This window comes from Drosophila obscura, unplaced genomic scaffold (assembly GCF_018151105.1).
Source record: "Drosophila obscura isolate BZ-5 IFL unplaced genomic scaffold, ASM1815110v1 contig_185, whole genome shotgun sequence".
Lineage (NCBI taxonomy): Eukaryota > Metazoa > Arthropoda > Insecta > Diptera > Drosophilidae > Drosophila > Drosophila obscura.
This window is the reverse complement of record NW_024542773.1, coordinates 829,440-901,528: the sequence shown is the minus strand read 5'-3', so window position 1 is coordinate 901,528 and position 72,089 is coordinate 829,440. Positions and strand designations below refer to the sequence as shown.

Below are 72,089 nucleotides of genomic sequence, written 5' to 3'. Positions count from 1 at the left end.
AGGAGACATCCAACTGGGATTCCAATGAAAATCAATAGTGGTCCAAGGAAACGGTCAAGAATGCTCCCCCTGCTCCCCCTGCTCCACCTACTTCAAATTTCACAATCCACAAACGTGGATTGAAAATGTAAAAGTTAATTGAATTTATTGGGAGATCGTTTAATTCGATTGCCTTCAATGAAGTCGATAGCATCGGTGCTTCAGAAGGCTACAAGCACTGTAACTAGAGACAATACCAGAGGGCTCTGGGAAACGCTCGTTGGCTCTGATCGGTAGGATCGACTCAACTTTTATTTTATTGCTGCAACACGTATCCGCCCCGTTCCGCAGCAGACAATTATCTCCTCTCGACAGGATTTGATTTGGGCCCATTTGCATATTCCATTCGATTATTCACAAATTCCACATGCCCTGGCCCCGAAAAGAAACTTTTCTTTAATTTACATAAATTTTCAAAGCGATAATTGCTGTTGTTGTTGTTGTTGTTGCTGTTGTTGTTTTCTTTTTTTTCCTTCGCAAAGGAAAGCCAAAGGTAAAGCAAGACAAATAATGTTTATTAAAATGGCAGCAGCGAAATTTGAAATGAAATAAAAATAAAATACAATACAAAAATACTAATTCCAGGGCATGGGGTCCAACAAAAGGTGCGCGAGCGCACGGGGAAAACCCTTCACTCCGCCTACTTTTAAGTTCCACTTCTACTCCCCCTTCGACTCACCCTTTTCGGCCAAAATTGCGCAAACCGCGAAGAAGACGAGAACTCGCCTCAGCGAATGTGGCGGCAAAGTTTTTCCCTTTCGCTTAAGAAAATGTTCTTATTTATGGCTGAGCCATGGCCACGCCCCTTCACAGCCCTGCCCGCCTCCGGCGCCGTAGCCTCTCATTTCGAAGGGCGCACAATTTTAATATTCAAAAATGCTGGCCATTAAAGCAACTTGGAATGCCACCAAAATGCGGGAACACTCGAAAGAAGGGTTCCGTTACGTTCCGTTCTGTTACGTTCCCCCTGAAGGGGTTTGGCTCGTACTCGCCAGAGTTTTCCGGAGTGGGTCACGTGGTTGGGGGTCAGTGCTGGGTTGTGGTGGGGAGGGGCAACAGTGGGGCGTTGGTCATTCGCATGAATGGCGGTCGGTGAATGCTTTTGAGCGATTTCTGTACCTTGATTCACTTTGGCCTCTCTCTCTCTCTCTCTGCCACGTTTCCTTCTCTTAGTTGCGCACGGATAGCATTCCGCCGGAGTCCTCCGCTCTGGCGCACCTTCTGCGGCGTAAATTGCTTTTCATTTGTTCATCGTGGGGCAGGGGCAGGGGCAGGGGCAGTGTCCGGCAACAGCTGTCATGCCGCAACAGTTTCGACTGCCCTTAAAAAATATGAAATTTAACCACAACCGACGGAATCCAACTCCAACGACTCCTCCGACGGTGACGGTGACGGAGATGGAGACGGAGACGACTCCTCCGCCTTTACAAAGAAGAACGTTTTACAAATTGAAACGAATCTTCCTCTCTCGCTCTCTGCCTCGCTGGCACTGCAGAATGGAAGCAGAAGAAAATGGTGGAAAGGACAAGCAGGAGAAAAAAACAGAAATGAAGGCAAAGCACTGCTGAATGCTGGCAGGACAACTGAGTGAGTGGGGATAAGTGAATGGGTGAGTGAATGGCCGGAGGAATCGCTGCTTGAATGGTTAGGTGAATCAATGGATAGGTGGGCGGCGGGATATGCGCCGTAATCATAATTCACAAAAGAGTAGTTCCAAAACGGTGGCAGAAGATCCCCAAAAACATGACATTGATTTCGCTGTGCAAACTTCCCATGAAAGAGAGGCACCATTTGCTGTGAGCGATCAGTGAATGAAGGGGTTCGCTTTCACTCACTCCCCATTCTCATTCGCATTCGCACTCACGTACTCACTCACCCATTCAGTCATCACTCGCTTCACTTTGCCTTTAGCTCCATTCAGGGCCTGGCATTCACCTGATCCACGGCGGTGGCACAGCGGCGGAGTCGCCCACGAATTCATTCAAAATGAATGCATGTCCATGCCGCCTGCGATGTGGCAATGTGGCAACCGAATGAATCTGCTGCGGGGCTCTCGGGATGGCCATCAATGGGGATGCCATGAATGGTCGGGTGTGGTGAGGATGGCATATGGGTGGATAGGGGGATAGGGGGATGCTTTTACCGTTGCCAGGGCGAACATTAAGCAAAGTGGCCCGCGTTCCATTTGCGCCTGCCATTCGGTGGTGCTGCTGCCGCCGCTGCTTTTGATTTTAATGGTTATGCTACTTATCATGTCCTACAACGAGCTACTGCACCCCACCGCGCAGCCCCGAAGGGGCATGGGCATGCCACACACAAAAAAAAAACCCATCCGCAGAGGCACTGCACGGTGGCACGGTGCAAGGCACGTGCTGTCCATCAGTTCCTGGAGTGGGATATTAAAAAAACGACTGAAAGTCAATCGACACGACAGCGGAATACCTCGTACATTGATTATTTCATATGCAAGCGGGAAGAGGAGATGATTGTGCCACAGCATAGCCTTCGCTGCTCGCTAGTCCGCTAACAGGGTGTGCAAAAAGTAAACAGAAGGAGAACAGAAGAGTTCTCTCGCTGGCCAGTCGGGTCCTGTGTCCGCAGCGCGGGCAGCGAAGCATTCGCGGTTACATTTTTTCACGGTTTTTCCGTGGTCCAAGCTCTGGAAGGTGGGGCAGGCGGGGCAGGCGGCAGCATGCCAGAGAGTGGCAGCAGTGCCAGTGCTTGGGGGGCAGTGCCAGTGCTTTGGGGGTGGTGTGGCATCAGCAGTGACCCAAATATGTTTGCACAAATGAGTTTGCGGGGCATTAAATGATTTGTTTGCACAGCTCGAAATCGAATTAAAGAAGCTGGCAAAAGCAGCAGACTTCAGACATGGAAAAGGGGATGGGGGATGGCGATGTTGATCACCAGGTGGGCGTGGCACGTATGCAATTTGTCGTCTGCGGCGGAAATTTCCACGGAACCCCCGAACCCAAAGAGTAAAGGTAAAAAGCGGACAAGCAGTGAGAGCTGTCTCTCACTCTCTCTCAGTCGCCTCTCTCTCTCTTATTCCTTCGCTTCCTGCAACGCTCCCCCCCCACCCCCTCTGACTGCTGTCTATAAATAAATTAGCATCGCAAACAAGTTGGCAGCTCTGTTCGTTCTGTATGTGTCTGTCTGTGTGTGCGGCTTGTTATGGCTAAAAAGCTGTTTCCGCAATGAGCTTGTTTCCTGTCCGCAAGGACATGGTTCCTGGCTCCTGTTCGTTGGATAGGGCGGTGGTTGGGGGTGTGGGGGATGCTGCCTGCCATTGACAAGTTGGCTATAAAAACTAAATGCGCTGCCCAACACTGGACACGCTGGACTGAGAGCAGCAGGAGGAGGCGTGCCAGCAGCGCCTGCAGAAAAAAAAATCTAATTTCCTGTGAACAACATAAAGTAAATGTTTCAAAAACTGACGCCCGGCCCCATGTCCCATGCCCCAGGCCCCAGGATGCAGAGTTGGTGGCTGCAGGGAGTGATGGAGAGGCGGTGGGTAGGCATGCAGCCCCCTGGCCATATGTGTTTGTGTGTGTGTGTGTGTGGGACAACATGGCCGTGGTAACAAATGCCTCTGCCCCTGCCTCACCCTCTGCCACACCATTTGCCATCAATTTTTGGGGGTAACGAAGAGCAAGAGGCGCTATTAAGGGGGAAAGGGGGTGCCAGGCCAGGCCAGGCCAGCCTTTGGCATAAGTTATGAGCCCCGCAGTCGCCGTCCCCAGCCTTACCAATCTCTGCTGCCCTGTAACTGGCATGAAACATGTGACCGAAGCAAAGACCCCGCACGGCACAGCGTCTGACCAGAGAGCCCCCAACGAGGCCCACACACGCCCCCCTGTCGACTGCAGATGAAACCGCAGACCGAGCGGCCCGACAAAAAAAAGATCGAGCGCCACAGCAAAGCGATGGAGCGAAGACTCGAGGCAGTAGGGACTCTGGCATGGGAGCCCAGTGTGGAACACGCGAGCGTTTAGGACAACAGCAAAAAAGAGTGTGCCAGTGGCAATGGCAGTGGAAAATATTTCAAACACGAGACAATTTCAGCTTTTGGTAACGCTTGCGACCGCAAGAGATATCAATAGCAAAAGGAAAGCAAAATATGAAGGGATAATTGGAAAAGAGAGCTCAGGATAGGGAGGATAGGATAAGAGCATGCTCAAAGTACTTTCAAAGGAGAGTATGAAAATAGGTCTCAGGAGAAGCGGATTGAGCAGTATTTTCCCATTCGAAATTGATTCTTGCAAGCAGACAATGTCCAGTATCGAGTAAGGACACATTTGTCTGCTGGGATAGCTCCAAAGAGGGTAATAACACTACTCGACAAAATTTAACTTTTGATTTAGGCTGTGAACCAAAATGACCTTTTTTGATAGATTTCGGGATTTTAAATTTTTTGTAGTACTTTATTATTTTTTTTATGGTATAATTTTTTTTTAAAGAATTTTTAAAATCTGGTATTTTTTTTTTCAGAGGCTTCTATTCTAGTGCTTCTATTTTTCACATAACTTAAGTAGCTTATCACTGGTTGCATAGAACTGTGTAGTTCTTAAAGGCTGACAAATGCAGCTATAAATCGTACCCAGACACTTTGTATCTGCAGCTTAACGCCTGGAAGATATTAAGCTTTCAAATTCAAATTTCATAATTTTTATCGTTATTTTTTACCTGAAATTAATGCTTCTATTTTTACATAACTTAAGTATCTTACATCTGGTCGCATAGAACTGTGTAGTTCTAAAAAGGTGCCCAATGCAACTGTAAATCATACCCAGAAACTTTGTATCTGAAGCTTAACGTCTGGAAGATATTTAGCTTTCAAATTCAAATTTCATAATTTTTTTTATACCCGTACTCAAAAAAGAGTTAAGGGGTATATTAGATTTGTGGTAAAAGTGGATGTGTGTAACGCAGAGAAGGAAACGTTTCCGACCCCATAAAGTATATATATTCTTGATCAGCATCAATAGCCGAGTCGATATAGCCATGTCTGTCTGTCCGTCTGTCCGTCTGTCTGTCTGTCTGTCTGTCCGTCTTGTTGAGCGCCTAGATCTCAGAGACTATAAGAGCTAGGGCAACCAAATTTGGTTTCAAGACTCATGTGATATCACACTGCTACAAGTGTATTTCAAAATTTCGCCCCGCCCCCTTCCGCCCACACAAAGGACGAAAATCTGTGGCAGGCACATTTTTAAAGATACGATAAAACTAAAAACGCAGTATCGTAGAGAATAACCATATCTACCAGACTGCCGAATCTGAATCAGATCGGATCATAATTATAGCCAGAATGAAGAAATTAATTTTCAGTTGCTTCCCCTGTCCCCCCTCCAACAAACGACAACGCAACTCATTTTCCTTCTCGCTCGCACACTCTGCCGCGTTCAGTGCGCGAGCAACCCCTAGCGGAGGAGATGTAGAATATGAATGGTACATCTAGAATCTACATGTTAGATGTAAAATATACATTGTAGATGTAGATGTAGATAGCAGATGTAGCAAAAAAATGTAAAAAGTAAAATTATTTTTTTTCTAAAATTCTAAAAAATCCTAAGCTCAAAAATGTATATACTGACTGAGTACGGGTATAGGAGAGTCGCATCCCCCAGAAGCGACTCGACGTTCCTTCTCGTTTTTTTTTCGAAATGTTGGCTTCAAAAACTCGGAAAAGTCGAAAAAAAAAAATTCTTGGCCAACATTTTTGGTTTTAGATGAACGCATTAATTGGGAATCGTTTAAGGTATTGCTAATTAGAATCTATGGATAAACGGTCAATTTGGAGCCTTTTGACCAATAAACTCAAAAATAATTTTACCTGAAATTAATGTTTCTATTTTTACATAGCTTAAGTATCTTACATCTGGTTGCATAGAACTGTGTAGTTCAGCAGAAACTTTGTATCTGAAGCTTAACGCCTGGAAGATATTTAGCTTTCAAATTCAAATTTCATAATTTTTTTCGGTATTTTTTTTCGAAATTTTTGCTTTAAAAACTCGGGAAAAGTCGAAAAAAAATAATATTCTTGGCCAAACCTCAAAAGTGAAAAAATAGACAAAAAATACTTTTTGGAAGGTTGCGGGCAGAACTGCCAATTGGAAACAAAACAAACGAAAAGGGCTTGAATTTTTGGTAAAAAGATTTTTTGTCAATTTTTTCACTTTTGAGGTTTGGTTAACGAATCATAGCTCCACCGTTTCTCCATATATTTTAATGAACAATACCTTAAACGACGACTAATTAATGCGTCTATTTAAAACCAAAAACATTGGCCAAGAACTATTTTTTTTTTCGACTTTTCAGGAGTTTTTAAAGCAAAAATTTCGAAAAAAAATACCGAAAAAAATTATGAAATTTGAATTTGAAAGCTTAATATCTTCCAGGCATTAAGCTGCAAATGCAAAGTGTTCTGGGTACGATTTATAGCTGCATTTGTCAGCTTTTAAGAACTACTCAGTTTTATGCAACCAGTGATAAGCTACTTAAGTTATGTGAAAAAAAAAAGCACTAACTCTGAAAAAAAACAAAAAAAAATAAAAAATTATTTATAAAAAAACTACACCATAAAAAAAAACCTAATTCGTTAAAAAAATTTAAACCCCGAAATCTATAAGAATTAAAATTTTGAGCCACAGCCTAATTCTAGTGTTGACTAGTGTAATTGACCCACGAAATGAAGGAAGCGGCCACTTCGTTTGATTCCACTTTGCTTATTCAATTACGAGTGAATTCATCCCTCCCAGATCGTTTATACTAGTAGGGACTAGTGTAAGGTACGAATGATTTCAAATTGATGGCTTTTAGTAATTAAAATTTGGACGACTGAAAATATTGCTAAGTATATGAAGCAATAATTATCAGCAGCACTTTCGAGTAAAGCTTATGGCATAGGGTATTATTAATTAAATGTGCTACAGGACTCTCAAAGGAATGATATACTAAAATTATCCCAAAAGAAGATTTTTGGCTAAATGAAAACATTTTATTACTCCAATTTTAAAATCTCTCTGCTCTGCGTCTCCTTTTGTTGCGACCTGCGACCGATGGGCGCTGCTGCACATAAAATATACGATCTACTTTCTGTTGCGTCCCATTTTTTGGGTGTCCCGCAGTTGCATTAACATTTATTAACGAAATTCAAACTTGTGTTCTAGGCATCGTCATTGCCTGCGGCCCCGTTGAGTTGAGGACGCCGGTTGCGCACTTCTGTGGTGTAGTGCAGCACCGTGGAGATCGCCCCCAACGTGTAGAACTGCAGAGCACACAGTAGGGCCATTTGTAGCACTGGCCAGTAGTTTTCGGGGGATTCCACCATCCACAGCGAGTTCAGGACCAGGTAGGCGTATGTCAATATCTTGTACATCAGCTTCGGGTAGAGGAGGAGTGCGTTCAGGCTGCAGGGCACTTCTGGCTGATCCGGTAGGGGATACTCTGGAATGACGAACACCATCGGCATACGGAAGTTAACCAGCGCCACCGCCGCGTAGAAGGCGGCCTCCACCATCGTTTCCAGTGGTGAAACCATCACGACTGTCACATTGATGGGGGACTCCAGCTCTGTCTTTGTGTCTTTCTCCTCCAGCATCACGAAATGCGGGCAGACCAGGATGCTCCAGATGCCAAAGGTCAGGCCGGTGAATGTAAAAAAATAAAAAACTTTATTTGTTAACATTTTTGGTTCGTTTTGTAGAATGTTTTCCTGATTCTGAGACTAAATTTGATTTGTGTTCCAGATGGAGGATTGACTTGGATTGGAAAGGGCCTACTTTCAGCCTTCTTTTTATCGTTTCTCGATATTTCGGTACAGATTTCCTTGTTTTAAAAATGTTTAAATATCAACAGATATGCAAAGAAGAGTTCCACGAAGATGTTGGCATCGTATTCGCTCGCTAAAAGACTGCTTCGACTTCTGCATGATGCTAAATGAAAACATTTTATTACTCCAATTTTAAAATCTTCCATTTTCAGAGATATTCAAAGTAAAAGAATGCCGTGAACATAAAGGCAAATATTGTACATACATACTTGCATATGTGGCGCCACGCGAAAGGGGCACAATACCATGGAAATTATCTTGAATTTATCACTGATCGTTTGTCTTGCGAAATGCGGCATGCGGCATGTGGTGAGCACAAAAGAGAAAGGAGAAAGTCGGAAGGCAGCTCACACACACACACACAAGCCGCAAGCCCACAAATAAAAAAAGGTGCAAAGGCGGCATCATTCCCCAAAGGACATTAGCAGGATGTGTGTGTGTGTGTGTGTGTGCGGGCGTGGAAATTGGCTAAAACGAATTTACACAAATTTATCAACGTGGTCCAAAGTCAAACGGAACGAAGCGAAAGCCAAAGCCAAGCCAAAGCCAAAGCCTGGCGAACACGTACACGGAAAAAGCAAAGCGGAAAGAAAGTGTCACACTCGCACAGATACAGATACAATACACACTCCACACACATACACAGAGAGAGAGAACAGGAAAGCGGAAATGAATCATTTCATTAGAAGTTGGCAACGCCTACGACATGAGACACAAGAGCATTAGGCGGCAGGCGGCTGCCGCGGCACTCCCTCGGGGTGGGAGAGAGGGCTGAGGCCACAGCGAAACGACCCAAGAAATTGCCAAGTAAAATGTGTTTGACACTTAACGTAGGTCGCTTGACCAGGGCTCACAGGGGGGAAGTGGCTTAAAGGGGGGCAGGGTTGGCACTGCGGCCAGGTGAACACTTAACACGTGTAGAGCCACGGCAGCTGGGATCCGGCACTCGGCGATGCGTAAACGAGGCCCAAAAAAAAAAGAGACGAAAATACCAACGGATGAAAGAGCTTTTGAGGTCGAAGATGATGCTACCCTTTGCTTATGGGATAGGCAAAAATATTGCTATGGATTGTGGATGGATTCAGTGTGTTTCTCCTATTTCGTACCACATTCACATAACAAACTCAGAATAGCTTCTGCAAGGGTATATTTATATTCCATTCTCAGCCAAAAATTAAGTGGGGGAATGTACATATGTTTTCCAGAGACAATAACCAGAGAACGAGAAGGAATTAGAGAGCAGAAGCAGAAGGAGTCGCAGTCGGAGTCAGAGAAAATGAAGGACTCAAAACCCGTTGCCTAATTCATTGGATAAAATATGATTATCGAATGCATTGTCGGCGAACAGCACAGAAGAGTTGTCTCGGTCGGTGTCCATTTCTGTCCACACAATATTCATTGCAGAAATAACAGAAATATCCTCAACAAATAAAAACAAACGAACAAACAACAAACTGGAAAATGCAGCAAAATGTGCAACCAGAAAAATCATCATGAAATTCACAAAAATATGGCACTGCAGGAGGCGGAGGCTTTCTCTTTATTAATTGAGATTTGGTTTCTGAGGTTTCTCGGGTCGGGTCGGGCCGAGTGGAGTCGGGCGGGCAGCAGCAATACCATATTTGGATTTTGATTTATATTCAAATGCAATTTCATTCCGGGCCCCCTGGCCCGACATCTCCCACCGTCCCGAAAGTGTAGGCGCTTAAAAGGTGATGAAAATACACAGAAAAACTGGGATTTCTGATGGGTAAGACTTTAAGCTGCCATTGCAGGAAAAGTGTTCGCATTTAACACTTGAAAGTGATTGGCATTCCTCAGATACAGATATTTCCGATTGAGGCACAGGGTACATTAAGGCTACAGGGTAATGGGTTGCTCGTTCCTTACAGGCTCCTCCCAGGGTTCCGCTTCCTTATTTTCTTTTCTTTTGTTAATCAAATTGGATTTTGCTTTTGCTTTGGCTCTTGCTTCATGCTTCATGCTCATGGGGCGTATGCGTAATATTCCACTTTTATGAAAAGGCACATCCCCTGGCATCCTTTGTGCTCGACTAAATCGATTGTGCGTTAAATACAATTGAATTTTTCGATGCGTTTAAGCGATAAGAAACGAGAGAAAGACGAGAGAGTGAAAGATAGAGAGAGAGAGAGACCAAAATAAATGCTTTTATATACCTGAAAGTAAGCAACCTGCCACACCTCCTGCCACACCTCCTGCCATATTACCCTTTTCCGCTGTGGTCTGCCACACACATTGTGGCACGCTTTCTTATCTGCATTTTGTTGGCTAATTCAATGCCAAAGTGGAAGGGGATACTTGGGATACTCGCTCTCTATGTCTCCTTTTGTTGCGACCTGCGACCAATGGGCGCTGCTGCACATAAGAGATACGATCTACTTTCTGTTGCGTCCCATTCTTTGGGTGTCCCGCAAATGCATAAACATTTATTAACGAAATTCAAACTTTTGTTCTAGGCACCGCCATTGCCTGCGGCCCCGTTGAGTTGAGGACGCCGGTTGCGCACTTCTGTGGTGTAGTGCAGCACCATGGAGATCTCCCCCAACGTGTAGAACTGCAGAGCACACAGTAGGGCCATTTGTAGCACTGGCCAGTAGTTTTCGCGGGATTCCAGCATCCACAGCGAGTTCAGGACCAGGTGGGCGCATTTCAAAACCTTGTACAACAGCTTCGGGTAGATGAGGAGTGCGTTCAGGGTGCAGGGCTCTCCTGGCTGACCCGGGATGGGATGCTCGGGCATGACGTGCACCATCGGAATACGGACGTTCACCAGCGCCACCGCCGCGTAGAAGGCGGCCTCCCACATATTGTCCAGTGGTGAAAACATCACGACCTTTGGCACATTGATCGGGGACTCAAGCTCCGACTTTGGGTCTTTCTCCTCCAGCATCACCAAATGCGGGCAGAGCAGGATGCTCCAGATGCCAAAGGTCAGGCCGATGAATGTAAAAAAATAAAAAGCTTTATTTGTTAACATTTTTGGTTAGTTTTGTAGAATGTTTTACTGATTCTGAGACTAAATTTGATTTGTGTTCCAGATGGAGGATTGACTTGGATTGGAAAGGGCCTACTTTCAGCCTTCTTTTTATCGTTTCTCGGTATTTCTGTAGAGATTTCCTTGTTTTAAAAATGTTTAGAAATCAACAGATATGCAAAGAAGAGTTCCTCGGAGATGTTGGCATCGTATTTGCTCGCTAAAAGACTGTTGCGACTTCTGCATGAGTTTCATAATTGAGTGAGTGAATCAAAGTGCAAATGCAAATAAATTCGAGTAAATTCTCCATTGCCAAATAACTCAGTCCACACTGCACTCACTCAGTCATTCGGAGGCATGGCGTTCTATTCATTGAAGAACTCCATTTTTGAGTGCATTGAGCCATGAACCTGCCTGCTGTTTAAAACCGGGTTAAGGCCATGATTTTCATTCCCCCCAGATGAATAATGCAACCCAAAAAGATATGTGGCAGTGGCAGGAACAGCAGGAAGAGTGCAGCAGCAGCAGACTTACTTAATCCTTGCCGAAAGGGAAAGAAAAAGAAGGAAGGGGTTGGGAGGGGAGCTTTGGGGCGCTGCCCCCAACGAAACATCTTTCAATATAAATTTCAACGGCTTGTCAAGCTGTTTCCTGCAAAATGCCGTTGGCAACTGTAATGGCTTCGTTTCGTTCAGTTTCGTTTCGTTTCGTTTCGTTTTGCTGGCTTTTCCCGGATCCCGGATCCCGGGTCCCAGTTCCCAGATCCAGGCAGGTCCAGGCGTTGTCCCCCGTCTCTATTACATTACTGATTGTTTTCGTATGTGTTTGTGAGTGCGTGTGTGTGTGTGTGTGTGTGTGTAAGTCCTGGCACTCTTTTCTCTTCCCCTTTCCGCTGCTGCTGCTGTTATTTTTGTTGGATTTCGAGTTGTATTTGTGCAATATTTTGCTGTTGCTTTTGCTTTAGTTCCATCATCAATCCCACAGACAGTGTGTGTCATCTCTCTCTCTCTCTCTCTTTTCCTTCTTTCTGTTAGCTGTCTTTTATCCCTATCTAAGAGCATGTGTTTGTGTGTATGTGAGTGTGTGTGTTATTCCAACTGTCGTTTACCATTCATTGCGGGATAAATACAAAATGAAGATGATCCTTCGGGAGCTTTAGTTATTCAATTTCAAATTGTAGTAAATTTAATCTAGCAAACAACTATGTGTCGTCTTCTCTTTGTCTGTGTGTGTGTAGCATGTGTGGCATGCCCCCACTCTCACTCTCTCTGAGGAGTACCTATAAAATACGTAACATCTTCTCAAGCGGTGTTTCTGCGAGTAATTGTGTGCCCCATCCCATTTCCCACATTTGTAGTCCGATTCCGAATCTATTTCTCTCATGTCCATGCTGACAGGCTCAGCTCACACGAGCGGACAGGACAGTTGGCATTTTTATGTCCCGATGTCTATTTCTCTTTCCTTTTCTCATTGCGTTTTCCAAATGCGTTTTGCCGCCTTTGGCGCTGGGAAGCCATTCTATCCCTCATCCTCCTCCTCTTCCTGGCATCCTTCAGATGGTGTCCTGCCTGTCCTGCATCTGAGGTTCTTGTTTGCTCATCTTGTTTGCCTACTGCCGTTGCTGCTGCCTCTACTGCCTCTGCTGCCTATTTATCTTTTCTTCGTCCTGCATTTGGCTTACACTCCTGCCACTCCGTTCCTGCTGTCGCCACTTTGTTATTGCTGCATTATCTTTCAAATGGCATATTTATAGGATTTTGCTTCCTTGCTCGAGATCAATGCACACACACACCAATACAGTAGAGATACAGGAGCCCATAGTTTATTGGCAGTGGCTCAGTGCCTCAGCCTGATGCGCATTTCCTCAATCAGCCTCGTCAGCCTTCCCGGCAGCAGCCTTCAACGAAAGTCCAGCAACACAGCAAACAGTTAAACAAGCGTCACGCTCGTCTCTCCGCTCCACTCCACTCCCCTCGCACTCCCCAACCAAAGGGACACAAAAACCCAAGGACCAAGAACCAAGGAGCAGAGCAGCAGTAGAAGCCCAGCTCCAGAAATTGGCAGTGACTCCTGTTCCACACAGTGGAACAAGGCTTTAAATTAAACGGATTGCAGAGTTTCATTCATTACATGTTCGATTTGTATATTCTATCTCTTTTTCTCTCTTCCAGTGCAGCTTAGCATACGGAAAAAGTCAGCCGAAGGCAGCCAAATGGTACGGGGTACGTAAAGGAAGGTACAAATATACTTGGTATAAGCATTTCCCTATCATTTCAATGGAAATGCGTTTCTTTTTCTCTCCCAGTGCGACTAAGCAAATCGAACAAAAAAGCCTAATGGTAAGGGGTCGCAACAAAAATTTGTTTATTTACTCGTTTCGGTGAAAATTGATCATGCTCTGTCTCTCTCTCTCTCTTTTTTCTTCCAGTGTGGCTGAGCCCAAATAAAATAATTTTTTGATACTTTTTCTCTGGAGAAATATACACAAAGAATTGCTTAATCTTTGCCCCACTGTATCAGTGTACGGCTTTGGCCACTTTGTCTGCTGATGCTGCTGCTGCTTCTGGCTTCGATACACAGACTTTTACTTAACCATTTCGTACACAGTAAATTCATTTTCTCAATTGCCTCTCGCCAATGTCGATGTCCCTGTCGCTCTGCCTGTCGCCGTCTCTCTTTCTCTCTGTCTCTTCCGTTGGCCCCATATTTTATTTGTATTTATTCGTTTGTATGCATGTGTAAATATTTTATTTTCCCTTGATTTTTATTATATTTGTCTGAGGAAAACACACACAGAGAGAAAGAGAGTGAGGCCTCCTGTGCCTCGTCCTGTTCGGTCACACGGAAACGCAATTCCCCGATACGATGACCCCAGCAGCCACTGTGGCCACTCGGAGGTGGTCGAGAGCGTGTCCTGGAGATCGAAAGGGACTGACTACTATTTCGTGTTTTATGAGAGACTGAGAGAGAGAAATCAAAGTGTTGCACGCGGCGTATGAGTAATGTGTGGCCTGTGCCTGTGACTGTGACTGTGCCGGCCGAATGCATTTAATCAGCTAAGAGGCGACAACACAAAGTAAAAACTTGTATCCAAAAATCTCGCATGAATTTTCATTGGCATACCGATAATGGGAAATTCAATTTCCAATGGAAACAGCAAAACAGGGAGGGGCATGGGACAAGCCACACACCACTTCTGGCATCCACCACAATTCCGCACACACACAAAACGAGGTAATGGGCGCATGCCAATGCCGAATGCCGAATGGAAATGCTAATTGGTAATCCATACCTCCCCCCCACAACCCTATGTGAATGCGAATGGGGGGAATGCGAATGCGAATGTCACTCAGGGAGTGTGGTTGGAGGGGAGTTGTGTGCTCTGGTTACCCGTTTATCGTTTTTCGCTTTCGATTACTTAGGCGATATCATATGGAAGCACTCAAAGGCACTCAACCGTTCTCTAATGCATAAACAGCACAGTGGAACGGAAACGAGAGAAAAGTGCACACAAAGTAAGCCAAAGGGCAACGTGAAAGTTCTCTCCCAGTGTGGCTGAGCACATGGAAAAGAACAAATTTCAATGATCCATTAGATCGCAAAGTGTTTCATTTAATTTTTATTTTTTATATTTCAATAATATCTTAAGTTTTTCATTTCCATTTGAATCATTGAATTCATTATGGATGGATCCCACTGTATGAAAGTCCTTTGGAGTGTCCCACTATTGCCCCACAGAGCTTTTAATTATAATCCACTGAATCATTCGCATTTCCATCGCATTTTTCCCGCGCGCTCTCTCTCTCTCTCTCTTCCAGATGATTGGTTATAGAAGAGCGTTCCACTTGAGCCACCTCTTAATCCTGATTCCTGATTGTTAATAAATCCTTTTTCCTTTTCTTTATGATTTCCGTTCTCACATAGAGCCATCGATTGAACGGAATGCCACTTGGAAAGCATTCTTAAAGTATATGTATTCTAAAGATATTTCACACAAATTAAAACTGCTAATCAAAGGAGCTTTGCATGAGCATTATTTGTGTTCGAAGGGCAAGTGTTCAAACAACCAAAAGACAACTTATTTTCTTTATTGCGGCCATAATAATGAACCGATTGCAAAGTGTTTCTGCCATCATTCTCTGTGATTCGGTCTATAAAAATCACTAAATAAATCACTGAGAGCCTTCCCGAATAAAAAAGATATCTAAAGTGAATGCATTTGGGTCAAAAAAGGTTGAATGTATCATAAAGCAATCGATCTTTAAGTGACTTTCTTCGATGAATTATTTTCCTTCTGGGCTTCTGAGTGAATGATTCATTAGTTGGGCATTCGTTTACCCCCCTCTCCGTGCAAGGATTCACATGCTTGAATGATTTTTCCAGGATACGAATACCTTTTAATTTAACGTTAAGTTTTTATGTGTATGGTTCGTGCACTTTTATGTCCTTGAAACCAAACAGAGATTATCCATCAGGGCGCTAGGAAATCTCAGCCGTAAGACGATTCGATCTCCCCCTTGGATTTGTGTGGGGTGGGGCATCCTTCGGCGGGCATGGCGGTGTAGGGGTGGCAGGGTGGTGGTGGGTTCCACGTCCAACCATGAATTATTTATTTGTGTGGGGACATGAATTATTGTTATGAAGTTTATTGCAAACAAATTGCGTCCTGGGACACTGGGAAATCAATAGCAAATAAATAAAAGCGCCAACAGTTTTTGTGGCTTTTGCGCTGAAACAACAGATCCCCGACATTCCACAGAATGGGGCACACAGAGACAGAGGGCAGTGTGTGGCAGGCAGATGCTGAGGGATACGATGGTCAAGATACAGATACGGGCGTGGCCAGGGACACACAGCACAATGCCTCATGATGATGCCCCTGCCCAGCCCTGCCCAGCCCTGCCCTGTCCCACTCTCTGGCACCCTCTCCTCTCTGTTTTTCCACCGCAACCCCCTGGCCGGCCCTGCTGCTATGGAGCAGAGCCATCAACAACATGCACAGGATATACAGGATATGGCTGAAGCGCTGCGGGCGATTCATGAATTTAATGAAGCGGGGCGGCAGCGACGGCGGCACTGAGTATGAGGAGGGATTCGCATGGGCTGCTCCATCACTCGCGGCACTGCACTGAGAGAAATCTCACAGCGAGAGCGGGCCAAAGGCCCGGGAAATCTGTGAAAGATGCTGAAAACTTTCGCCCAGTGTCCTCTGCCGGAGCTGATGATGAAGTGGGGAGGGATGTGGGATATGTTTTTGAAGTTGGCTTTTTAATTAAAATAAATATTTAATTGAAATTGTAATTAGGAATTAGTTACGGGCAATAAGTCAGAAGGAGCGACAGTCGATGACAAGGACACTCGCGCGCATCGCTGTCATGTCCTGTCCTTCGTCCTTTGTCCATCGTCCGATGACGGCGAAAAAGCAGCGCATCAATTTCTGATTAAAAAGGATAAACATTTCAGCATCCTTCAGGAGCAGCAGGAGCAGCATCAGCAGCATCAGCAGCAGCATCCTCCAGGAGCAGCAGGATACACAATCTCCTGCTCATCCTTTCTGCTGCTGCTCCTCCTGTGTCCTGTCTCTGAGGCAAGCACAAACACTGGGACATTAAGGATATTAAAAGCAACCGCAGCACCACAGCCACAGCCAATGGCAAGTGACAAGTGGGCGTGGCCCCTGCCGCTGCCACAGAGAGAGAGAAGAGAGTGAAAACGTATTCGATTTCAATAACATTTAGTGGCAATTTCTTTTCGAACCGTTTTTGCGCTTTTAACGACAAGCAGCCATCGCATTAAGCCAGAACCACAAGGAGTGGATCCCCCACAGGATCCCGGCAGCAGCAGACCAGCATCAGCCTCTGGCAAAAGAAGTGAAGTGAATCCCAGGAGCAGAGAATGAGTGACGGAACATCAGCAAAAGGCTGTTCCACAGCCCCACATACAAAACTAATGTCGTTCCATTTAGCTGCAAGTTTTTCCCGGGCAGGGGGCAGCCATTGCCAGGTTTTCAATTACATCACACTGCTACACAACACACACAAAAAACTGATGAAAAACTTCACCCATTTCCGTAATAGAGATTCAAACTTCTGGTGGAGCTCAGGTTTAATGATTATTAATACAATTTATGGTTTAATTAAGGGTTTAATTGTCTTGTCAATCACTATTCTGATCATTCCTGATGTGAATATTCATCCAATTTTACACAAATAGTAGATATATCGCATATTTCCCACTGGAACTGATGTTATCTCCATCAGAAATATCACGATAAATGGTAGAATACCAGAACATACAGATCCATCAACAATTTTGTTGATTTTTTAAATCGCCTGAGTCTGAGGTATACCTACATGGATGAATGATCAACTATAACCCCATATATCGGTATGGAAAAGCAAATTTCAATGAGTCAGGAGTAATTCCCGGCTCCAGACAATGGTATCCATTTCCTTGAAGATATGTAAATTCCCGTAATTTACAGGGCACTTACCTGCAGTGGCAGGCGCAGTCGGCAGTCGGTAGTCGGGAGGAAGGAGGAAGGAGCAATCGCAATCAGATCAGGGCCGTGTATCCCCTGGTATCCTGCAAAAGAAAAGCAAATCAATTACATGGGAGGAAAAGGGAAATATCCTTCCCGACGTCCCGACGTCCTTACCGCCCCGTCCGACTAATGTTAATTCTTCGTTTCGTAAAGGCAGTGCAAGGAGTGCGAGGCGGGGCAGGAGCAAAATGCAAAGTGGCATGCCACTGTGCAGATATTGCATGTACGAGTAAAGCGGCAGGATAACGAGACAGGATGAACGCTGATGAATGACTGCCATGGGCCAGGAGGGCAAGGGCGTGGCCTGGCCTGGCCTGGCCCTGCCAACTGCCAAATTTTAATGTACCAGTATCTCCTCCACTCTGTCTCTCCCGCTCTCTCTCTCCTAAAAGTATTTGCAGCTGTGGCAATGGGCGAGGCAGCAGCAACAGCAAGCAACAACAACAACAATCGATGAAAATCTCCAAGCGAAACATAAAGGTGCGCTTGAAAATATTCCCATTACGGTAGTGCACCGGAATCCAAGTCGAAGACGGAGATGAAGATGGAGATACAATATAATTGCCGAATGTGATGAGTGCCACGGTGTGATGGTGGACGGAGAGAGAGGGGGCGGCAATCGATAATGGAATTGACAGAAAATTAATTCATTTCAATTTAAGAACTGACTTTAATATTAAGGCTTTATTATTAGATAAGGTTATCGCTGATAATCTTGATAATTAGCGATGTCGATAATATAAGACATATAAAGCTTAAAGATAACACTACTCGCAAAATCGAACTTTTTTTTCCTCAAGGATCCAAACCGACTTTTTCTGATAGATATGGGGATTTAAAATTTTTTAGAATTATGGTTTTTTTCGATTTTTTGACGGTTTTTTATAGCTGTTTTTTACATAGCTTAATATTAGGTTGTATTTGCTATTTTGAAGATAATTAAACGTAAAAGTTAACCAAACACTTTGATTCGTGGGTAAGCATGAGCGGTTTTGTACTTTTTGAATTACTTTATAAAACGAAATATATATGTGTACCTCTATTTTTTTGTATAGGTTATATCGCTCATTAAAATTATGGGTTAGCTAAAATTCGTTGACCAAACCTAAAATTGGAAAATGAACAAAAAATAGGTTTGCGGAACTATCTTGGGATCGCAATCTATAACCCTTGTTCGTTTGCTTTGTTCCCAATTGGCAGTTGGGCCCGCCGCCTTCAAAAAGGTATTTTTTGTTCATTTTTTCCATATTTTAGGTTTGGTCAACGAATTTTAGCTCCAAAGTCCCATAGATTTTAATGAGCGATACCTTGAACGATATACACAAAAAAAGAGGACACAGGTATAATTTTTTTTGCTCTGGTTTTTAGTTTCGTTCCGTCAATTTCAATGTTTATTTTCCGATATCAGTGTTTGGGCTTAATTCTAGCTGTTTTAATTATCTTTTCAAATAAGTCTAGATACGTAACATGTTAAAAAAGCTTAAAAAAAATATACCAGTTTTCAAAATTCTTCAAAAAAAGGTTCTGCCATAGAAAAAATATTATCAAACCATTTCTAAGCCCCAAATCTTTAAGAAAAAGTTCGTTTTGTTCCTTGAGAAAAATCGTGTTGACTAGTGTAATCAATACATCGTATTCTAAACCTATATCATGAGATATCGGTTTTAATAAGATACGAAATAAAATTAACTAAACTTCCCCTTGAATATTCATTGATAAGATATCGATTTAGCTATCGATTAGGTATAAATATTAAATAATATTATAATATCTTTATATATTTCGGTATGGGTAAGATTTTGTTATGCCAGATATCTTCATCGTTATCGATAACTTAACGATAGGTAGCGATATAGTTATCAATAAGTTATAGATAAATTTTAATAAGATACTCCTGCGGATTCATTGCTCCTCTGATAGTTACAAACATAAATATACAAATATAATACGACTTAAACGATACCCATACATACATACATATGTCTGTAATACGCTCCCCACATTGATATACAAAAGATAATAGACACACGGATGTGTCTCCAGCGATCTTAATAATCCTATCAATATTATCGAGCTGTTAATGCATTCATTTTCAGCTTGCCCTAGACAGAAGTCTACAGCACAAAAAGTAATATTTATTTTCATCGATGGCGCATGGCTTTGCGAATTTAATCCAGTATTCGTTGAATATTAATTATGTTTTTATGAACATCAAATGAAAGTTATTTTCTATTGAATTCGCATTGGACGAGATGTCACATGGCACGATATAAAGTGCATGGCGAGTGGAGAATTCGATTATAACGATATAACAGGACGATAGATAGCCAGGGATATGGCTATGGCTATGGCTATGCGATGCGATGCGATAGCATAGCCTGTGTCCCGTGTGCTGTGTGCTGTGTCCCGTGTCGTGTGTCGTGTGTCCTTGCCGCATCTGTGGGTTTATTAAATTAGTTGCATTAAATGCAACCAATACATCCTGTTGTCGGTTGTCGTTGTCGGTTGTCGTCAGATATCCGATTGCTGCAATCGGATAAACAGTGGGGCGGAGGGCGGCAGACAGGCAGGCGGGCAGCCCTGGGCATAGATAAATCGTTGGTAAATTTTATATAATCTAATAAAAAATTGATGGCTTTAGAGTGCGACGCTGCGAGCTGGCAATAAATAGCAACAGACACTTTTCGCCATGGCTCTGGCTCTGGCTCTGTCTATGGCTCCTCCGTCTTGGTCCTGCGTGTCTCTTAAGCAAGTCCTTCCGTCTGCCGCCTGCTGCCTGCCGCCTGCTCTGCTTGCCATGTATGCCAATGTATGCGAGCGAGAACTGATGCCAATCCGTTGAAAAGCGCTTGCCAATAAATGATGAGACATCGAAGGAGAAGCTCCTGCAGGAAGGAGGAGCCGGATCCGCCGGCGAGGAGTGGGGCAGACTGGCAAAAGGATATGGGGGCGGATAGGATGGGTAGACGGGAAGCGCATTAGCTGGATTTTTTCATGCAGCGCTGAGCTTAATGAAATGAGTTTGTCGAACTTATTGCTTACTGAGGCATGCAACATGCTAACCGAGAGGACCTCAGAGCACCCAGAGCATGAAGGTGAGAGGAGATTGTGGATGGGGGAAGAGGTAGGAGGAATCTGCACTTATGCAGATACAATTTGCTTGAGGGTCCTTAATTTCTTGGGCACATTTAAAGTTGCATAAACAAGTTTAGTCCTCGATAAACGATGGATAAATTGCAGTGCTGTGGTTGAGTTGGTGCGGGGAAGGGAAGGGAAGGGGAACGGAATGCCTCAAAGCAGCAGCAGAAGATGTCAGTAGATAGAGTGAGTATCTCTAGGGATATTGATATAGAAAAAGAAACGAAATACCTCTATTGAAATAAATTCGAACCAATTTTAGACATGGACGAATAATTATCCTGCAAATGGAGAGGTACCTCGGAAAACTATAGATTTAGCGTCGCGAATTTCGATTTTCCGAGTAGACATTATTATGAAGATAGAAAGTTAACTTTGTGGAAATGCTAAATCCATGTCCGATTGAGTGGATCTAGAGGAAGTTTCCCAACAGACCCAAACAAGTGGAAGCACTCTTACCATGGATGAGGACACACAGATGCAGATACACAGAAACAGATACATTTACAGAGGGGCGCTGCCGCATGACCCGCGATGAATCGGTGCAGAGAAATCCTACTTACAATCAATAAATATATATTACCCTGAAAGCAGTGCAAAGCAGTACTCGGGGGGCAACCCTACCCTACCCTACCCAACCATACATACTACATACAGTCAGTCTCCTTTGGGCGCCCTGGCCACTCTGGCGCCTCCCAATGTGTTGGAATGCTGCTGTTGCTGTTGCTCTTGCGGTTATCTCTCCCGCTGCAGACTCAGAGAAACTATCAGCAGCAGGGAAAACTTGGCGGGCCTTTGATGGTCGTTAGGTGGGTATTGCGCCTGCTGTGGGGTGGGAGGAAGTTCTGAGACCAATAGTTATACGAGTACTCAACAATTAAGTGGGTCACAGGCCGCAGGTCGCGGGTCGTTGGCAAGTCAATCAGCCAATCAGCCATGACCCCCACTCAAAATGATGGGGCGGGGGGGCTGTGGCTGAAAGGGGTGGGTTGAAAGGGGGGGCTGTGGTGTTAGCTTGAAAGGACTCCCCGTCCATTGTTACATGAGCTGCTTCTGGGGCCAGAAAACTTTTGCCTTGGCTGCCTCTGTGGCTCTCTCTCTGGCTCTCTCTCTCTCTCTATCTTTCTGTGTGGCACTTTCTTCTTGCTTGTTATCTTGCGAACATTTCAAAAGTTACACAGAAATGGACCCACTCATACTCCCCTAGGAAACCCACCCCAAGGATCCCCAAATGCAAACCGTTTCAAATTACAACAAAAGCCAACGCGTTTTTGTCTATTAACAAATTGGCACGCGTCGTGTGTTTTAGGCGTCGACTTAAAGGACTCTGGATCCCAGTATCTGCTTAAAATGTTAGCCAAAGAAATATTTATTTATGACTATGGAAGTTAGGGCAGCCCTACCGCACTCCCCCTCCCAACCATTCTATGCCCCTCCCAACTCATGTGTGTGGGTTAATGTTTTCATTAGCTTGAAGCTCCTCCAGCTCCTTCTCCTCTTTCAAGGAAGTTCCTGGGAGTACGTTGAAAACTGTTTGAAGACAGGGCAAACTTTATGCCGCTTCGCGTTTTATGATTCAGAGACGACGATGATGATGATGCTGTTGGATGTGGATGGGAATGGGTGTTGGCTGATGGGGTATGGCAATGGTGATGACTACTCTGCTTTGCCGATAATGATATAAAGGAGACACAGAACCCCATTCCCGCGGAGTATCTGCATATGTCTGTGTGCCCCCTGATTGCCCCCCTCCTGTTCGAGAGAGTATTGACTTCACACAAAAAAAAAAATCAGCAGATAGTCGTAATTTCTGGCCCCACACTCTGTGTGTTTTTTAATGTCTCCGCCTATGGCTGAAGGAAGGGGTCGGGGCCCACCGAAATGGGCAATCAACCGAAATGTGGCACGAAAGGAGGCAGGGGATATATCTGTGGGGCCGTACAACAAATCAATGGCAAAGAGTTTTGCAACGACGACGCCAGTCAGATTTGAGCAGTCACTCAATGGGCGACGATGCTGACAGCACGAAACGAGAATCAGAGACTCAGTCGCAGTCACCAGGACACATATGTGTGTGTGTTTGTGTGTGTGTGTGTGTGGTAATGTCCCCCAGGGCCACTTGTGTCACGCTAAAGAGGCACTCTCAGACAGCGAGAGAGAGACAGGCAGACAGACAGACTGAGTGTCCTTCGAGAGTCCAGAGCGGGAAAGAAAGATAGGAGAAATCTCCTATGCAGATTGAGTAGACAGTATTTGGGCCAACAAAAACCGTTCTTGAGAACGGTGCACTGGAGAAAACTCTCACCGGCGGTGTCGGCAGGTAGATGTACTGGCAGCATAAACAGTAGATCTTCACCATCGACACGTCATACTTTACGCTGAGCTCAGTGGTACGCCCGGTTACAGATCCTGAAGTCGCCGCCAAACTTGAACATTAAACCACATAACGCAGCCGATCTTTGGCATCGCCCTCACCACACAATGTCGAATGTTCACTTTTGCTTTGCTTATCATCGGTGGCACATGTCCTTCGCCCACGATAACGACGACTTATATGCTACGTTCATTCACAATTAAAATATATTTTGATACCACAAATGGATACCCTGCAATGGAATTTTTTCTAGCAGACATTCTTCAACTTAGAAGCCTTTCTTTTCGCGCGTTGTAGTCGCCTTTTAAATGGATGCTGCAGCAATTCGTTTTTTATTTCAATAAATTTTTTTCGCTTCACGAAGCGTGGATCCTGGACTCTCGACCACTGAATGCACTTTACCCTGAACATGGTTCCAATCCAAAAACATACCAAACGAGAAGGAACGTGTGAGTCGCTTCTTTGGACGCGATTCTACTTTGATACCCGTACTCAGTCAGTATATAAATTTGTAACCAAAATTTGGTTTCTGTGGCTCTTATGGTCTCTGAGATCTAGGCGCTTATCAGGACGGACAGACGGACAGACATGGCTATATCGACTTGGCTATTGATGCTGATCAAGAATATATATATTTGTGGGGTCAGAAACGATTTCTTCTCTGCGTTGCACACATCCACTTTTACCACAAATACAATATACCCATTAACTCTCTTTGAAAACGGGTAAAAAAAAAATTCCAGAATGTGGTGACATGCGGCTCTACTATTTCCATGATGTACATACATTAGCTTTATAATCAAACTTTGGGGTTCCAATTTCAACCACTTTTGAGAGAAAACACAAAGATGTTTAAACTCTTTCTAATATCGTATGTGCATAGATTTGAAAATTTGAAAAATCAAGTTTCCTGTCGTTTGTATTTCATTCCGAAATAATATCAAAAGTCAGTGTTCGTTCGTCTAAAGCTGAATATTGTGATTGTAAAATTGTAAAATGGATAGTTTTGAAGATTATTACAGCCGGATTTGTACACTATGCGACGGAGTTTTGGATTGGAAGGAGATGTGGCCAAACCACGAGCTGACCAGCTCTCTTTTTGCTATGCCTGTCGGTAAGTGATCCGTTAGTGAAAGCGATATAAACCGATCTAGATCTAGCACAACCCTGTTGCAGATGAGGCAAGAAATAAACTCCGTGAGGCCCAGGCCATTGCAAAAAGTGCCGATCGCACAACCATCACATTGGACGATTTAAAGATTGTGACAAATACACAGGTTTCGATGAATACGCGTAATCGAAGCAAGCGCTCCATCGAGCCAACACCACCACCAAACACTCGTCGCCTTCGATCCCGCTTGTCTTCAGTCAATTATTGTGAGGACTAAACACGAAGATCCCCAAGAGTAGTCCAATAGCCAAGCCATTGGAAGCAATAAAATATGGATGGAAAAACCAATATTTTGTCTCCTTTTTTGTTTTGTTTTTAAATACCTTTTGAATACTGACAGAATTACATCTAAGTAATGTGTTATTACATTTACAACTAGAAGGAACGTGTGATTCGCTTTTGTAGACGCTACTCTGCTTTTATACCCGTACTCAGTCAGTATATAAATTTGTGAGCTTATGATTTAAGATGTGTTATCTGCATATATATTTACAATGTCGATTCCTCATCGAAAATGTAGATTCTACATACATAATGTAGATTGTAGAATGTAGGACACAACTGAATATTAATTTCTTTATTCTGGCTTTAATAGTACTTTTACATTTTTCACTTACACTTAACTCTTTTTGAGTACGAGTATATAAATGGGGTGAAAAAAAACGTGAACACAACCGAAGAAACAACAAATAAAAACCCCAATCGTTAAGCGAATTCCATTGGCGGGGCCAGGGCCTTTGACCCAATACGAAAATGAGATTACTAGGCCGTGGTATCGCGTTCATGAACCCGCTCTGGCACGCTCCGTTGCTCAGAATAAACGATTAATTGATTAACTTATCGATAATTGATACATGAATCGATGGCAGTGGGCTGGGGCGCATGATTGTGTGGGGGTTTCTGTTGAAAAAAAGTTCGCTTCATGAGAGTATTCATCAAGAGAATCAGGCGCTTGGTAAGCGATCAGCAAATCGTCGAAATGCATCGATTGATGAGGAGGTTTTATTGAACAGAAATTCAACAAATTAAAGGATGAGAAATCAATGGATAGTTGAACTTCCCATTGAAACTCCTTGGTTTATTCTTTTTTATATGGGAACTTCTACCCACCTGCTTATCATAATTTTCATTTAATTTTAAAAATGCAATGATAGTCCGCCAGCAGAATCTGCAGCAGAGACAGGAACCTGGAGCCAGGAGCTTGAGCCTTTTAATCAGTTGCTGATGGCCAATGGGCATGTCGATGTCATGTCCTTTTTTCTCTGTAATTCAGCAAACTGTCAGATGCATGAGAGAAGGCCCTGTCCCACACCGAAAAACTAACCACATAAACGGAAATCATAACCGAAAGCCAGCTTCAATTATGGGGGCATGGGGCATTCAGCCCCTGACACATGGAGATCATTGTCGCCGCGCACTCGATTGCACTTGGAAATGCATTTTTGGGGGCTTATTACGCTGCCCGCTGGCCGGCCAATGCAAATGTCAAATATCACATATACCAGAAATGCCAGGAATACAAGAATTACCAAATGGCATCAAATGCAAATGCAAACGCAAATGGAAATGCGAGGGCGAAGTGCCAGTCTCCTCAGTCCACAGACACAACTAAAAAGTCGATTTCTGGATTGGTCTGGCATTTGCATAAAATGCGATGCACTGTCAATCAGTTTGGTCAGTCACACAGTCAGTCATTCAATGGGATGGTCATTCAGTCAGCCATTCGTTCGTTCAGTCGTACAGTCAGTGCCGCCGGTTGTTCATGGGTTTGTTGATCTATTGACAATCGCCTCTGGTCGTCTCTGGTTTCTGGTTTCTGGTCTCGTCTCCCGTTTCCATCGAATGTCTATATCGAATGCGTTGCCCCCACTTTTGCCCCGCACACACTTCTGGACACATATCAATCTGCTGCTGCTGCTGCTGGACGCAACACACACACAATCAGTGTCTGTAAATCAATGACAGCGGTTCGTAGGGGATAAACACCCTAGTAACAAATAAAATATACCCAGCATTTGAGGAGAGATTCAAAAAGGGAAGACAAAATGCAGAGACGACGCTCTTTTGAGGGCCACAGCGGAAACTGTTGAATTGATATAAGGCAGAAGATAGAGCACATATACTATAAGAAGGAAGATGCTTTCTTTCCGAAAAACCTTCAATACTTTAATGGAATCCACTCTGTCCACAGCAGCGCTTTGCTTATTATAATAATTATATTTATAATAATAGTAAATGATTGTTCATACTCCCCAAAATTCATTGAAAAGAGAGAGAGAGAGAGTCATCGATGAGTGCCAATCGACCCTTACCCTTTTCATATGTGTAAGGGGTAATGGTACCAAAAAATAAAGAAAATCAAATAGAAAGGGAAGTCTGTTACCATTGCCACCCTATGGCCCATCATCATTGTCGCTTGAGGGGGGGATGGTGGTGGAATGTGTGGGCGGTGGGATGCTTTAAGGGGTGTGGGGGCTGGGTGGAACAGGCAAAAAGTCAAATGGATTGAATATTGAGTTTATGATGTTGTCGCTGGCAATTTTCGTTAGCTTTAAGCGGTTTGGCGTTGGATGTGTAGGATGTGGGATACTGGGATACTGGGCTGTCGATGGGATGGGATGGATGCCTGCTGCCTATTGTTGTATGGCCTGCGTATACGCAATATGGCCAGGGAGGCCTCTCTCCCTCCATCTCCTCTATGCGTGTCAGTGTGTGTGTGTTTTTGTCGATTATATGCTTCACAGAGCTGCCAACACACGCAGTTTTCGCACGCTTCAATGCGGCTGAGGGGCAGGACAGGGCACTGTCGCCGCGCCTTCTCTTCGAATTTTCCCATCAGGAGAAGTTTCGATGTGTGTGCGTGTGTGTGCGCATATCTGTGTGTGTGTTCGTGTTTATGGAGTCATGCAGTAAATTGAATTTTGCCCACAACAACGACATTAGCCATATCACAGGCTCTGGCTCTGGCTCTACTCTGCTCTCTGGCGTCCAAGGCGCCGCTGCTCGCCACAGAATTTTCTCTTCAATTTTTTTCGGCTTTTTTTTTTGTGTGGGCCCGCCCCGCCCTCTTCGCTGACAAAGGGGTTGGTTATACCCCCTCGTATTGGGGGTTTTTGCTGGGCTTTATCGCCGGCATAATTTTATATGCTCTGCTACGCTGCGCTCCTCCCCCCGCATTAGCATATGGGATGATGTCTCTCTGTGCCATTTCGGCATTTCGGTTCTGATTTGCCGGGATTTGCTCAGGCTGCCGTAAACAATAATTGTCTGGGCAGTGTACCAGTGTACAGTACGTATCGAAAGTATGTAGATCAGGGAATGTTTCCGGCAAACCATTGTCTTGAATAAATCGAAGACTTAAACTCGTGCAGCGCACTGCCCTGTGTCGGATTAGAGGGGAAATTAGGTTATGGACATAAAAACTAATGAGTGGCAAGTCCATGTCGCTTTCGGGGCTCACTCTTCCCCACCCCCCAGTCCATCGATTGCTGCTACTTTTGCTAAAGTTTCATGAATAAATGAATGACTGAATGAATGAATGTGTGAATCAATGTGCGAAAGCGAAGGAATTCGAATGAGAGGAAGCTCCAGGACTGGCAATGAGATCCAGTTCGAGTGGTTCGAATGAGTGCTGCACTCACATTATATGTATGCAAATTCATTTCATTCAGGAATATCCATTTTTGCAGCACTCTGGTATATTTATTCCCGATGCTTGGCCTGCGTAGATACATAGATCTGTAAGTGTATCCAGCGTCTGTTTGCCTTCTGTTGTTTGTCGCCACACACACAATCTGTGGAACTTTTGGGCAAACTACTTTTGCGCTTTTCACTTTCCAACAGCTTCGGATATTGGTGCCCCACCCACCACCACCACTCTCCACTTTCCTTTCCACTTCCTGCCAGCACTTTGCAGCACTTGGAGCAGCACCCCCACCCCCGACAACGTCAACGCTTAGGTAATTTGAGTCAAACTTTATGCGAAAGTTGCAAATTTGCACCGCAATTTGTGCAAAGTTTTCTTCTTCTTTTTTTTGTGTGTGAGAGCCGAGCATTGGACTGACATCATCATCATCATAGCAGCAGCGGCAGCAGCAGCATTGAGGAGGTGTCTCCCATTGCAAATCGATACGGAGGAAGCAGGGATGCTACTGCGTCCAACAAATATCAATTTGCACTCGTCACAAAAGTGTGGCCAAGTGGCGGCGCATTTAAAACTAACTTGAATGACAATTACGAGTATGCCTCGACTGGACTCCAGCCCCAGAAAAATGATTTGCATTTGCCCTGGAACTTTGGCCTCCGCACCTCTCCGTCTCTCCTCCATTTGCTGGTCACTTTGGGGCAAGTTTTTCCGCCGCATTTCACAGTCCATTGCCGCTGGCTGTTGTTTCTGCTACTGCTGCTGCTGCTGCTGATTTGATTTAAATCATTTTTATTATTCCTGGCCGGAGATTGTGGGTCTGCGGTCAGCTTATGAAAGGGTTTTCCGTTAGGAAATATACCCATCAAACCTCATCATCATCATCATCATCATCAACATAAGCATCCTCAGCCTCAGCCCCGTAGCTTCAGCTTCAGAATCCGAGAGAACTTTGGCCCCAAATGAAATGAACTGAAACTTGGTGTTTGGCCAACTTTGACCCAGAGAATTTCAAGTGATTTGGTTAAGGATCCAATCGAGTTAGTGTCCGTCCAGGCACCCAACACAAACACTCTCTCCCACCACCCTCACAGATGTGTGTGTGTGTGTGTGTGTGTTGGACCCTCGTTCATTAATTTCCACTTGGCCAATGACCTGAGTGAGCGTGTCTCTTGATTACCATTTAATTGACTGTTTTATCGGATCGAATTAGATCGAATCTTATATTTGTTCCACGAAATTTGAGCTAACTTTTGGATATTTAAAATGTTTTCAACAGAAGATTCTTCTTGTACTCAATGACAAAACGAGATAGAAAGCAAGATAGTAGCGCAGATTCATAAAGAAGGATTATATCTCCTTCGTTTCAAAGTCACTTCTGCATCGGTTTATTTCTATAGCCAGAATAACAAAAAAAAATTTGACATTTGATTGTTTAAACACCTTGCTGGGGCAACGCACTTTTCGGTGCATACTTTAATGAGTCACATGCAAATAAATACCATAATTATGATACAGTACCTTCCTCTGAGAACTATCTCTGTCTTCGTTTGAGTAGCATCTAAAGAGATCCTCAGCAGATTCACTTGCATCTTTGCATTCGTCTCATTCGTTGGCTTATTCACACGAGACACTCACTCACATGGATTTTGCATGCGATTTTTGTCTTTGAATCACATTTAAAGAGTTCATTTTCATTCACGCCACGCGTCTGGAATGCGCGAAAGGCGTTTGGGGAAAACGCGTTCCGTGTGCCCGTTATGGGTTTTCCCATATTGCTTTTACCACAACACACACACTCTCACATTGTCATTTGCATGCAGATGTGCGACCGACCGAACGACCCACCGACTGACTGACTGACCCGGAATCCTTGTCTGCGGAATTACGCGCTTTAAAAACAATTTTGTCGATTTGCGCTCTTTCTTTTTTGTTGTTTTTTTTGTCTGTACTGTGCTGTGTTGTGTGTGCTTTTCGTTTTTTAATATTTTATTGCGCATATCAAATTCGCATTCGAGCGGAAATCCCTAAACAGGGCCAAAACGCCTCTCTCTCTCTTTATCTCTGTTTCCAGAGCTTCACACACACACGGAAAGGGGGTGAGGGACTGTCTGACAAAAAGACAGACAGAGAGAGAGACAGATGCACGTGCTTCTGTCACTCGCTTGTTGGTTCCCGAGACTTTTGTGAATCCCCAGCTACGGGCTACGGGCGGCCCTCATGTTCCGTCTGGCAAATGTTTATGAATACATTTCGCTGAAAAGTATGAGTGCACATGGGTGCGGATGCGGGTTAGCCGTATGAATCGATGAATGGGTGGTCGGATGGATGCGTCTGGTTACCTTGAGAGGTTTACGCCGTCTTTTTTTTCCTTTTTTGTTCTGTGGCCTCAGGCGTTTAATGGAAATCAGCACGCAAAAGTAATATTTTATTGATTCCAAACCGACTGTGATATCTGTTGGGCATGGTTGGTACATCCCTCTCCCATTATACAATACCATCCATAAAATATGTGTATTGTTTGAGAGACGGACAGATCAGACAGTACAAATGGTTCAACGCGGAGAAAGGTACTAGCGCAGTGAGAAATTACTCCCTAAGAAAAGTTAAGTTGCAGTTTAATTGATATAAGTACATTAAATAATATTATATATTATATTAACATAAGCACAATGGCTTAAAAAACACTTATCTTAACCCACAAGCAGATTGGCAGCTTCTTTTAAGCATCAATAAATAATCGACATAAAATCGGCTCCAAATAATTAAATATTACACTACTCGACAAAATCGAACTTTTTTTTCCTCAAGGATCCAAACCGACTTTTTCTGATAGATATGGGGATTTACAATTTTTTAAAGAATTATGGTTTTTTTTCTATGGCAGAACTTTTTTTTGAAGAATTTTTGAAGTCTGGTATTTTTTTTTAAGCTTTTTTTAGAGGTAGCGTGTTTTTTTCACATAGCTCTAGTATTTACGTCTGGTTGTAAAGAACTTTGCTATTTTGAAAAGGTAATTAAAACAGCTAGAAGTTTAGCCACACTTTGTGATTCAGCTTATCGTCTGGAAATATAAAGCATTGAAATGCAAAATGATGATTTTTGTGCGGATTTGTTACGAAATTTTGACTTTAAAATCTCAGAAAAGTCGAAAAAAATTATATTTGTGTCCCTATTTTTTTGTGTATAGGTGCGTTAATTTGGCGTCGTTTGGTATCGCTCATTAAAATCTATTGGGACTTTGGAGCTAAAATTCGTTAACCAAACCTAAAATATGAAAAAATGAACAAAAAATACCTTTTGGAAGGTTCGGGCCAACTGCCAATTGGGATTAGCAAAGTTCTTTACAACCAGACTTTAACTAGAGATATGTGAAAAACAAGCGGTACCTCTGAAAAAAGCTTAAAAAAAAATACCAGTTTTCAAAAATTCTTCAAAAAAAGTTCTGCAATAGAAAAAAAAAATATCATCAAACCATTTCTAAGCCCCAAATCTTTAAGAAAAATTCGTTTTGTTCCTTGAGGAAAAATCGTGTTGACTAGTGTTATGAATGCCTTATTTAAAAATTGGTCTCTACATATAAAGCAGTTAGTCAGTTAACGTATCTAGGGGCACTATAAGCTGAATTTCAAAATGGATAACGATACATACCCATCCCATACCCATCGATTAATAATCAATTTACATAAAATCGTTAAAAAAAATTTCAAAAGCCTATTGAACAGTTGTTTTGGGGACCTTGATGATGATTTTCATGATAAAGATACAGTGTTAGCTCTCGGGTAACAAATATCATCAAATATCGAACCCTGAATTGTATATACGATCTGCCATCTCCTTCAAACAGAGCCTTGTCTGGCCGAAAACCTGTTCCCAGCAAAGGACCATCGCAGTGCGTGCAACCAGCTGGTAGCAGAGCAGTTTCAGCGGCAGTGGCAGTGACAGAGCCGTAAGCCTTTCAATATGTTGGTTGCAGGTAGCCCCGCCGATTGACAGTTTAATAGTTTTTCCCAGTCAATATTATGCTATTTCGTGATGCAGCCGCGCACGACCGACACCTGAATTGTGGATCCTGCTGCTGTCGACCTGTTTGCGGCGCATCTCCATCCATTCCCATCCATTCGTCCATCCACCCAGCCACCAGTTTACTTTGCGTCTTCCTGGTGCCACACGCCACACGGCGGCAGGTTCTTCTTCGTTCCGACTACCATTTGGCGAGGCTCATTGGGCTCTTTGAAATTTGATTTCGTATGCAATTTTGGGCCAGCTTTTCCAGGAGTCGGGCCATAAAATATGCAGATTTTATGCCAGAAATATAATTTTTGCTGCATTAGCGGCTGCCACTGGCCAGCAGGAAGGCAGACAGGCAACGCTGCGTATGCGCGATATTCGATTAAGCCCGCTTTACCCACAGAAAAAAGAAGAGAGAGAGGGAGAGGGAGAGAGAGACGGAGGGAGACTTTTTTTCAGCTTGCATTTTGTCGGGGATTAAAGGCTATGGCCAAAACTATCGGTTAGGGCTAATGCGAGTGGAATTTAGTGGTGAAGGTGCGGCCGGAATTAGCAAATAGTTTTTGGAGATTTTGTGGGATTTGATGTTGGGTTTTTGGTTGGGAATTGGAAATTGGAAAAATGCATCAATGATCAAAGGATTTGAAAACAAAACAGAAACAAAAAGGAATGTACCGTGTGGAAAGCGATTAAATGCAAAAAGAACATTATTTAAATGATATCCAATCCAATCCAAATGATATACAAAAACCTCCTCCTACTGCTGCCACCTACTGCTGTAGCTGTAGCCCAAAGCCACATTTGACTTTAGTCATGGCTTCAAACGCCAAACACAAGCTCTCGTCTCACGTCGCAAATTAGGTTTTCTTTTAGTTAATAAAAACATCTATAATTCCCTATTAGGCCCGGTCCCATCCCGTTCCATGCGCCAATCTACATCCACAATATGAGCTATTATCTACTTATGCCATTTGGCCGGCAATTTCCCCCCAAAAGCGAAAGGCGTTCAGCCATCCGCCTATGCGCCGCTAAGCCACGAAATAAGCAATGAGACAGAAACTGCCAACGCGGTGAAATTTGAGGATACCCTAACAATAGGGCAAGCACCAAGGGGACGCAATGCAGCAGTTGGAACACTCAGAAAACAGTGCAATATCAATTTCCCACTAAAATCATATTAAAAAATAGTTTATTGATGATACATAAATGATATATCATATCATGATATATCACAATAGGACGTTGACATTGGTAAGCGGTCCCAGCGGTTCCCTGGCGGAAACGCAAATCGACCGAGAGGCGTTGCCGCATAACGCGTGACTAATTAATTAGGAATAACGCGATATGAGGCATTATATGTAATGATATTATATATACGAGTATGTATTTTTTCTGCAGTGCAACAAGATTTCGGTGCCATACCCTTTCATACCCTTGGGGTTTTTGCCTGTCTTTTGTCTTCCTTTTGTCCTCGGGGGGTAAACGACTTTGAATTAACATAAAGGAATATACAAATGTGTGTACATGTATTTCGTATTCGAAGTTGGAGTTTGGATTTTTTTTCGGAGTAGAGATCCTTACAGTTATGTCAGCAAGGGCTCGCTGTCATTGTGTGTGTGTGTGTGTGTGCATAAAATCAGATATCAAAAATTGTTTACAAATAATTTAATAGCCCCAACGCACGCACGCACGTCACACATTTCGAATTTGCCCCACAAGCAGGACACACACACACCCCCCCCCCCCCCACACACACACACACACAGATACATACATGCATTCCATAAATCGGCTTTGTTGACCGGAGGACTGGACCATGCATTGGTATTGGGGCCAGAGATTTGTTACCTCGGACTCCTCTACCCTCCTCCCTCTCTCCTTTTAGCTTTTGCCACTGACTGCGGTCACACGAACGGACAAAGGACCCTCTCACTGCCACACAGCCATACTGCCACACATGTGTGTGAATGTGTGTGTTTTGGTCATAAATAAAATGTTAGTCCGAAAACAGTGTAAGCAACTCATGGTAGGAAGGGGGACGTGGATTGTGGGCGACTGTGGGGTAGCGGATGCGACTACACGACATTAGGCCGAATTAATGCGCGCAAGGACTTAAGTCGCAAATTTATTTCTATTCAACATACGAGACAAAACGATGGGCCGCAAAACAAGCGATGCTCCCCGCCTGCCACCGCCCTTCCCAACACCCATCGCTGGCCACTGTATGTGCACTGAGAAAAATTGGGTATTACAAAACATAGGATATGAAGATTACTGGGCTCTCACACAGAAACGACTTAAAGAAGCGAGAAGTGACAAGAGCATGAATGAGCCAAAGAAAAAGATATGAAAAAAATTAAAAATACCATTTGATATTATGTGTGTCTCTCTCTCACTCTTCCATTTTGCGCCTCTCCAGAACTTAGCAATTTAATTATTTCTATAGAATATTTTTCGTTATCTTTGGGGTATTCTTTCTAGTTGTATGCTAGTCTTATCTATGAATATTTTTTGACTATTCTAATATCATTCTAGCATGATTTTTCTGGTATGTTTTGTAGTATCTTTCTGCTATATGGACTGTTATATTTTTGAAGGGTTTAATCTTTATAAAAATTCATATACAACGTCATTCAATTTTTGTAACTTTCATTACCCCTGCCATACGATCCATTCACAAATAAAAATAAGGATGAATCAAAACTCAATCGACGAGTAGAAATATTACTACTTACACTCGAACATCTATCTCTCCCTCCTTAGATTCCTTTCAGTGTGTGAGGAGAGGGGGCCTGAATGTTTGTGTATGTTCTGTTGAACATTTCGGCATGACAGTGGAAATCCGGCGATAAATGTTACCAGCAAATGTGCGAGTGCCTACCAAAACTGGTCAGCCGCCTATTGGGGTGGGGTGGTGGTGGCAAGTGGTTGGGACGGGACAGGACGTAAATGCTAACTGGTACAATTTAGGTGCTCTCCATTCACCATACTACTCACTCAGGGGGGAGTAGACGATGGCCAATGGCCGATGGGCGATGGGCGATAGGCGATAGGCAGGGGTCCGTCCGTCCTGCCGCTCTCCACACGCTTTGTGTTAATTTGTGGACAAATTTGTGCGCCGCAACGGATGTATGGCAGGAAGGGAGTTGAGAATGGACGAAGATGGGTGCTGGGTGGTATCTGGTGGGCTGTAGGGGGGGTGGGAATACCACCCATTGTCTTCCTGTTCGCATCTAATACCAGGGATCAGCCATCGATAATGAAGTTGCCGAAAAACACACGCGCCAGTGTCATAAGTTAGATGGAATGGAACGAGATGGGATGTGGATGCGACGCCACTGTGGGGGATGGGGATGTGGATGCTGCTTGGATGGGGTGGAATGGTGGAACACACCGATTTGTTTGCTGCAAATCCAGTTATCGATGAGCTTTCCTCATCGATGCCGATGATGATGGGGCATTGGAAAAGGGAGAAGGTGGCAGGGATTGCTGCGAGAGAATGCTGGGATATTTGTGGAGATGGAGATTGTTGCCTGGCCACTGTTTCAATTTATGTTAAGCATGGAACAACGATCAGGAGCAGGGGAACTGGATAACAGGGTAACCGTGAAGTACAGTGGCATACGCTCCGTTGAGTCCTGCTGCTGCTGCTGTCCTGCTCCTGCACTGATTCATGCATTTGCTTACGACTTCAACAGGAGTCGAACCACAGGACTGTGATGTGAGGAGAAGCGAGTGGTGTGAAAACGAGTCGATTGCTAGCCAGAGGAGTGGAGTGGCATGGATTGTTAAGAGAGTCCCCACAAATTGTCAAATTTATTGTATGGTAGAGCTTAGCACCGTAATGAATGCTGTTGAAAGGCAGAACGAAAACGAATGAAATCCCTTCTTGGGGTAGCAGCCATTGGTGGTGGGGATGGGGAGTCTATTGCTTACTTCAATTACTACCAAGCAATTTTCCGCAAGCTAAGATATGTATCTACCTCAATGTGCAATGGGATTGCTACATTGAGAATTCAATTCAATTTTGAGGATGGTTGTTGGACACTTAGTTCTTTGAGATTCCCTCATTGAGAGGATCTAATCGGCGGCAATCAAAGCTAATAAATGCACAGATTCACTACTGTTGCAATGTAGTGATCCAATTTCGATCTTATTTTATTTGTTACTAAGTTTGGAAAATTAAAAGCGGTCCATAAATACAAAAATCTATTCTTTTTTTAATGAGATTTTTCTGCTCATACAACATTTCTTCATTTATTCGTTACTCGACCCTCTAAGACCAAGCGATCCCCACTCTGCACTCGCTGCTTATTGGGAGTACTCGTACTGCTGGGCTTACCATGGCTTAAAATATTTTATATTTTTCTTTAATTACAAACATCTTTGCATGTGCCCTGTGCCCTGTTGTTGTTAAGTGCCTAAAGGCCTTGAGGAAAAATCTGTTGAAAATTCAAGTCAGTAGAAATTTTCAGCTACATTAAGTGTTCAAAGAGGATAGAGGGGGGTACGGTTTTTCCGGATGGGGTTACGCTTTCGGTTTGGGGTTTAACTTTCAATTCATTAGGCCACACAGTCACACAGTCACAGAAGAGAACAGAACCGAACCGAACGATGTGACAGAACTTTTGCCGAATGACCGAAAACAAAAGCTAAATACAATCAGATGTAAACAAAAGCCTCGCCTGACAGAGGCGGCTCTCTAAAAAGGGGTTAAGATGGGGCTTAAGGAGCTGAAGGGGGGCTAAGACAAATTAGTTGCAAGTTGCAAGCGGCGAGGACTTGGGCTGTGGGAGCCCTGTTTCTTTAAAGTTTTGTGGCAAAACGAAGCTGGAAAACTTTTCTTAGGCGCTGCCAAAGTTCCACCTCTCTCTCTCTCCTCTCTAGCTCTGTATTGCTATCTCTGTCTCTGTCTATCGGTTCTGTGGGCATTGTTTAAAGTTTAGTGCAAATGTGAAATAGAATTGGACAACGACAACGCAAAAAGGCAGCCAGGAGAAGCCAGGAGCAGCCAGGAGCAGCAGCAGAGCGCCACTTGGCTACCAGGGAAAACTTTTCCCTTGCACTTTCATTACTTTTCTTTTTTTTCTGAAGCTGGAGCAAGGCAGGGGTTTCCTGCCGTAGATGCTGCCACTTTGGCAATGCGCGAATTAGCCAAATAATAAATAAGTGCACGACAAAAGTGACAAAAGGAGGAGGAACAATTTTGGAACAACAATGAAATTACTTCGACTCGCTGTTGTTGCCACACTCGTCGCTATAATGCTTCGCCCCCTGCCCTCTGTGGATGTGCCACAGAAGAAACCACACGAACATCAGGGGAGTAGTGGGGCACAAACTTTGTACTCTGTATGCGAGTGGAGTGTGTGGCAAGTTTATGATTCCCTCCTATCTTCACCCCCCAAAAAAGAATTTAATTTCTGTTTTCTAGTTTTCCTCTCAAGTTTTCATGATTCTCCGTTCGCTGCCGTTTGTCGCCTGTCCCAAAAGTTTGCTTATGTCCAGAGCAGGGACCCCATTCTTACCTATAAAACCCCCAACCAACCCCCTCTCTGCTGACCCTACTGCAACTGCTGCTGACATAGTCATCATGTCGTGCTGACCAAATGGTCGAGAGATGGTCGAGAGAGAGGGAGAGAGAGACAGAGGAGAGTCTCTAATTATTTTGGCTGACATTGCAAGTTCGTTTCATTATTTGAACTTTTGATAAGAAAGTTGCAAGCAGTTGTTCGTTCTGTTGCAAGCAGTTCGGTTCGCTTTTATTGCCACAGATAGCCCACAAGTTTCCTTTCCGCTCTTCTGGCATTAAGTGAGTGCACTCATGGCGAAAGTTTTGTAACTTTGAATATTGCTCATACGCCCCCAGCCCCAGTGGCTAGGGCAAAACTCCCCTTTCTCGAGAGATTCTCATGTGGAAGAAGGGTTTTCCATCATCATCAGTCAGTCAGTCCAACGCATTTAAATGCAACTTGTGGCAAAAAGTATCGAAAAGAGATGGCAGGAGCAGGGGCGTGTGCGTGGGCTGGCCCTAATGAATGTTTCATGCACTTCCTGTTCCTGGAACGCCAAGCCAAGCAGCGCGCCCTCACTTCATTTGTGCCACACCAAAGACGCCACAAGAGCGAGTGGCAAGCATCAGCATCCACGCGGCGCATATGCGTAATCCTGCAAGTCCTGAAGCAAGTCGGGGTGCGAGTCGGGTATGGCATGGCATGGCATGGGGTTGCATATGAATGCAACTTTGCGACTTGGGGATGCGTTTAGTTGAACGGAAGTCGAGTGCTTTGGTAATTTGTAGCAAGCTCTTGTGGCACTAGCACAGGCAATGGCTGTACTGTTTCAGCGTTTGTTGTTATTCTTTTATTTTGAATGTATTACGCCACCCGATCCCCAGGATCAGCTTAAGTGTGTGCTGCAGCCACGGGAGAGCTCCAAGTTTGTATTCGAATGAAATCCCAGGATTTTAGCAATTATTTGAATATGACACAAGTGAATTTGAGCAGTGAGTGGATTGAATCATTTAATTAGGATTCATGGAAGCAAGAAATGCGATTCAAATGAGTCAAGATTCCTTTTCCTCTTGCAGTGCCTTCTAAGAGTTCATTTATTCATTTTGATATACCTCTCTCCGCTCACTGGAATTTATTCTACGTTATTTCAATAGTATTTCTCTGGTATCATTCTGGTATGATTATCTTGAAATTATTCTGTTATATGTTGGAGTGTACTGGTAGTCATTTCTAGGCGTATACTTATTTTTTATGGGGACTTTGTTGTAATTTTTTCTTAGTATATTTATTTTTTATTACTATTCTGTTATCTTTTCTTATTTTCTCTGGTATTTTTTTTGGTATGTGCATTAGTATTCGTATTTTTTTTTTTACTTATTATTCGGCATCTTGAAAACTAAAAATCAAGCAAAAAATACAACAGAAAGTAACCCTCGAACATCTCTTCACAATTCTAATCTTCTCCTTTTCATAAAGTGAACCCTTTTATTTATACAAATTGAAAAAAAGAAAAAACTATACAAACAAAAATGAACACGAAATCTATCAGAGGGGAAGCACCGCACTATAATCCATTTTGTTTAACTGCTACTCGGACTCATCATAAATTATAAGCAGAGCACAGAGAGAGAGAGAGAGAGAAATATAGGAAATGCGACTGCCAGACGGTAATCAGATAATTTGCATGCCAACCATAGCTATGGTACTATGCATAGTACCCCAATGGACGTCTAGGACGCAAAGAATACGTGTATGCAGAGCAGTGCAAAAGAGTTTCAGGTTGAAGGGAATGGACGGATCCTTGCGCTCTTCTTCAGATAATACCAAGAATAATTTATAATTAGAAAAGCACACACACATGTACACACACATATGTAAGTATGTAGAGGAAGAGGACAAATACTTAACGAAATTATTAATGTACATAACAAAACGCTAGAGAGGACGAGAGATGATGGGCACACGAGCAAGAGGAAGAGCACGAGCACAAGCACGACCACACGAGCACAAGCGGCATTCATTACTCATTTAAGGAGCAGGCAGCCCCAAAAAGTAGGCAACATTCCACCACACAGCACAGTCCGCACAAACAATTAAAAACCGTAAATGTCCCCACATGACAAAGTGTGAACTTAATTTCATTTTTGTAATTTACAAATGCAACACACAGCGAGAGCGGAAGGAGGAGGGTCCTTGATAATGGCCCCAAGGAAGTGGCTGGCAGCAGGCGAAAGTCGAAAGAACTAAATATAAATGAAAATGCTTTCTCTGAAAGCCACAAAAACAAGACAGGAAGCAGGAGACAGGAAGCAGGCGACAGGAGACGGGGTACAGGACACAGGAGAGACCAAAGAGCGGCAGGACCAGAGCTACTCCTTCGACAGTAACGAGCCAAACGAAGCGCACACACAAATGAAAGTAATTTTCCAAATACTTATGTGTGCAACACTGCATTTGTATGTGTCTGTGTGGCCCTGGCCCAGCCCCAGTCCCAGTCCCAGCCCCATCCCCAGCCCCAATGTATCTGTGAGCCAGCAAGCTATTCATTTTTCAAAGCTTAATTTCCACAAACAAGCAAAAAGAACAAACACAAAGACAGAGACTGAGACTGAGACAGAGACACGAACAGAGACAGAGAGACAGAGACAATAAAAACCAACTGAAGGAAATGGAATGCCGAAAACAAAACAAAATAAAAAACAAAACTTCAATGTAATGAAGCCGAAAACAAAAAGCAAAACATTGGCAAAACCGTACGCCAAACAAAATGCCAAGAAAAGAACAGACAAGCGAACCTTAAGATACCCTGTAATCACATCATATCAGATATGCAATTCGATTTAGATAAATATTTTTATAATTGTTTTTCGAATATTTTGTTGCAGCTTATTGGTATTTTAAATATGTATCACTCTTGTGGTATTTTTTTTTCTAGTATTTTTCAGGTGCCGTCTGTCAGCTCCTCTCTTAAATACTTCCGTCACTGCATTACATAAATCGTTTCCGAATCAAAAAACCCCCTAAAAACGCCCTGAGGAAAAGAAACAGACATAGAAACGAGAAGAGAGAAAGAGAGAGAGGAAGAGAGAGATCTTTAGTGAAAATGAGACAGTGGCAAAAGGGTAAGAGGCCAAACATTGAATACTCTTCAAGTGCGGGGCCACAGCCAGGCACACGGACGTACACTCCTTCGAGTGCAATGAATATTTGAACAACGAGTGGCGTCTGCTGCTGCTGCTGCCGCTTCTGCAGAAAGGAAAATGATTGAACGAAATGTACGAAATTGTGAAATTTATGAAATGAAATGAAATGAAAGGAGAAGTACGCATTGTTTTAAATTAAGAAGAAACGATTTAATTGCAGCTGATGGAATGCCATGCCCCTTGACATGAGTGAAACATTTTTGAAGACCGAACACTAGTTTAATGAATGGAATCGAATGAAAGATAATAGCTGAAAGAATTCATTAGCTGAGTGGTGTGGAGTGGAGTGAAAAGATCAAGTGTGGGAGTGGGGTGTCCTTTTGGGTGGCATCTTTAATTTCTGCAAGAGTATTCCCCAGTCCGGCGACACCTTTTTGCCTATTTGTGTGACTGCCACAAGCCACATGAATTCCTGCTGGCTCATCAAGTTGTAATCGCTTTTCCACACAGAAGAAAACCAATTTTGCAGCAGATTTAAATTCGCCAGCGAATCTTCAGTGCCCCATCGTCTGGGAGGCGCTTATCTGACGCCTCTGACATAATATATGGCACAGTTTTTGTTTGAAAGCACAGCCCCAGAAATGAGGTTTACCTAACACATCCTTACGCTCGTCCCTCTTCGGGTCCTTTCTCTGGCAGCAATTACATTTCGCCTGATGACTTGGCTTTGCTTTCAATTTGGCTGCACTTTTTGGTTGCCAACAAAAACGGAAAAAAGGAAAAACGAGGAGGAAAACTGTTTTGACGCTCGCATTTCTGGCATCGTTGGATGCGGTCAAAGATTAGTTGGAGATTGCGCCAGAAAGTGCACCCCTCCTCCAGCTCGCAGGACATTCCCCATAAAATCCCCATAAAAATCGGAGCATAATAAAATGGCACATAATTAGCAGCAGAACGCGCCTCGGACAATTTCCCTTATATCAAATGGAATGGAAATTGATAAGGATTTGTGGCAGGCATCAATTTGTGGCACGGGCCCCGGTCCATCACTGAATTATGAATTGATGAAATTTCGCCTACGGTTCTGTAATTGAATCGTTTTAGCACAGCTCTCCTGCTCCGGCCGCCACAACTGCTCTCCTGCTTCTGCCTTCTGCTTTTGCTTCTGTTTGTGTGCTACCGCCTGTTGCTTGCCACGAACCGTGCCCCGAACCCCAACCCCCACCACCATCACTGTAAGCGCCTGTGCCACCAGCCCCTCAACAATTTGTGGCTGTCTCGAAATGATTAATTTATTGAAATTTACGCTTATTGTCGACGTTTTCCAAATACATTTTATTTATGTTCTTTTATGCCGATAATTTGTCAAAAAGTCGTAAATTATAATATTACAAAACCCAAAAACCGCAGAATCCAAGAATCAGAATCAGAGAGACACAAAGGAAAGTCCTGAATCAAAAAAAGGGGGGCGAAACTTGTTAACTTTTGGGATTCGGATCGGAATACACTTTCTAAAACACGTTGCTCCATTGGCTATGAGATGGAAGGTGTAAAGCAGCTTGAATGAAAGATATTAGTGGGTAAATGATGGGGAAATCTAAGAACGGAATTCACACTATAAGTTTGAAGTATGTTTACAGTGAAACTTCTTGGAATCAGGCTGGGTCTGCCGAGATATAATGGTACCAGCAGATATGTACGAAAATAAATTGAAATATTTGCTATGAAAGTTATGGACTTCGGGCTTGAACATTGTAGCTCTATTTTAGTATGGAAATCTCTGAAACCAACTGATTGCTCCTGGTCATATTGAATTCTTTGGAATCAACGAGAGATCCAACTTGTTTTTTTTTCCATCTGGAAAAATTGAAATGCCTTTAGAAAGGGTACCCCTACCCGAAGCCGAACTCCTGCCTAAATATGGGCAAAATCCCAAATAAAAACCGTGAGACGAGCGTGTGAAAGATGGGTGAGTGGAGGAGTGAGGAGATACCATTCAATTTTGCTTGCGGTTAAGTCGCAAGCGAGATGGAAATATGTTGGTAATGGGGGTGGGGTAGGAGCTTTTGTGGTTAGGCCGCAAACTTTGTGGGGCCCCCCCTCTGAGTGCGTGCTTGAGAGTCGAGTAAGTGAGTGTGAGTGTGTATCCGTGAGAGTGGGACAAAAACAAACACATAGGCAGTGTGACAGTGGGGCTGTGGGGCAGGGGCAAAGCAGTATTTCAACAGAGTGGCAACGATAACGCCTTCAATTATTAAGTATTATCGCCGCAAAGCCAAATGTAAAAGCCTTCAATTAAAACTTACGCATACAAACAGGATATGCCGGGTATATGGCGCAGGATACCTGAATACACACACCCATACGAACACAGAGATCCAGATACGAGTACAGAGATACACAAATACAGAGAGATCCTTTGCTTTGCAGTGCCCAGTGCATTGCCCGACTGCTGCCCCAGATTTCAGTCCTCATTTCTTTTTCCCCCACTGCCGCTTTTTGTTGTTGTTGTTAATGATTTATACAAGGATTAATTTATACTCACTAATGGATTTCAGTGTACAGGCGGCAATATCCTGGCAGAGGCTGTTCGTCCTGCAGCATTCAATTACTCAGTCACCAGGGCTGCCCGGTCGCGCCTTCGAGTCTGCAAAAAAAAAAAGGGAAAGAAATTAAGGAAAATTAATTATGGCCCAGTAAGCAACCACCGCATGCAAATTGCTTCGTATTTATTGGATGGCATCGCATCGCATCGCATGGCATGGCATCGGTAGTATTTTTATGGTATGTATTCGCATCAGCGCATTCGTTTCTCTCGCATTCGCATTTGCATTCACATTCGTTTCAGGTGTCGCAGGTCGGTCGCAGGTCGGTCGCTGATCAAACGAGGCATTCCTTCACTCATAAAAATCAACTAATTTGCACACTTTACGCCATGGGAAAAGTCCTTTGCTACTACAACCATTTGGATGCCACAAAAAACGAAAGATAGCCAACGAAGAAGAGGGAAAGAGAGAGAGGGCCAAAAAAAAGTGAGGAAAATGTACGGAAACGGCTGTCAATAAAATAAATGAGCGCCATTAGCAGCGGAAAATGATGAACACTTGAAAGTGTTTCGCCCGCCAAGCCTCGAACCAGACACTAAGCCCCCACTGCCACTGTCACTGCCACGCCCCCGAGCGACCACGCCCGTTTCTGGGGCAAAGCAAAAAGCAATAGAGATGGAGATAGATAAAGAAAGAGAGATGAGAGAGAGGGAGGGAAAAATGCAGACAATGCAAAACATTGGCAATCGAAATGGTGTGGAATGAAATCAGGCAATGGGCAATGGATGCCATTTGAATGAAGAAATTTTTAACAAATGCAAGACATTTATCGATGAAAAGAGCTTTCGAATGATATCGATAATTCAATTGAAGGTAAATTTTCAATTGATAGCAGAGTATCTATATTATCTATTTATATCATTCGGTCATAAATCGAAATTTATTGATAGAACTGTCGAAATAGCTATCGATTAATATCGATATATCAGCGTAAAATCAATGGAATAATTGAAGGAACAGAAATCGAGTGATATCGATTGGGATACCGCGATTGGATCGTTGGATAATTCCGCTTTTAGCGTTGGAATACTCCATGCCAAAATCTATATGAAGATATATGTATGTATGTATAAGTAGGCATAAATCAAAGGCCAATACATTTCGATAATGGAATATTTCATCCATCCACTCGATTTACATTTATTGATGACAAGTCTGCACTTCATAATGACAGCCCTATTCGCATCTACTCCATCCACTGTGCAGCAACGCATCGCATCGCATCGTCTGGACTTTGCCAGTCGACTAGATTGCAAGATATTCAGTGAGACGTGTGCGTGGTGGTTGGGCGTTGGTGGTTGGGGGTTTGACTGTGGCCTGTAACTACATCCCTCCGTTCTTGCCCCATGACGCCACTGCCATGGACTCTGCCTGGAGACGGGGAGACGGGGTGTGGTGTGCTGTGCTGAGCACTGTGCTGTAGATGGTATGTTGGCAGCTGTGTGGGTCACAAAGCCGAAGGCAAACAAGTCGCGTATATATTTGTGCAAATAAAATTTGCTTGAATAATTTTATGAATGGTAGACAAACTGTTAAAGCGAATGGTAGGGAACGGAAGGGAATAGAGAGGAAGAGACGCAGATAAAGTAGTGGCTGGTGGTGAGAGCGGGGGATAGTGCGGGAGAGAGGGCAAAGAGTGAAAGAGCAAACGAGTGTGGAAAAAGTGGGAGCGGGTGAAAACGTTATGACATACAATTTATTATTGCATCAAAGGGTTAATTGCACGCATGAATATGCATGTGTGTGTGTGTGTGTGTGTGTGTGTGTGTTGCAGCTTGGGTCCGTTTGCTGGTTACCGTAAGTGGCACACAATTATGCTGCCAGCCGCCTTTTCAAGTGTTTTTTCTTGCGGTGCATTTTCCACGTGCCGTCACTTCTCTCTCCTTCTCCTTCACTCCCTCACTTTTTCTCTCTCTCTCTTTCTGTGTGTGTGTGTGAAGTGTTTAAATAAACGACAAGCACTTGAAATAAATTGCAGCAAATCAAGTTAAATAAATTGCGCGAATGTACGGGGAACATCAGCGCCACAAAACGAATGAATGGAGGCGCCAAAAGCAGCCATGAAGCAGACGCCGTGGCCTGGTCCGGGTGGTGGATAAGGCGGCATCGTTATCACCCACACAGACACACACACACACACTCATGTTATCATGTCCCCATCTGTGTGTCAGAATTTCATTTAAGAATTCCTAACCCATTTTCATACTCGATCTTTTTTCATAGAGAGCAGAGAGAGAGAGCGAGAGACAGAGACAGAGAGAAAACCTCTATAATGAACCTTTCATCTGGACCCTATAGATCTTTGAATTCTAATGAGCCACAGCCATAGCCATTCGTTTGCCATTAAATACAGTAAAGCCTCTCTAAGAGTGAAACTGCTTAAGAACAAATGAAAGAAAGATAATAAATTCGCTACCAAATATGAAGCTGTTGTATTTCCACTTATGATGGAAATCAAGGAAGAAAATCCAATCAAAAATTGTATTCACCTTCCCCTACAGTGCCCTAACAAAGTAAATGCACGCCCAAAACCACATATGGCAAATAATTCCCTCTGTCTTTTTGGAATTAATCGCTTTTTTTTCAGGCGCAGTGTGGATCAATTAACAAAGCAATTAACATTCGGATTTAATCCGTTTCAAAATTAATCACTCAGTCAATTAAACAATAATCAATCCATGTGCTGTGTTTTTTACACCATTTTGTGGCACATTCAGGGATTGTTTACCCCTCCAAAGGGTACATTCGTTTGCAGAGATAGTTCGAGGCATCTTTGGCTCTCGAAGGAATTTAGATTTATCTTCAGGGATGTATGGGAAGGCTCCCTTTTGCTCTAATATTTCTCTCTCTCTCTCCCTGTTCTTTCACTGGTGTATTTAATTTATTTTTATTTTTTTTGTTTGCTAAACGGTCAAACGGGTTGAACGGAAAAACCATATGTGCCATTGGGGTTTATTTGTTCTGTGACGGCCTGAGAATTGTCCGCATGTTTTGCTGTGATTTTTTGTCGTTCTATAACCCCTTCCCTTGTACGCCCATGGCCAGGGTGAAGTGCAGTGGCAGGGGGAGGCAATATACATATACTTTGATTAAGTGCGTGGCTCCAAACGACATTCGCCGGCGGGAGATTGACTCATTTGCCCATTTTTGATGGAATGTCGCCAACTAAAATGCTTTGCCGCCTTTCCGGGCCCACTCAAGGCTGCCTACGTCCGCGCCCTTCCTCCACGGTGTCCGCCCAATGGCCTCGTTTTGGGCCAAGTTTATCGCGTTGTTTGCCTTCTGCTTTGTTTGCCTTTGCCGCTTTGTCAACACTCGGGCAAAACGCAAAGAAAGGAAGCGGCGCGGTGGCAAAGGGGGGTCGGCAGTGGGGGCGTGGAGCGAAAAAGTAAACGAAAAGGGTTGTAAAAACGTAATGGGGAGTTAAATAAAACAGCGAACATGCTGTGTGGGAAAGGGGGACAGGAGGCGCACACAAAAATATGCAAACACTCGCACAACACACATACGAAAGCACTCGAAGGAACCGTCGAGACTATGGAGTACCCATGGATTAAGTGAGGAAAAAAACTTGAGGGAGGTTTAATTAATTAAACCTTGCATCATCAAATGCAAGGAATCCATCATCAGGGCTCATAATCTTTATATTCCGAATATTTTATAGAACTGCTACAACTTCATCATCAAGTATCATCCAGCATCAAGATCTTATTTTTAATGCAAGTCGACCGAGGGGATGCTACTGCATGACGCGAAGTGGAGTTTTGTTTTTAAATCTGTATAGTTCTGCACTAAATCGTTCAATAATTTGATTAAGATCTCATCTTGTCTTATGAAATATCTTCCCGTGCGGAATAACACTGAAATATTCTCCAAAACACAGATGCAAAATTCAACTCTGCGTTGCAAGCCACCACAAAGAACACAGCATACCCTTGCCATCCATCGAACACCAAGGGGTACAAAAAAAGAAATGTGCAAAAATATATATTCAAAAAGTGTCATAAATGTAATACAACTTTTCCTTTATGACAACTGCATATGTGTGTTTGTTTGTGTATGTGTGTGTGTGTCCTGTGTTCGTGTATCGGTGTTTGTGTTGGCGCGTTGTTCAAGTGCCGCTTGAACAGAAACTTCTCTTCTCAGTCGCTGTCGCTGTCGTTGTAGTCGTTGTTGGCCTGGCCAATAAAAATAAAAATAAAAATAGAGTTCAAATAAAACTAAAAAGAGCCAAAGCCGTAGAATAGAGCGAACCAAATACCAAAACTTTATCCGCCTCACAAAAATATGTCTATCTATATCGTATTTGTATCTCACAAATACAAAAGTATCTTTGTGTATTTGAATTGAGCTCTGGGATAATGCGTTTTTCCAGATATGTATTTTCTAGGAGGCAATCCACCGGCAGTCCTCTAAAAGGGTCAGGGGTGGGTCAACCCTAATCCTAAGGTAAGGCCATAAAATGAATTAGAAAATTTGTATTTATGCATAAAGATGGTTTTGTTGTTGTTTTACCAATAGAAAAAGGAGGCGGGCTTGTTTTTGCATATATTGTATTTTCGAACGAACCGAAGCCACCGACCAAAATGAATTTATTTCCCCCACTGGCCCCACTCCTGGTCATGGTCAAAAACCCCGCACCGACCCACAAAACAAAACAAAACCAGGTTCTCCGATTAGTTAATTTTGGGTGACAAAAACAGTGCGTTTTGAAACTGTACGAAGCGTGAGGATGTATATTTTGGCAGAAATCAAATTCCGCATTTCAATTAAATTAGTTCTCAATCGATAACTTATTCAGGTATTTATCGAAGTAAAGATATCAAATAGTTTTAGTTCTTGCATGTAAGATTGGAACCTCCTTTAGAGGTCTATCAATAAATGACATGAAAAATCGATTAAATTCTGCTATAAAACATCCCTTAGAAGGGTACTCCAAGATACAATCTGATGCTCGTTTGTTCTATCCTTATGATTATGGGGCACACTGTCTGCCACTGCTTTTCTTTGATGTTACGTTAGGTTACGTTCCATCTGCTCCTCCGTCTGTGTGTGTTGTATATGTGTGGCGGTCTCTGGTAAGTGCTCTTTGGTAGTCCACTCCTTTGAAAGGTTGAAAGCAGTGCCAGGCTGCAACAAACCCAAATTGCAATACACACAGACACACACAGCCATATGTATGAAATCGCACACACACACACACACACACTAACTCAGAGCCATATGCACTCCCCCGCACACACACATGGCAAACATTGGGCAAATATTCTGCCAAAAGTTGTTACAAAAATTTAAAAATAAATTTAAAATTTTTTTGTTGCTCTTATCGAATTGCAGCAGCTGATGGTGGGTGGATGCCACAAGAGGGGTAGTGTGGCACGTGGGATGGTGTGGTAACAGGCGCCTCTTGGCATGCAGATTGCCACAGCCGATGGCGATGCGTCCACTGACTGCCTATGGCCACAAAACGAAGCCAAAAAAAAAAAGGAAAAGAAAGAAAATGGAGAGACATGAAAAGACTTTTTGGCCAAGAGAATCGACCCAGTTGATACCCTAGAATCACATTTGGATACCGTTTGGAATTTTTTTTTTATTTGGCACATCTTTCTGACTGTCTCTCTGGCTGTCTCTTTGTCTCTGGCTCTCTGTGGCTGCAAGTGAAACTCGATGACAATCTACCCGAACATCGAATGCTGGCTCACAAATAAGTTTGTTCCCCTTCGATCGTCGTTTTGGCTGAAGGAATTCAAGCAGGCTCGATCACACTCAAAGCAGTTACACCTTGCAGTTCTCGCTGCCAACAGCATTCTGTAGACCTCATAAGACCACCCAACCCCGGAAACAGGAAACTGGAGAATGCTACCCGCTACTGCAACTTCCTCGCCCACCAAACTGCTTCTTGCATCATTCATACCCACACTCTCACATGTGGCCTCATACCTGAAGAGGAAAAGAGAGCGAAAGACAACGGAAAAAGAATTGAAACTGCAGTGAAAATAAATTTAAAAAACAAAAAAAAAAAAACAGGGAAAAACGAAAAGGAAACTGGAAATGAAAGCAAAAATGGAGCAAGAGGAAAGCCGTAGCGTAGCGTATGCAAGGCATTTGTGCGCGCCCCTCCCCCCAAAAAGTTGTACCCCCTCTTGTCCAGCGCCACTGCGGAGCTGTGGAAGATTGCTTAAAATTTTATTGGTTGTTGTTTGCAAAGCAAAAACTTTACTTTTGCGCGCTTTTCTAACAGTCCAAACACCCACACACACACCACACCCACACTGGGAAAGTGGGGGGCACGGCACGGATGTGAGTGCGGCAAAAGTTGCCGAATGGAAAATGAATCCAACAGAGGGAGGGGGGCGCTTACCCGCGATTCCTTTTGCTTTCTTTTACTTGTTTTTTTTTATACTCTTTGTCTTGTTCCTTCTACTGCTTTCTTGTTCCTCCCCCCCTTCCACACATCCACCTACTTCTACTTTTTTTTGGAAACTGAAACTGCCGTTAGTCAAGAGAAGCACCGCTATTCCCATTTCCATTGGCATTCCCCAATCCGCACACATCCGGAAGTCGTCGAAGCTGTAGAAGTCGATGCGATGCCCCGAATGGGCCTTCGAATGGCAGTTCCGAGTGCTAGTGGCAGTTCCAAATGGGAATGGGAGTGGGTGTGGGGTGGCAGTGGCAGTGGTGCCCCCCACTTGGAGTCAAAGTTGAAGTTAAAGTTGAGGTCATCTCGAGAAGCAGGAAGCAGCCAGGGAACCGAACCCAGTGACGTCGCTTCAATGCGTGTAATTTTCATAAACAAAATGGTGAAACATCCCACTGTAACACTGTCTAATGGTCGTCCTTGTGGTGTGGTCCTTGTGACCATTCCCATCATCATCAACATCATCATCGTGTGCTTCCCCTCCCCCTGCCACGGTCATTTCAAGTGCAAAAGTACACCAAAAGTTTTTGGTCGCGTTCTCTCCATCCTCCTCCTTGAAATGCAGATGAAAACAGGACTTGTAACGGAGAAAGAATAATATTGTGAGAGAAAAAATATATATGTAGCGATAAAGCGAGAGAGAGAGGAGGGGAATTTTTTCCGCGGAGTGATGGAATATTTTAAAGCCTAAATTAAATGCCGTCAAAGACTCGTGAACCGTTCAACCTTGCTGCATATAACAATTTAAAGGTATGAGCGCTACTTGCCTCCCTATTTATATTTTCTCTGGTTTGTCTTTCTCATATGAAGACAGTATCTTATTTCCCTTGTACCTTTTTCTTTATTATTTTTAACTCTTTTTATTTGATTTAATTTGCATTGTAACATTTTTTTTTAGCACGGCTCTCGCTCCCAAAACAATTGTGATAATTATCCTCTGTTTTCTGTGTGTATCGTGTTAGGTTTTCCGTGTTCCTTTATGTTTTGTCTAGGATTTCAAAGGGTGAACTAATGTGAGAAGAGCAGTAAAGCGAAGTCCCACCTTCAGTGCACCATCAGCTGCTCGGGCTTGCAGATGTCCGTCTTAATCAGCCATTGGAAAATGTTCTCGCGCTGATCCCCCTTCAGCTGTATGAGCTGCCCCTGCTCAGGATGATCGGTGACAGCGCCGTTGCACGAGAACTCCTTCCTACACACACGCACAATCTTCTTGAGGTCGAACACCTCGGGCAGGCCCTGAACGGTGGTGATCATCTTGCGGCTACTGCGCTGCTGCAGGCGAATGTGCACCAGAACCTCCTCTTGAGCGTCGTTGCCCCCAGCAGCAGCTGCATCTGCCCCAGTAGGTGGCTCTTGGGTGGTATTTAAATTTTGAATAGACGACATTTTGTTTGTAAGAATTCACTGTTTTGTAGAGGATATGTCTGTTTGTCGTTGTTGATAGTTTGAAGTGTGGAAAGCCGGTGGAGTATATGTTTATCTGGGGGACTGACAGACCTAGAAGGGCCTTCCTGGAATATTCCTTAGACTGAGCCTGGTTGACAGTAGTTCTTCTCACATTCATCAATCAGCTGCCGGTAGTACTCAATCATCATCGAACATCATCACAGAGCCGACCACCACCCGTTGATTATCCTTTTCATTACAGTGCGCCTCAGACCACGCCTACCCCCTTTGGAGGCACACACCCCACACATACGCACTCCGCTCTAGCGCCCATGGAAATGGCACTTAATGGCCGCCGCCGCCGCTGCTGCCACAAACACAAAACAGTGGGAAAGGAAAACTTTGTGCAAACTTTGCCAGAGCAAAAGGAAAGTCTATGTGTGTGTGTGTATGTGTGTGTGGAGGAATGTCATTGGCGGAAATTGAAACGCACATGACAATCCATTTCATCAGCAGTTTAGTTGCTTTTGGAACATTTTCGGGGAGACAGAGGACCTGCTGCTGCTGTTGCTGCTTGCTGCTAGGAGTAATCGATGCCTTGTGCATGTCCTTTGTATGTTGCCCTGCCTGTGTGGCTGCCCCATGGGCCATGTGATGTGATGTGATGTGAGTGGCAGCCACTAAGCCAAATCAACAAAAATCAACATTTCAACAACAAAGTCCTTGACTGTTAAAGTTAACCGGACAGCAGGACACGCAGCAAAGGAGGAGCCAAATGCCATAACACAGCATAATAGAAAGCAAAAAAAAATACTGTGTGTGTGTCTGTCTGTCTGTCTATGCCAGGCATCATCATCTTGGGGCTATAAGCCCCATGTCCATGCGTCTGTCTGCAAGGGCCACCCAGACAGAGACAGAGGCAGAGGCTGAGGCAGTCGCAGTGGGGACGCGCACGGACAGAGTGTGTATAATCAATGTCAGTCAATATTTTTCCAAATAGAGGACAAAAGACAGAAAGGAACAGAAAGCGGCGACAGCCAGCAGCTGAATGGAACCCCAAATGGAATTGAATTGAAAAGAAATGAAAACGAGAATCGAATCCAAAGAATCCATGAATCCGAGAATCCGAGAGACGACGAAAACATAACAAAAACTAAATTACATATGCATACAAAAATCAATATCAATGTGTTGGTGTATCTCTATCTCTATGTGTGTGTGTGCGTGTGTGTGTCGTTATGGTAAATGACAACAACGAAACAACGAATGGCCTACAACAATGGCAGCCTACAACATTTTCTGATTAGTTTGCGAAAAGAGGAAGGCAATAGCAGTCGTCACAGAAATCGCTGACAACTGACAGAAAATCTCAATGCGAAAGGAAAGGCCAAAGGTCACATTTCATTTTGAATAGTTAATCAATGGTCTCTTCCCCCCAAAAACTGCCACTAATTAGCAATCAAATTTCAATTGCAAGCCTAAATAATTCAATCGAAAATCGAAAGCCACAAAAGGAATTTAAATGCAGTGAATGCAGCAGCAAAAGCAGCCCAATGGAGGATATATTTTTGAGGGGAAATCAGACAGGAAAGCCAGAGAAAGTCGGCAGGGTAGGGTAGTTGGGCTGCAGAAGCATTCGAAGAGGCTTTCCTGAGAAGAAATAAATGGAGTAGTCCAAAAGGAATTAAGGCCTATAGCTCTTACTTCTACAAGTCCCAGTCTGCCCTCTAAAGTAAAGGCTCTCCAGGGCCCAGCTTCATTATTAGCCGACACGACAATCGAAAATCAAAGCCAAATACTAGCCGATGGGAGAATCTCCAAACAGAAACCAATTATGAGCACCAACTTACATGCACTGCCATTTTCCTCGTTAAAGTAATTTATACGCTGGCGCTTTGTCAGCAGTGGGTCTTTCTTCATTTCTGCTGCTGCTCCTGCTGCTCCACCATTCCTTAGCGAATTAGCTCCCAAATTGCATAAAAGTTCATTCTCATCTTCATCTAGAAAGTGGCACCCCGGTGGTCGGGGTCGGGGTCGGTGTCGGGGTCGGTGTCGGGGTCGGGAGTGCAGTCCCTGGGTGCCGCGACCACAAGCCATTCCGCTTATTAGCCTCATTTGTGGACCGCATGTCCATGAGAGCAGAACAGGACACAAGGCAGAGGGACGCGCTGAAGGACTTGTAGAAGGCGTAGTACTGGATTTAAAATTTGTTTTTAATTTTCCACATTATTCTACATTCTGGATAGACTTTTTTCCGCACGCATTACCGGCTGCTTTGGCACCTTTTTTTTTGCTCTCCTTAACCCTTGTGTGTCCCTTTTTTGTGTGTTTGTTGGCTTTTAGTTGTTGCCCCCTTTGTCACTGCTTAGCCTGCCTCATGCCCCATGACCCACACGCTCCTTGCGGCGGCAGTTTCGTCTCTCGCATATTAATGAGCTTTCGTCTTTAACACGCTCTTGAATTAGTTGCGAAACGCGATTCGCTGTCGTCTTTGCTTTCCACCTTTTCCGCGCAACTTCCACGATGTTCCCCCCCACCGCGAAGCAATAAGCAAAGGGAGGTGGGTTCAAGGCGGAAAAACTTTCCTTCCTTAGTGCTACCCGCAGACACTTCTGCGGTTCCATTCCTCGACTCCTACTTTTGCACCTTTTTCTCCTGGCATTTTAATTTGCGTTGCCTTTTACTTCCCTCTCTCCCCGATGTCTTTCTATCTGTTTCTCTTTAGTTGGCTGCTTTCCCTTTTTTCGTGGTGTGTACTCTTTCAGCGGAAGGTCTCATAATTTTTAAGTGGAAGTTTAGTTTTCTAAGACAGACACCTGTCGTCTGTGGCTCTGGCTTTTGATCGGCGCTTAGGCGCTGTTTAGTTCTTGAACGTATTGTTATGACAGGCAGCTTTTTTCTATACACATTTTCAAAAGATGATGGCAGGATATGGCTGGAAATGCAGTGGAAAAATATCAGAAAAAATACAAAAGATCCAAGAACATAATAACAATAAAAAATGGTAGGACCTATTTGAAAAGTCAAGAATTTTTCTTCCTTCCCCTACCGAGGGGATCAGCTGAATGACGCGCGTATAGCCTATCCATTTATCTAATGGAGGAAGGAAGAATCCTTTCGTTCTAAGAGCATTCCCCACTTCGACTTGGAAACCCATTTTCATTGCTGTTTTTTCGGTCCCGCATCTTGGACAAACTCCTGAATGTTGACTTGGTTTTGGTTTTGGGACAACTCATGAGGGGGCTTTTGGCTTCTGGTTTCTGCTGCTCCCTCCTCCTGCTTCTGTTTCCTCTTTTTCTTCGGCTGTTGCTCATTTTGCGCTTAATTTCCGTTTTAATTTCGTTCGTTTTATTCAAAACCTTTTCGCTGTCGCTTCAACATCTTTCTTTGACTGCCACCGTCTCTCTCCATCTCCATCTTTCCGCCGTTTCTTTCGGGCAGCGAGAAGACGCGAGTCTCATAGCAATTAGGTCCTGTCTAAGGTCCTGCCGAGGACAGCTGCGGCAGCAGGTTGTTATCCTTCTTTGTGCTGTTTGCCTTTGACTTTGAGGCCGCTGAGTTTTTCCTCTGTTTTGCCTCTAGTTTTCCTTAGCTGCTGGTCAGCTGCTGACGTAGGCACAATCATGCCGCAAAAATACACAAACACACAAAATCCCATCCACCCATACAGTCACGTCTCTGTCTGCCTATCTATATGTGTGTGTTTGCGTAAAAATTTCATACGCCAGCAGAAAATTCATTCGCGCGTGGTGCCTATATCCTTTTCACAGGAGTATCTATCCCTTCGACAGGCATTTGATATATGTGTGTACATATCTTCCATCTATATGTACGAATCTATATGTGTGTTAAGCGTATCTGTGTGTGCGTGTGTTTGCGTGTGTGATTTGTATGATTTATAAATGAGAGTTGATGCATTACCATATTCCCCCGCACTCTCTATCACTCTCTGTCGCCCACTCTACAGCTCTGCTCTGCTGCTGCTCATAAATTTTTCAACGAAATTTGTCACCCACACAGCCACGCCCCCATTCACCCATCCGCCCATTGTTTGGTGGGGTTTGACCACAACAAGGAATCGATTTGAATAATTTGAGTGGCGGCTAATCTTCTGCCACAAAGCAAACAAAAAGCGAATGACAAAACTACAAGCACAATGAATACATTCATTATAATTAGTTTTTGATACTCGTACACATTTGAATCAAAGTGAATCGTCGATTGAATTTGGTTTCGATTTTGAAAGGGTTTTATACCCACTTTCGCTATCGAATTGCAGATTCTACTCGACTTCATTCAAGAAACTTCAATTTTTCAAGTGTACATAAGTATCCATTAGTATTATTAAACTGTTTCGTTAAAGATATGGTTTTGTTTTGTCTCATCTACAATTGTGATATTAGATGAATATGTATGAAACAAAACCACTATTATTACCGTACTCGGTTAAGGGGTTATTGTAACCGACCCCACAATGTATATGTTATTTATATTTATATACTGATATATACTGGTATGTGGCGTCAAAGAAGACTCACTCCTCATTGTATGTATACACATTATTTAGATGTAATTCTGTCAGTCTTCAAATGGTATTTAAAAACAACACAAAAAAGGAGACGAAATATTGGGTTTTCCATCGGTTTTTTATTGATTCAAATGGCTTGGCTATTGGACTACTCTTGGGGATCTTGCCATCGTGTTTAGTCCTCACAATAATTGACTGAAGACAAGCGGCTTCGCAGACGACGAGTGCTTGGTGGTGTTGGCTCGATGAAGCGCTTGCTTCGATTACGCGTATTCATCGAAACCTGTGTATTTGTCACAATCTTTAAATCGTCCAATGTGATGGTTGTGCGATCGGCACTTTTTGCAATGGCCTGGGCCTCACGGAGTTTATTTCTTGCCTCATCTGCAACAGGGTTGTGCTAGATCTAGATCGGTTTCTATCGCTTTCACTAACGGATCACTTACCGACTGGCATAGCAAAAAGAGAGCTGGTCAGCTCGTGGTTTGGCCACATCTCCTTCCAATCCAAAACTCCGTCGCATAGTGTACAAATCCGGCTGTAATAATCTTCAAAACTATCCATTTTACAATTTTCAATCACAATATTCAGCTTTAGACGAACGAACACTGACTTTTGATATTATTTCGGAATGAAATACAAACGACAGGAAACTTGATTTTTCAAATTTTCAAATCTATGCACATACGATATTAGAAAGAGTTTAAACATCTTTGTGTTTTCTCTCAAAAATGGTTGAAATTGGAACCCCAAAGTTTGATTATAAAGCTTGTGTATGTACGGTTATGGATGTATGTAGGCCGCCACCACCGTTTATTAATTAGCGAGTTGGCTTCGGTCCAGGGGGGGGGCGGGTAAAAGTAGTATAAAAGTAGATTCGCGTCCTCTAAAGCGACTCACACGTTCCTTTTCGTTTTGATTCAATTTTTATCCAGGCATTACTAAATTTGTGATATTTAGATCTCTCGCTTTATTTCTTTTTAAGGATGATCTTCTAGAGTTTAAATTATAATTAAATCTACAATACTTAATCGTAATAACGTCATACGATAATAGACCGTTATCAACTGTTTTAAAGTCTTTTATCTATAATCTTCAACAATCTGTCCTTGAAATACATCAAAAGGGGCGCTCATTCCAACTTTGAGCTACAATTTTTGTTTGTTTGTTTTGTGATTATTAAATTAAACATACTTTCTTTTTGTGTGTGCGTGTGGGTGGGTGTGTGGGTGTGTGCCAGATGCGTGCCAGGGGGACCACCTTAATTATGAGATAATTGAATGGGAAATGGGAAAGAAGATGCATTGTTGGCTTTGTTGGTTCTGAAAATTTTGTGAGTGAATTCATTTGAAAACCAACACAAACACCCACCCACCCATACATACATATGTATGTATCTTTCCCTTGGGGCCGTGTGCGTGTGGAATGGGAGGGGTTGGAGGCACCGCACACAGAGAATCGCTTGGATGGTCTCATTAGACAGAAGATTCGTTATTCTGGTTTTTACTTGACTTTTTTGTGTTAGCCCTCCTCCTCCAACACAGCAGCGTTTCGACTTGCACTTTCCACTCAAAAATTCTGCACACACAAAGATACACCACACATGCATACGCATACGCATACGCATCTGTGTGTGTGTGAGTGTATCTGTTTATCTGCTTTTTGTTTGGTTTGGTTTATTAAAGGCATTCGTTACATCCCAGCAGATCTTAACAATATCGTTCCACTAAATCAATAATATGCCCGAAAATATAATGTAAAGCTATGAGAAAATACTAGAGAAATAACAGATGAATGCCGGCAAAAATATGTGAGAATTGATCAAAAACATATTGGAATATTCCAGAACAGATACTAAAGAAATTCCAAAAAAAAGAAAAAATATAAAAATGAGAGAAAAACCTCGAGAAAACTCATAAAGAAAATACCAAGAAAAGAGAAACAGCGTGATAAGCCTAGAGAAAGGCATGAAAAAAAAAACTACTTAAATAAAATTGGAATCACGATAAATAATACTAACAAGCATACTTCTATTTCTCCTACAAATTAATAGATTAAACATTCAATTACGAGCGAAATATGTCCATTTTTTTATGTATCGTATGCATATGTATCTTCCATCGAAATTTTGCACCTTTAAAGGGTATTCAAAACCTCGGCTTGTCCAAATTTGTTTTGTACTTTCTTCTCTCTGGTTTTTATTATCAGTCTGGAAAATGTTTGTTCTGTTGCTGTGTTTTGCGCCTAAATTGTTGAACGCTCTTGTCCTTGTCTTTATTAAAACTTTGCCTCCAGCAGTAAACATAGAGAGAAAGAGAGAGAGAGAGTAACCGAGACAAAGAGAGAGAGAGAGAAAAGAGGGAGCTTGTAAGAGACAGAAGTCTAACCATTAACATTTTCTTTGGCTTTTTCTCGCACTTGTTTGCCTGGCACTGTCCCTGGCTTTGGCTCTGTCTCTGACCATCTCTCTCTCGCTCACTCTTTGGATGTTGCCGCTGGTTAAATAATCTTGTTCTGGAACCCCAACCCACACTAGAGTGGGGCTCTGGGTGGATGTTGACCAACAGTTGACCCTCAAAAGGGGACCAGGCCCAGACCAGGGGCCTCGTCTTTCAACTTGACTTTCTGTTCTGTTCTGCTGGTGTATGTAACTTGCAGGAGGCCTAGTCGGCCACGGAAAATGCAATTCGTATTCATGGCAACATGTGTGCAGCAGCCACATCGACAGCCACAGCCACAGCCACAGCCATGGCAAGGACATTCACCAGTGGCTCCTCATCCACATTCGCCTTTCAGGGCAGCGCACACACTCTGCTCTGGCACTCGCACTCTGGCACTCGGTCACATTGTATCCACTTTTGAACTCTTGATTCTTCTTTTGTGGCCCGGCTGCGGTCTCCACTTGTCTTTGATTTTCCCTCTTTTTTTTCATCCATCCCCATCCACCCTCTCACGCTTGCTTTTCCTTTTCTCTGCTGTGTGTGGAACCCACCGCCGTCGGCTACCAATCCGTGGGTGGATGGATGCTGCTCTCTCCCCTGGTTTTCCCCTCTTTTCTTGCGCTCCGCTCTGTGCTTTAACCTTTATTGCGTTTTAGCCAAAAGGCAAGTTGGCTTTCCTTTAATGAGCACAATTTTATTAGCCGCCTTAACATTTTTTCCTCCTTTGGCCTGGCGAGGTCTTTGGCTTGCTTTATGTACAAAACGAATTTCGGAACTTTTTGTTTGAACATTTTTAGCATATTTGCGTTATGAATTCCATGAAGTGGCCACCGTCGCCGCGGCCCAAAATCAACTTGACCAAAGACCAAACCAAATCCGTGGCCTTCTTTTCACAAAGATTTTTCCATGGAATCTCACAAAACGAATTAAGAGACGCAACGGAAAAATTGGTTTTATTCGTTTTAAAAATGGCATTGGAAGTGGCCAGCGAACTGAATTTTAATACAACAAAATACAGGATTATAGTAAAAATCTTAATTTAAGCATCTACTCGTAAAATCAAGAGAAAACATTTTGTTCCATCGAATCTATTGGAACAGCTCCATTAAACTCAATTTGTAATCAAAATGTGCATCCAAATGAAAGAACCATCAGATTGTATATCGATAGAAAACGATTAAAATGAGGTTATCTCCACGATGAAACTGTAACTCTGGTACTGGCACTAATTGGATACTCGATACTCGTGTGTCCATCTTAACTGTGCAACGAACTCGCTAGCGGGTAAAACCCTCGCAGGGGACCTTTAATCGAATGATTGATATCGAAATGAAACGATTATTTGCGCCAAGTTGTTCCCGGAATTATTGAAAAGGGCTTTTCTTCTCTCTTCAAGATGCTTGAAAAGGACTTGAAATGGTATGCTATGCCCTTTGCCGCCGTGCCCCTTCATCAAAAGTAAGCTTCGAGGGCAATAAATAAGACACTGTCTGTGTGTGCGTGTGTGTGTGTGACTAGGAAAGGACAAGAGCGGACACAGAAGGATGGAATATAACAGGAAGAACAACAAGATTCGGGACCCGGCATCAACAAGAGCAAAGAGCCGTACCTTGCATGCGATGCCGTATCCATCCTTGGATGCCCAAGCCCCGTATCCATGGTGAGTGTTCCTCCTCCTGGCTCCTGCTCCTGCTCCCGCTCCCGCTCCCGTCCAGAGTGAGTGGGGCAACTATTTGTAGAAGTTAACGTGAATAATATTTACTTACTGGCATAATAAATAGTGCTTTTGTATGGAGATTGGACGCAACGAGCGAACGAGCGAGCGAGCGAGCGACGCAGGATGCCCCAGACACAGACACAGGCCATCAAAATCTAAAGTATCATCCATCCGCCGCCTCATTCTTTGTCCATCTCCCTCCCACACACACCCACACACCCACACATCCACACACACACTCGCACAGTCCCTCCCTGTACTGTAAGTACACCCATTTGTTTGTACTTGAGAGCTGGCTCACGTTATTTGCTTAGACAACCAAATCAAATTGAAAAGTAAACTCAGTTAGCATTCAAAAGCTACAAAATGTATTCCTCCATCCTCTATGTCCTCCCTCCTCCCTAAGGGTATCCTCTTCCTTCTATGTGTGTGTGTGTTTGTGTGTGTGTGTGTGTATGCATAGTAGTGTATGTTCACAAAATGGCGACCGAATGGGTCAAGTTCTTGGCAGCGGCCGGCAACGAGACACCGAGGCAACAACTGTCTGTCTGTCTGTCTGTCTGTCTGTCTGTCTGTCTGTGTGGGAACTGTTGCCAAAGTGAGCATCCAATCAGTCCAAGACCCATCGATAAATCAAACATTTCGCCATTTGCTTGCAGATGAGCAATAAATATCGTGAGAAGTGATCGAAACACTTGTACATATACAAGTATTGCAAGTTGATTCATTTAAATTCTGACATTCCCACGAGATATGATTTGGCGAAATTTGTAAACAAATTTTAAATAAATACAAAAAAAAGTACAGAAAAATAACGGACACATAATAATTAAAGTACAAAAAAATAAACAAATTAATAAACGGCGAGAGACATGCATAATAATTGTTTTGTCTCGATGTGGATTGAAATCGAATAGTTTTGCTTAGTTTTTCCCTAATCGAATAGTTATAGAAACTTCTAATTGGATGGACTCGAATCCATGGAAAAACAAATAGGTTGGAAGGTATTTTCCTCATTATGCATTCCCCATTGAAAAACTCACACACACAGTGAGCAAGAGGGAGAGGCAGAGAGTGTCGTGTCGTGTCCCTCCATTGGGTAGGCGTGGCACATGGCCTTTGGATGGTTTTTGGGAAATCATGTAAATAGATTTACAATAATCATAAATATAAAGCCAGCTCAAGGCTCAGGGCTTAGGTGTAGCTGTGCTGCGGCCCTGAGTGGAGGCAGGAGAGAGCAGAGGTGTGCCACAAAAGGTAAGAAGGGTGGGGCTCTGCTGTGGAGACTGTGGGGGGCATGGACTGAACAAATGACATTGACAAAATAGACACCGAACAAAAAGAGAGAGCGGCGAAGAGCAGGGGACCAAAGGACAAGAGGAGGACAAGGATTCGTTTGGATTGGATTCGAGTCGAGTCGAGGAGTCGAGTCGAGTGGAGAGGCATGAAAAGAAATCGTCTTAATTTCACTTTGTTTATGCTGAGTAATAACGAATTATGCAAATTATTTTATAATAAATTTATGCCAAAAGCGACAGGAAACGGAAAGGGGAACAAGAATGAGAAGGAGAATAGGAATGAGAACGGGAACGGGAACGGGAGAATCGAACGCACAAACGAGCACGGAACGAGGATATAAAACACAAGCCGAATAAAAAGGACAATGCGACAAAGGACAAAACAGACACAGAAAGACAGCAGAGGATGGGAGCTGGGAGACGACAAGGCGACAGAGAATGAGGCGGATAACAACGTTTAGCAGAAGGCGAGAAGAGTTTCCATTGAGAGAGGAGGCAGAAGGCAAAGGCAGAAGGCAAAGGCAGAAGGCAAAGGCAGAGGCTACAGGCAGGGACATCTATGGGCGAGGCTGGAGCTTATGTCTTCATCTTCATCGCCATCGCCGGCGTCAATCTCCGCCATCTATTTGGAGGGGTGGCTGAGGCTTTTCCTGGGCCCCGGCGCTGCTTCTGCTTTTGCTGGCTTTTGGGGGCGCGTGCGACCAAGTATGCATGAAAATCCAATTTGCCTGCATGCAGAGGCAGGCACCGAATGGAGCAGGCAACGGCAACACGGAACAATCAAAGTGAAAACAAGGCAACAACAAGGCAGCCCCATTCCCATACTACCAGTCGCAGCTACAGCTAAAGCTACAGATATATTTATGGATTTTACTTTCCCGGAAAAACGGTGACCAAAAGGAGAAAGATTGTTGCAAAAGTGGGACAGATCTTAACTTGAATCGCAGTCAAAACGTATTGGGAATGCATTTACTTTCAGTCTGTATAAACTAGAATTAAATATTATTCGAACGCCAGGTGTTCAAGCTGCCAAAACGACACACCACACCCCACTGAAATGTATCGCAGTAGCATGACAAAATGGGAACCCAAAGTTAAATACGAGTATTGCAGTGTTTTCTTATTTTTATTTATTTTTTGCACCTACCTTTTCCTGTTACATTCCTCCAAGGCATCTTTTAAAATCAGGGACAAACTTTCATTTCGCAGCCATAAAATCAGCATTAAGCCGAGCGCTTTAAAGCCCATTAAGACCCGCTGGACAGCATAGACAATAGATCAGTGATTGAAGAAAGCGAAAATTAGCCGTGGAAGCGCCCAAACGACCGACTGACAATGTAATTAAAATTTCGAAAGCTCAACTTTCGCTATGCAGTAAACTGAATATTTCTGCCCCTGCTGATGCTGCTGTTGGGCAAATACAATTACATTAATTGCAAAATTTTCGCCAGTCAAATACTCTTCTCAGCTGTTTCGCGAAAATTAATTAATTATTCCATGGAATATGATGGGTGGCAGAGGCCTGGCCGTGGACCTGTGACAGTGGCTGGGGCGGAGCCGGAGGCTGCCTAGAAGATTCTTCTGTCCAGAGCGGATGACAGGCTTCAAATAACGCAACAAGCTAATAAAAGTTTTCCCCGCCCACGCTTTTCCCCATCGCCATCGCCATCACTGGTAGCTGTAGCATGTATTTTTTCCCTGGTAAATTAATTTACCTTTTTCTAGGAAATATTGTCAGCCGCAGCCGTCCAGCGACCAGTGGCTGTCTGCCTGTCAGATGACTGATGGCGGGCACTGTTCTCTCCGTTTGCATTATGAAATCTTTCGACATAATTGCTGCCAAGAGCCAGATATTGCCAATCGATGGACACAGAGAGATGGAGCGAGAGAGCGAGAGGGAGAGAGGGAACTACAGTTTCCCCTTCAGTTTTCGCTTCCGTTTTCGGAATGATATGCATAAAACAATATTTTTGTGTGGCCATAAAAGTCAATGTTTTGGCCGACAAATGAAGGACTTGGTGCTTAAGGGCCACAAGAAGAACAGACGTTAAACGTGGCGGAAAAGTTTAGTGGTGGGAAAAGGACCTAGGGACCCCCCTGCCTCCTGGGCCAATCCTTTCGTGTCCATTTACATTTTTATTGTTCCGGTCCGGTCGTAAAAAATCTGATTAAATACCACGTAATAGATCCCCCATTGATGGCGGGAAGGGACTACTGTCTCCTCCTTCCACTCTCTAGGGGGGCTTAGTGTACTCCTTCAGGGGGGTTTTACTGTGATTGGCCGGGAGAGAGGGCGCGAGAGAGCGCGCGAAGCGTGGCGAAGGTTAACTGTTGTTAAATTACATTCAATAAACAAGCAATCCTTATCCACAGAGAGTGAGAGAGAAAGATAGGGCAATAGATAGCCCAGCTGATGGCTGAGGCTGTCCTCGAAATGAAAAAGCAGATTGATTTACGCTTGGAATGGCACAAATCTCATTTTAATAGAATCATTTCGGGGGATTTTATAAACACTCATACACATACACAAGAAAGCCCTTTATTTAGCGACCTCTGACCTCCAAGTACCAGCAGCACCACAGCCTCCCCCCCTCGGCCGCTCTCAACGCTTACTCATTTTTTATTGAGTCTTCTCCCAAAGTTATGTTGCCCCATAAATTGAGTAAATTGTTGTGCTGAATTTTAATCGCTTCTCCTGCGGCTAAGTGGTGAGGTTGTTGGGTCAGAGGGTTGTAAGGGTCAGAGGGTGGCACTGATTTCACCCGCTTGTCCAAGGTACTTAAAACTATGCTTAACAAATGCAATTTTGCATTCTATATCCAAGTTTTTCCTCAATTGCCGTTGCGATGATTAATCTGGGGGAAATATGTTTCCTCCTTCGGCAGGGAAAGCAAAACAATTTTCTACTAATGAAACGCACAGCTTAGCCTTTATGTTTATTGAGAACTGGAGAGATTTTCTTCGTTTGTCTGATAACATTTTCATTTGGACATACGGCGGCTGTTGCTGTGGCTCCGACTTCGGCTCCTCCTGTTGCACTTTGAGTGCAATGAGCACTCCACAGGCCACACTCCCATCCAGACAGCTCGACAATATGTCATCTCCTAAGTCTGGGGGCCACGTAAATCTCATTTTACGACTGGCATTTCGGGGCAACAGAGTTGCAGGCGACAGGAGCAGGCGGTTGCTGTAGGAGCCAGTTCCTTAAGGAACTGTTAAGTGGTCTTAGAAGACTCTGCAGGGAGTGAGTGCCATTTTTTATGCCACTTCGGTGTTTGCCATTTTTAATTGCTGTCGCTTTTCGAACATTTACTGCTTCAAATGAGCGAAGGCGTTGGTTGAGATTTATGGCTCTCCCACCAGCACACACTCCTCCGCACTCCTTCTTCCTCCTTCCACCATTGATGACTGTATGTACGAGTATTTTGCAGTAGTTTTCTGCAGGCAACAATGTCCTCAACGACACTCACATTCACACTCCCCTTTTGGCAAACGAATACGAGTACACTAATACATTTCAATTTGGACACTTAAAACTGCAGTGCGGTGTGGGGGAGAGAGTGAAGTGAAAAGAAATGGCAGGACATTAAAACCCAAAACACTCAACGCGAGCCGAGGCGACGCGACGCACGCAACGCGTCGCAGCAGTCAGTGTTGCACAGCGCAGTGTCGCATTTCCTGTGGCACACACAACTGTACTACACAGCGTACAGTGGAGCTGAATGGGGTCTTGACTTGAGTGAAAAGCAATCATCGAATGAATGAATGAATGAATGCATGATGAATGAATGGTTTTCCTTGCAGTATAAACGGAAAGAATCAAGGAAACTCGAAAGGCATTTAAAAATTCTAGGAAATTCGAAAGATTTTCTTAGATCTTTCATTCGATCATTAAGCATTCAGTATTTAATCAAGTTTGGTATTATTCTAGTACATATTTTTTTTAATAATTAGCCTGGAATTTTTTTGTATTTTTCTAGTATTTTATTGATTTATTAATTCCCCTGAGTTTTCAATCTTATAGCTGTTCAACGCTTCACTTAGATATTTAGCGATGTTCGCTAGCCATTCTATTATAGCTATTATTTAGAAGCTCTCCTTGCAGCCATTTCATTGATCTTTAAACTGTTAAACGCATTGAAGCCACACTGTTAACCCTTAGTTATTCGTCGACAACGGGCTATCATTTGAATGACTCTAATTGCAGAGTACGATGGGACCGTTTCGTCTCGTCTCCGTGTCCCGTGTCCCGTGTCCGGGTGTTGGGTTGCGGGTTCCCGGTCTTTCTCTCTGTCTCACTCGCTCTCTGTGTCACATTGTCGCCGGCTGTGTCCGTAACTTCATAACTTTTCATTTCTGAATGTTGTTTAGCAATTTCATTCGTTTTCTTTTATTTTCTGCTGCTTCGTTTTTCTATTTTGTGTAGTATGCGCCACCATTGTGTTGCCGTTGTTTGTGGATGCCATTTAATTATTTCGACGCAGCCACGTTGTACCATCCCTCCGTTCCGCTATTTCCAGGCACCACCACCCCACATCCTGGTGGTGCCTTGTTATTACTGTTATTGTTACAGTTATTGTTATTATATTGCATTTTATTTTACTTTTATGGGCAACGCTGTGCGACAGACTGTCCGGTCCGCAGCGGTCCGTTGATGACTACAAACTATGCAACCGGGAGGCGCCACCCCCACCCACCTAAGGGCTTCCAAGGGGCTTACACCGAGGAGGACCTGCTAACAAGGCAACACAGGCGATGTGGCTGGAGTGCAAGTGGGGGGACGACAACGTTGCAAATGAGTTCAGCGTTGAATCCATTCGATACCGGTGCTGAGCACACACAGGTATTCCTATTCCCCCAACGAAAGCGAGAACGAGCATCTCGCTCCTGCCACTTGCCACTTCGTGGCACTTAAAATGAGTTACATTTTTGTGTGTCTTGTGCCACACAGCAAATGGCTGGTAATTGGGCTTATTCATTTGAAATCTCCTTCTATTTGTTAAGGATCTCCAGTTCCAGTTCCTTTAGTTTTATGGAATGTGAATCCGGCCCATGCGGACTATGGCAATGAAGTTTGAACAAGTACTAGATGGAATGGGATGTTTTCTTCCCAACCAGGGAGCCTGGGAATCAGAAGAAGTTTATTTGGGGATGTGGAGCATCCAAACGGATCTATAACCTGGAGCTGGCTTAAAGAGTTTCAGGAAGAGTCCTCTTCTGACAGGAAAATATTTTAAGCACCAGAACGCAGAAACACTAACCATACATGCATATATACTCTATATATTTATATATGTATATATATTTTTAACCTATTTTCTGGTATGCAATACTTATATTTTATTGTATAGAAGGGAAAGCATACAAACTATTAATAAGCAAACAAAAAATTGAAAAAGAATAATTTCATTAGTATTTTTAATTTTCATTTAGAATGCACATATACTTATTTCAAATGAATGGAAAGTTATTCATTTAATATTTAGTTATTCTTAAAGTTTATGAAACTAATATTGGTATATTTTTGTTAATATATACCTTTACCATATATATACAAAAAAAAGTTCAAAAAATTCTCTTTGTTTTTACGTTCTAGTAGTTTTCTGGTATTTTCTGGTATCTAGCATTTTATTTTATTATTGATTTATTTGATATTATTATAGAATTTGCCTCTTGTTTATAAGTATTGTCTAGTATTTTCTCGCTGACTCCATTTATTGTTTTATGCTGTTTTTTAGCTTTTTTATATTTTTGTTGTTTTTGTATTTGTCTGATTTTTGTCTCCTAATTTGCTAGTATTGTTCCCTAGTATTTTTCTGACGTATTCGCCTAATTGACAGATCTAAAAGATGTCAGCATATGAACTTGAAATGGTTGATACAAATAAAATGTTCTTCATTGAATGCGTTTCCTTCCAATATTTATTCATTTCCAATTTGCAGTGCACTTTCCCTGATTAAAGACCACAGCATCACCATCGCCATCACAATCCTCCATTCTTTGGAGTCTCCACTCATTCTGTGTGGCTCATTCATTTATTCGATACATCCTTTGAGCAGCAGCTTGTCTTTCATAGGCTTTCGACTTTTGATTAATGATTCGAATCGGATTCGTTGGATTCGTTGGATGGCCACTCGGATGGTCCGCCCGCCATGTGCCATAAAAGTCAACGAAAACGAAATAAATGAAATGAAACTAAATTATAGTACTGACCGAATGGCGAATGGCAGACTCAGAACACAGAATGCAGTTGTGTCCCCAAGGACACACAGAGCTAAGCTCCAACAGAGTTGCCGGCTTCTGGCCCCGTCTCCATCTGCCACTCAATTAGACGCGTGCGAAATGAATTTATCTAAATTATTGGAGCGTTATTAAAACGCTGTCCTGTTCTGTCCCTCAATCCCCACGCTTTTTGCTTTTGCTTCCGTTTTGGGCATTTGCTTTTTAACGAGAAATTATCGTCCGTCGCATTGTTGTAGATTGTTATGGTTGTTGTTATACTTATACTTATTGTTATTGCTATTGCTATTGCTATTGCTATTGGTGTTGTCCTTGTCACCAGAATGGAAGAAGCAAGAGCAGGAGCAAGGATAAGGAGGAGCAGCAGCAACAGAAGGAGCTTCAGGATGAGCAGGACGGACGCTGGCGCGTCTTTTATGACTTCCGTTTGGCTAAAATGCCGCAACGGGGCCATGGACTGTGACACTGGAGACGCGACTGCTGCTGCCACTGCAGCTTGACTCCATGCTTGAGTGCGCTCAAGCCACCCACCGCCAACGCCTGAAGGGTGGATGGGGGGCTGCATTGTTTGGATATCTCTAGCTCGGGCTCGGGCTCTGGCTCTTGGCTCTTGGAGTTTTGTGTTTGCAAAAATAAAACTAACAAACAAACAAAAATTGTAATGAAAAGCACAATAAACTGTCAGTTTAAATATGAAAGACGCTCTCCTCTTCGCGGCTGCTGTCGCTTCACCTAACGCTGCCACGACCCCTCCCGCTGTGCCCCACCAAAGACAGTGGTGGCACTTCATTGTCATCGTCTTCTTAAAGAAGGAGTAGGAGGAGTGTCGTAGAGTTAGTCGGTAAGATGGAAGCTAGACTCTGCCTCAAGTGGCGAGTGGGCAAGTGGCAAGAGGCAGCTGTGTTGCAAAGAGCCCACGCTGTGTGCGGTGCACAACAATCCCCCAATGATCCCGCCAACTGGATTGTCCTGGAAATCATTTGGGGTCACTCGCGGAGAAGTCTTTCCTGCTTTCCGGACGGGGAGCGAGGGTGAAGTGCATCCGAGTCTGAATCCATAATGAATGCACCCGCTCGAGTGAGTGTAAGTGTTAGGTACGATGTGAATGTGACTGTGAATGAATGCACTCGCTGAATGGCCGCTGAATTGCAGCAGTAAAAGTGAATGCATTCACTCCAAATGAAAACGTAATGGGGCATTCAACAGTTGTGGCTGATGATTGAAGTCCGGATGAATGGTTTTATGGATTCATGGATGGTTTTCCTGCAATCACAGTCATTCAATAAATTTGTAGCACATTAAAAAAGCCAAAAAGGAGGTAAAAGTAGAAAGAGAATGTAAGGGAATGTTAAGGAATGTTACGGAAGACTTAAGTGAATGAACCACCGAATAACTGACTGATCGAATAAACAAATGAATCCCCAGTGGTGGCAGCAGCAGCAACCACGAATGGAAAATGGCAAATGGCAAGTGGATAATGATTCGCTTGTGCATTAGGGATTACTCGCAACATTTCTGGCAATTTTCTTTTATTTTTCTTTTGGTTAGACACACAACACACGCACATCACACGCATCCCCTTCTCAACTGAGAGGTCCTTTGAAAGCAACTCCTTTGAAATGGGAGAGAAGCATCACACACACGCACACATCAATTCGACTTCCAGATTTAAGCGTACATGCATACATACACATGTACATACATACACATGTACATACATACATATATACATACATGCATAAATATGTAGACATTCGTTGGGCTTGCTACACCCTTTCCAGGATCGAATTCAGTATTTAAATGAATTTGGTGCAAGGATGTTTCAGAGTATTTTTGCTTATGTTTTTCTTATATTTTTTTTTTTTTTAAGTATGTTTCAGGTATTTTGTCGGGTATTTTACGGTTATATTTTAAGTTTTTTTTCTGGAACTATAGTAGTAGTTTAAAAAGTCTTTATTTCGTATTTTCCCCCATCACTTTTTTTTCTATTTAACATAGTATTTATTAGGTATTCAATTCATGTAATTTTCTAACATTATCTGGTATCTATATATTTATTATATCCTATTTCCAAACTTTTTTGATATTCTCTGCTCTCCTTCTGGTGCGTAAAAATATGTAAATATATTTTATAACCGTGCATACTATCGTACTTCCAAATCGTTGGATAATACGTTATTAGGGTATCTGCACCTTTGGTTTTCCTACTTTTTTTTGTCGTTCCCTTTTTTTTGCAAGAGGTCTTGGTCTTATGTTCGAAGTGGAGTTTTGAAGTTTTCTTCTTTCGGAGGGAGCTCCTGCTGCAGAATGCTCCTTTAAACTGACAGTTTTTGAGGGGTGGCGGGGAAGGGTGATTGGGTGATTGGGGCGAGGCCTTTTGTGCAGTTAGTCGATGTTTTAACACTTCCCCCTTTGTGTCCTGCTGCCAGCATCATCATCGCCTTGGCATCGTCTTCGGCAGTCGCCAGTTGCCAGTCGCCAGTTGCCTTTTGTGCGCACAAGTTTACACGCAGCTGTCAAATCACAATACTTGCTAAGAATTTCCATTAACTCATTTTCCTTCTGCTCTGCAGAGTGTGGGACAGGGCAGGGGCAGGGTGTGCGTATGTTCGTGTATATGTGTGTATTGATTGTGTTAAGTGTTCGGTTTGGGGTGCACTTGAAGCTCCGTGGAGCTCCGTTGTGGTTGTGGGCATTGCCACGAAACTTTTGCCATTGTTATAACAAAATAATGGTCCTCACACACACACATTCACTCACTCGCACACTCATTCAGACACTCACTGGCACACTCATTCACTTATTCTTTAATAGCTGTAGCTGCACACACCACTCCACTCCACTCCACTCCACTACAGGATACACGGTAAACAGTTTAAAAAGCCGCAAAACTTTCGCTCTTTGCTCCTTGCTCCTTGCACTTCGTCGCTTAATTCAATATGCACAAGAGTCCTTTCTCTCCCTCTCTCTCTTTCTCTCTTCACACTCTTTTGTTTCTCTTTTTGATGACAGTTTTCTTTACGTTTCTTTGGCATTTTCTTACTGTGAAAACTGATAGGTGCCGCTGCCTGCCCCTGCAACACTGGAGAACAGTGCACTGCACTCGAAAAGCGAGTAAAGGAGTGCTCTGTTCGAGTGTTCGAGTACACTCACCTACACTCACACATTGACTCATGATTGTGGATCATTTATTCAATTACCTCGGACACTCCTTTCGGGCTCTCACGCTCTTCCTTTGGGTTCCTCTGCTTTGGACACTCTGTAAAAAAAAAAGAAAGGAAAAGAGAAACAATAAGAAAATGAAGAAAATCTTCAACATGAACATGAGGTTAGAGAAGTTAGACCTCCCCACCACACCACTGGCCACCCTGTAAAGACCCCTCGATTGCCCATCAACGGATGAATCATTTTCCGAAGGTGTTTCCTCCACAAGTTGAAGTTATTTTTTGTTTCCTTTTTGTTTGTTCTGTTGCCACGACTGGCACTCGCTTTCGCTAGCAAGGAGTCATAATCTGTAGGGGTCACACCCACCACCATACATGTCGGGGTCACCAAATAAGTCACCAAAAAAGCAACGCCTTGCAAGGGATTTAGAGTCTTAGGAGAATCCTTATCATGAATATTGAATAGTCTCAGAATGGAATGCCACATTTTCTTCAAGTGTTTCTATTGAAATTCTATTCATTCTGCTATACTTAGTTTCTCGAGTATTTCGTGTGCCGCTTGAAAAGGTTGGCAGAAAAATTATCCAAGAAAGGGCTCAACAAGTCTCGTTAAAAAACTCCCAGGCAGATTTTCCGCGACTCGGAATATCGATATCTTTTAAAAATTGCAATCTTTAAAATCCATTTTCCCTTATGGGCGAATTGTCTCTGGTCAGTTTTAATGTGCCTCCAGTGGAATAGGCGTATAAGTCACCCAAAAATGTACTCAAGTTTAAATGCTGTATTTCTGCAGTTCTATGCCAGGTACAGTTTGAGCAAATTAAATAAAGATTATCTTTCAACAGGGAATTGGGAATGTTTTACTCAATGGTTTTATTCAAAGGCAAAGTTGCTTTGCTTTAAAGGGCATTCCCACAGAACCTTCAATAGTAGGTAAATTTTCCCTGCAATATTTATAGTGCTAACCCGTTTCTAATTTTCCTGGGGTTTTTCATGGGTTTTTCTTCTGCTTCTGCAGGTTTTGGGACTGCGGCGAAAATGCTTAAAAATTCTGAATTCAATCAATCCCCGAACACTTTGTGGGGTGCCCCACTCCGCCCCTTATGCTCGGCGGCTCTATGTTTTATTATTTCGTTGCCCTTGTATCGGGGGAAAAGCGCCTTTCTTTGTCAAGCTTCACACAGAGAAAAAAATAAAATACCAGCAGAAACCAGCGAAAAACCACACGAAATTTCAAGTCAAAAAACAAAGCCACGCCGTGAAAGGGGATGTGTAGAGGAGTGGGGTGGGGTGGTGCCTCTGGCACCTGCAAAAGGTAAATACATTGAGCCCAAGAGCCAAGGGCCGCTTAACCCCGGCAACAAACAAAGAAAAAAAAAAAAATTAAACAACAGGGAACACTCGTCATATTCTCTGGGGATGGTCTAGACAATAAGGATACCCTCTAGGTATGCCCGGGGAGCTGGGCATACAGCTACCGAAAAAAAAAGCATACTTCGAGTAATTTGTGGCATGGGAAGGGGGCTCCAACTGAGATGTGCAAATACTGAAGCTCCTGCCACGTAAAGCTAGAACGATATTACTTATGAAATGAAAGAGATTTCCGTTCACTGACCGAGAAGCACTGCCACATGACACTTTAAATCTGTTCCTCGGTGTTTAAGAGAGATCTAAAAATATTGTAGACTATAATGAGCCATTTCTGTAGCTAGGGATGTGCATTTCCAAGAAAATCTCCTAAAAGAAGGAAATCAAAAGACGGAAAAATAAGCCAAAGATTAAAAATCTAATCAAAAAATTAATATTTCTTAAACTAAAACCAAAATACGAAATAAACAATTATCTTTTACCATTTTATTGGACCTTTAAATATTAAAAATAATATAAAAAAA

General features: G+C 43.3%; 3 protein-coding genes across 3 annotated transcripts; 1 reads left to right on the top strand and 2 right to left on the bottom strand.

Moving 5' to 3' along the window:
- Positions 1-23,827: 23,827 nt before the first annotated feature.
- On the top strand, positions 23,828-24,386 carry LOC121404093. Its single transcript, XM_041592718.1, has 2 exons — positions 23,828-24,035; positions 24,098-24,386. Exons 1-2 carry the CDS (start codon positions 23,918-23,920, stop codon positions 24,307-24,309), a joined length of 330 nt encoding a protein of 109 aa, XP_041448652.1. The 5' UTR covers positions 23,828-23,917; the 3' UTR covers positions 24,310-24,386.
- A 25,873-nt stretch (positions 24,387-50,259) lies between these two features.
- LOC111077060 (eukaryotic translation initiation factor eIF1-like) lies at positions 50,260-50,890 on the bottom strand. Its single transcript, XM_022371195.2, has one exon. It carries the CDS (start codon positions 50,807-50,809, stop codon positions 50,468-50,470), a length of 342 nt encoding a protein of 113 aa, XP_022226887.2. The 5' UTR covers positions 50,810-50,890; the 3' UTR covers positions 50,260-50,467.
- A 4,552-nt stretch (positions 50,891-55,442) lies between these two features.
- LOC111077062 lies at positions 55,443-55,906 on the bottom strand. Its single transcript, XM_022371196.2, has 2 exons — positions 55,784-55,906; positions 55,443-55,721 (listed from the first exon to the last, which is right to left on the bottom strand). The coding sequence occupies exons 1-2, from the start codon at positions 55,899-55,901 to the stop codon at positions 55,513-55,515; spliced, it is 327 nt and encodes a 108-aa protein (XP_022226888.2). The 5' UTR covers positions 55,902-55,906; the 3' UTR covers positions 55,443-55,512.
- Between the last annotated feature and the right edge of the window lie 16,183 nt (positions 55,907-72,089).

What these genes read in the sequence shown, in the direction of transcription:
- LOC111077062 (XM_022371196.2), bottom strand. Translation starts at nt 55,901, where the DNA reads ATGGATAGTTTTGAAGATTATTACAGCCGGATTTGTACACTATGCGAC. An exon ending in TCTTTTTGCTATGCCAGTCG is followed by an intron (nt 55,722 to 55,783) that starts GTAAGTGATCCG and finishes ACCCTGTTGCAG; the next exon opens with ATGAGGCAAGAAATAAACTC.
- LOC111077060 (XM_022371195.2), bottom strand. Translation starts at nt 50,809, where the DNA reads ATGTCGTCTATTCAAAATTTAAATACCACCCAAGAGCCACCTACTGGG.
- LOC121404093 (XM_041592718.1), top strand. Translation starts at nt 23,918, where the DNA reads ATGGATAGTTTTGAAGATTATTACAGCCGGATTTGTACACTATGCGAC. An exon ending in TCTTTTTGCTATGCCTGTCG is followed by an intron (nt 24,036 to 24,097) that starts GTAAGTGATCCG and finishes ACCCTGTTGCAG; the next exon opens with ATGAGGCAAGAAATAAACTC.